We start from the raw sequence: 72,089 nt of genomic DNA on the forward strand, positions 1-72,089 counted from the left end.
TTGTTCACTTAACAAACCGATAACTACATTACCAACAAGTCTACCTTCTTTGTCGGGAGTCTCATCAATGGAAACCCAAATTGAACTATCTTTAATTTCATCTCTTATCTTCTGTATTGTCTCATCGTAGATGGATGGAGCATACGTCTTCCTAAGTGTTGACTCATCCGGGATTGTATGTTGAGTATATTTTTCAAGGAATTCCCTGAAGACCTTATTCTTTAGTTTGTAGAGAGGAATATCAGCAGAGATGAGAGAACGGCACAGGTCGATGTTAAACTCAGATCTTACATTCGATGTTGTTGGTTGTGTTAAAAACAATTGTCTCTGCTTGGAATTTAGTTGTTTGTTGGCCTGATGTTTACTAGTTGTAATGTGTTGTTGCACCAGGAACTTTTGTGTAGATGATACTGCACACTGACACAAATTACAAAATAATATTTTATTGTCAGTTGATAAACCATCTTCTTTAAATTCTGAAATGTAACTTGTTAGTTTTGATTTTAAATTGACTGAATGACGTACTTTTGGCATATTTACCGTCTTTATAGTATGATTTACAAAACTGAACCTATGTGTACTCTGACTGGCATTTAACTGTTGAGCTGCACAACTGAAGTCTGTTAAAAATTTTAAATTAAATTAATACAGTTCTGTAACTTACTTTCCCATTGTTGATAGGACTGCTAATTTTCAAATAACTCTGATGTTAAAGGGATTACTGAACATGTGTTTAAATCTCTATTGTTGAAATGTATTTTTAAAAGTTAATGGAATTTTGTTTTGTTTTATTGTTAAACCTAATATAATATGGACTGTTTTATATGAAATATGGAAAATATATGGAAATTAACGAAAATATGTACTAAACTCTAAAATATGGAAAAATATGGAAAATAAAAGTAGGATTTTTCAACCCTACACATTGTGAAACATAAAGATAATGCAAAATATAAATTATATTAGCTTTATAAGTAAATATGTATTTACATATAAATCCTTTCCCTGGTGATATGTAACAGAGTTTTTCCCAATGGTTCTATGTTCCCTGCCAAGCTTAGACGGCATTTCTCAATTTAAAAATTCACAAATAAAAACTGCAGACTACTTCGAAATAAAAAGTGACGAACTCCATGCAGTTCAGACAAAATTTCACCTCTTGTAAAAACAAACAACAAGAAAGCACTGAAAACGTCGTACCTGGTTAGTCATGACCAGGCTCTTGGTGGTAAACCTCACCCTTGCTGAAACTCTTATGAAACCACTATTAGTGAAGGTAGTGAAGTGCATGATGGACGAGAAAACTGCAAAACTTGATTTCCAGTGTGTCCTTATCAAATAACACCGTGCATAATCGAATCCAGAATATATGAAAAGACGTAAAAAATATCATGATCTCCCGTATCACTTAAACGAAATTTTCATTACAACTTGACAAATCCACGGTCTTTGCCGGATTAGCTATGTTAATGCTGTTTGTGCGGTATGAATTTTCAGGTTTTTTCATTAAATTTTTTGTTCTGCAGCCATTGCCATCCTCTACAAGCGATACTGAATTTTTTTCCTTCATCATTGAAAACTCGATACTGTGGGACAATTGCATTGACGTGTGCACAGATGGCGCAAAAGCCATGGTAGGCCCTGTTGCTGGCACTATTGCAAGGATCAAGAAAGTTTTAAAAACTGCACAAGTAGTCACTGTGTACTACACCAACACGCCCTTGCAACGAAAAAATGCCAGCATTATTAAAGCAGGTACTAGACAACGCCGCCAAAATTATCAACTTTGTTAAGGCACGACCTTCGCAGTGTAGGCTACTTAAAATCCTGTGTGAAGATATGGGTAGTATACACAAGTCATTGTTAGTAATATTACACACAGAAGTGCGATGGTTGTCGCGCGGTAAAGCGTTGTCCCGATTACGGAACGGAAGTTTCTTCACTTTTGAATTACCAGAACAGTTTGCTAGCAGATTATTTGAATGATCAGGAATGGTTGTACAAATTATGTTACTTCGCAGACATTTTTCAAAAATGAATTCAGCATATACATACAAGGTAAACAGAAGACTATATTCGATGCTGATTACGAAATTGTCGCACTGAAGAAAAAGATAGCGTTCTACATAGCATCGACAATAAGGATCTTACGTTTCTCATTGACTTTAAACTTTATAGAAGAAAATAACATAACAATGAATGTCTCATTCATAGCAATAATGAAAGAACACCTTGACAATTTGCTTCAAAATATCAATTCATACTTTCCAGGGGATACTCGGGAATCGATTCTAAAGAAATATGAGTGGATTGTAGATCCATTTCCAGTGATGTCAAAACCAGCAGCCCTCATTGCTTCAGATATGAGGTCCTTATAGACATGGTTTCGAACAGCCACCGTCAGGCATAATTTAAAAGCAAACCATTTCCCAAATTTTGGGCTAAGTTAGGGGAGGATCTTTTGATATTAAGTTCAAAAGCTAAATTTCTCTCACTGCCTTTCGAGGTACCCGGCTACAAAAACAAAATATCGAACTTTTTGGACACAGAAGATGATATATGTCTTCAACTGCCTTCTATGACACCGGACATTGACAAACTCTGTCGCAAGAAACAGGCACATTCTTCACATTAACTTCAGGTGTACATGTAACATTGTAACATTTTTTAAATATCATGTGTGTATATATATATATATATATATATATATATTCATACTTCGTTTATGTATCGTGTGAAATATGCTTCATTGAACGTAGACAGATAAAACTAAAAAGTAAACATTTCTTGGGGCTCCACGAGAAACTTTTGCTTCAAAAAGGGCTCCGTGGCTGGAAAAGTTTGGGAACTGCTGCTTTAGACTATTAAACTTTTCTCTGTAACAGAATTTTGTTAATTGATTTCATTTTAAAAATACGTCCGTTTGTTTGCAAGAAAGAAAATCAGAAAATTGTTATTAAATTTTAATTGTTTATTTTTCGAATATAGGGACTAATATCAAAATTCTGTTACAGACAGTTTGTAGAACATGCTTTTGCAAATACATTGCAAAAAACTGTTTGAATCTATCTTTAAAAACGGTTTAGATATATCGGTTTTAGTACAATCCTACATTGGATATATTTTTTTCAAATTTGGACCCCAATTTTTTTTTTTTTCAGAATATTTTAATTTAGTTGAGTTGCCACAATTATGAGCTCTCTACATACAAAAAATTAATATTTTACACCAAATAGGAAAAAAGTTTTAAAAAATACCATCCTCTTCCCTTAATTGTGAGAGAGAACCTTTCTTAAACACATGACCTTCATTTTTATGGAGAAACTTATATAAACTTTCATATATCATCAAAAAGAAAATCTTGCTGTTGGTAGTCCCACACACGTAACAGTGCAGTAGAATTGCATTGCTTTCTGTACTAAGAATGGACTGGAATATGAAAGAAATCTGCTCCCAAATAACAAATTCCACTTGACCTTGTCTGAATTGGAAGTCACATATCGAGCACTTCTCACCACCAACAGATTTGTTATTGAGTTTAGTGTACTTTTCAGTCTTACATTTTATACAGTCATTAAAAGGAATTGGTCATGTCGAGACTGTGCACAGTCTAGTTTGTTGCAGGGGACTTAAATACTGCCTGGGAGCAGAGCTCAGGACCTTCAAATTACTGGCTTGAGGGGATATTATCAACACCTTTTAAAATAAATAAAAAAAGGTTAAAAATTTTGCATAACTTTATTTTGAAAATGTCTTACATGGAATGCATTTTCTCACTTGAATTACAATATGTCAATAATTACATTCACTGTTACCTCACTCATCAGCCTTAAGGAAGGAAGACTTGTAATACTGAAGTTCAGTGACACTCTCCTTTATATCACTGAGAGCTCGATGACTTAAGACTTTAGTTGGAACCTTTGCATATACTGAAGGACACCATCGTCTGAAAATTAATTATACATCATTATAAATTGCATGGCTTCCAGCTCACTGAGCTTAGCAAAGCTTGAATAGTTTCAAACTGGTCTCTCAAGCTAACAAAATTTCGCTTTTTTTCCTTGGATTGTGATTATTTACATAGAACAGACAGCTCATCCCTATGTTAAAATCGGCAGCACTTTGAAGAGAACAACAACCTGGATCGCCACCTGTCCGCCATAAACTAACACGAGATGGCAGTACAGTCACTAATGCAATTCAAATGCGAGTTATGACGTGACTCCTTATGTAACTAGATGGCAGCATAGTAAACCTGACAAAAGTTGTTACCATCAAAGCCTATACGGCCGAGCTATCTGGGTATACAGGGTGTTAAGAAAAAAAGTATCCAATATTTTAGGAGGTGATAGTATGCATCAAAACAAGAAAAAAAGTCTAATAAACATGGGTCCTACAACACATACTTTCTGAGATCTGAACACTTGTTCATAGGAGCTGCTCAATGTGACGTCCATTCATGGCAATGCATTTTTCTGTCCTATAATACAGCAGACTACTAGATAATCATATATGTCGCAAGGAATACTGAAAACAAAAGTTTCGTTGTTCATATGAGCAGAGTTCATCAGAGATGGTGTGGTGAATTTTCGTAATCAGCATGTGTGGGCTGATGAAAATTCCCATGCAGTTGAAGAAATATGGCATCAGCACCGATTCTCAATCAACGTATGGGCAGGCGTTCTTGACGATAGATTAAGGGCCATACGTGCTACCACAGAGATTAACTGGGGCTCGTTATCAGGACTTTCTTATTAACGTATTGCCTACCTTGCTGGAGTATGTGCCATGTCAGCAAAGACTACAGATGTGGTTCATGCACGATGGCACACCAGCACATTTTCTCCGCAATGTGCGTGAACACCTGACGCTGACATTTCAGGACTGCTGGATTGATTGGGGAGGCCCCACACCTTGGCCTGCTCGTTCCCCAATCCTAAATCCCCTAGACTTTTGGTTATCAAGAACAACCAGGTCAATTTGAAAAAGTGCGTGATTCCTTACACTGAAGGGCAGAGGAATGCACTGCCATGAATGGCTGTCACATCGAACACCTCCTATGAACAAGTGTTCAGATGTCAGAGAGTGTGTGTTGTAGGACTCATGTTTATTAGACATTATTTTCTTCTTTTGATGCATACTAGCACCTCCTAAAATATGTTGTTATCTAATGCCGGGCTTTGGCAACGAAGCCATTAGCGTTCTTGCTCTCCAATATTTCTCTGTGGTGGATCCATCAGGTAGAACTTCACAGGTTATGAGATGATCTTCAGTCATTTCTTCTTCTTTGTTGCATAGAGGGCAATTTGGATTTGTGTAAATTCCTATTTTATTCAAGTGTTTGGCCAAATAATCGTGTTCTGTAAGCAGTCTGAATTTTGCTACTGCAGATTTACGTGGGATTTCTGGAATAATTTCTGTTTTTTTTTTATTAAAATGCTCCATTTTTTTATCTTTGGCTTTGGTACATAGTGCTTGGTTTTGCTTGATTTTATATTTATTTTTAATTAGTCTTTTGATGGATGTAAAAGGTAGGCTTGTATTTGTATTCTGAATTAAATTGGATCCCTTTTTGGCAAGAAAGTCAGCAGTTTCATTTCCAGCAATTCCGCAATGTGCAAGTATCCATTGCAATTGAACTCTTTTCTGTAGTTTTTGAAGTTGGATCATTTTGTGACATTCTTTAATTTGGATTGACATCATTTTATATGAATTTATTGCATATAATGCTGCTTTAGAATCAGAGAGAATGACAGCATTTTGAAATTTATCTATTCTGTATAGTAGGTGTTGGAGTGAGATATGAATAGCCATTATTTCCGCATCAAAATTTGTTGCATGATATCCTGCTGGCTGATAAAATGAGAATAACGCACACGTAATTCCTGATCCTTAGTTGTTATCGATAGTAGACCCATCTGTGTAGATATGTAACCATTCTTCTGGTGGGTATCTATTGTTCACAGCTTCTAATGCCAGCGCTTTTAGTACAGGTTTGGAAGTTCCAGATTTTGTAACTGGTTCTTCTAAATCTAGTTGAATGTTAATTGGTTCGAAGGTTAGAGGGTTTATCAACAGTAATCTCACTAGACGTTTTGATTTATCTAGAGAAAATCAAAACTCGAGTGGGATTTAATTGACTATTACACGATTAGAAGGAAGTATATAAAGATTAGAAGTAACGAAGTACTCCAATACAATAAAATATTAATTGTCTTACGAAAATACAACTGTCTTCAAATGTATTATTGTACCATCTCAACATTACAAATATTACGCTAGATGCATGCCAGATGGCAGTAGTGAGCAATGCCTTCTCGTCGAGAAATTCTCGATCTATTGTACACGATGGCAATGTTACTAGTCAAGAAGGCTTTGTTGATTCAGTTTCATTTTTATTAAAATGCAACAATCCACTTCAATTATCCGAATCCCAGTAATCAAGTCACTTGACAGATGATTTTCAATAAATCTTAATATTAAACAATCTCTGATACGTGACTATCCATAATATCATATAGCAGAAGCTATAACATAACCTAACTAATATACACAAGTGTTAGAAAAGTTTTAATTAACGACGATGACATAAAAAATAAACATGAATAATTTTAAAAGGAATAATTATTGAATGTACAATTTCCAAATTTGAATGTGGTTGGTGGTTCAATTGATGTTATATTGGACGTGTGCGTAATAGAAGTGGAACTCGTTGATTTAAGCCTACATGGTGTATTCAACTTATTCAGAATTTCCGAATGAATAATTGGGAAAATTTTAGAACACGGATTGCACCTACCAAATTATGTCTTAAAATACTAAAAAGAGCAGATTTGTCTGCGTTTGTTGAATGCGCATCATTATATTTACGAAAAGGCACTTTTCAGTGCCAATAATTTATTTTGTGTGCACAAGGCTGGAATTTTGAAGTAAGATAGAAAGGGTGCAATCCATGTTCTGGAGTTTGTCCGAATAATTTTAAAAGGAATAATTATTGAATGTACAATTTTCAAATTTGAATGTGGTTGGTGGTTCAATTGATGTTATATTGGACGTGTGCGTAATAGAAGTGGAACTCGTTGATTTAGGCCTACATGGTGTATTCAACTTATTCAGGATTTCCGAATGGTGCTCTTCATTTATTTGTAAATCGGATTTCAGAAGATGCATAGGTATGATCAGTGATTTTTATTAATTCTTGTTCTTGAATGCCAATGCGAGTCATATTTGCAACTGCTGTGCATCGACTGGAGTGGTTTGTAATTTTATATAACTTATATATATATATTTTTTTTTGACGTCCAGACCAGCGCAGTTTGGCAAACAAAGAAACAAATGCTAGGGACGCGATAAAATAAAACAAATGCTAGGGACGCGATAAAATTGTGCGATAAGCAGCCATGATTGGTTGAAATACGTCCTTTCGTACTGTTTTATTGGTCAAAAGTAGTATGACGTAGTAAGAGTGTAATAGTCTAAAGAAAACATTTTGAGCAGAGAAAACCCTCCTAAAATATTGGATACTTTTTTTAACACCAAGAAGCTATATAAGAGGGGATATACTGTATAAGGTACTCAGATGGCATCACATTCATTTCATTTTTAGGTTTAGTTAGCGTAATGATACCATGTGATGATATTCATTGCTATAGGAACAATTACATCTCTATGTGAAACTACTTGGAGCCAGTCCTGTGATATTCCTGTTTCTCAGGTAGTTACCGTAACTCTTACAATAAAATTCAATTTACAAACTACCAATAAATATTACTCTTAATGTCAGTTTATCCTTGTAATCCCTATTAAATCCAAAGCATTTTCGATAATCCCAACTAGTCATTATTATATAACAGAAAACGAAACTTCTAACATTCCATTTATAACCTCCATCAATCCAAAGTTTATAACTTGAATCACTGTAAAGAACATGCTGTTATAAAATTTCTTGTTGTATTAATCTGAAACGATGTGCCGGCCCGGATGGCTCAAGCGGTAGGGGCACGGCATGTCTCTATCGCTCGGTCCGAAGGGTTGTGGGTTTGAGTCCCGCCTCGGGCATGGGTGTTGTGTTTGTATTAGTGTAAGTAAAACAAAGGAAACAAATGAAAAACGAAAACAGAAAACAAAAGATAACTTTGGTAAACGGCCTCTGGCCGGTCAAAAAAAAAAAGTTTGTTTACCTTATTGTTTTACATAAATACGACTGTTGGTGAAATCCAATCTTTATGAATACTTGTAACTTGGTTGTATAATTTATTTGTATTATCCCCTACAGTTTAGATTTCCGACATCTTAACGTATATTCTGCAGCTGTATATAGCTTTGAACATACTGTACAAGGACTTACCTGCACAACTCTTTTACAGTTGATACATCAACGATGCGATAATGTAAATAATTGTCAACTTGTGGTAGGTAACGGCGCATGAACGTTCGATCCATATAAACAGAATTCCCAGCTAGAGGGCATTTTCCTGTGGATCAAACAAAGGGATATTTTTAAAAAATGTTTAAATGTCAGTTCTTGTGCTTTGCAACGTTTTCCTTAGTACCAAGATATTCCTACCTGGAGGAATGTACGTTTTCAGGAAGTCTAGAAGTTGTTTCTCAGCATCCTCAATAGTAATCTTGCTGTTTTTAGATGCAGTCGTGAGACCAGACTGAAAGAAAAGAAGTCATAAAACAACCACTATTTTAGATAGAAGTTCATAAATTATATGCACTCACGTTCTTCTAAATTATTTTTGCAGTCACTGAAGTTCTCTATTTTGCTCTAATTCATATCCGAAGAACATACTAGAAACAATGTAACTATTTGGGCTGCAAGGAGTAGTGAAGTACACTCCATAACCTCCCCTACTCAAATCCCATCCACACCTTCCTGTGGTGCAACCTGTTTTTAACAAACTAGGCTCTGGGGACTGAGTCACCATGGTACAACAGTTCCATCAAAGTGATGTAGTGAAGTTATGATAGATGATCTTAGTGATAGTATTTATAATTTGTTAGCAAGATTAGAATGCTGAAAGGAACGTAAGTGTGTAACGAACAGATGGTGGACATGTAAGATTATTAAGAAGAAATTGACTGTTTGGAGTCAAGTTAATAGCGAGAGTAGATGAGTAGGCTGTCGAGATTGCATGCTAATCTGTATATATAATTTGAACTGGTAATGGAAATTACGGGAAAACGGCTGGACGGATTTTAATAAATGAGCCCTCATTTTGAAGCTTGGAACTCAAAGTTTTTCGGAAAAGTAGTAGTTTTCATTGAAATGTCAATTTTTAAACATAATTTTTCTATTTTCCAAAATCCATCTGTCGTCAGTTTTGAGAACTAGCTAATAGCATTCACGGCCGACTTGATATTCCCTTCGCTTTTTTGTAAAGGAGAAGTGAAGCGAGCATCAAGTCAGCCGTGTTGCATTTCAGAATAAAACAAAACACATACTACAGTAAACAATATTACAATATCGAAGCCCATGATCTGCAAGAATGCTGACATATTTAGAGCTCAAATTAAATTGGTTATTAAAAACTCAACTTACTAAAAATAATTTACAGGTTCGATTCTGTGGTGTGTAATTTTCTGGGTACAGCTGTGTATTGGATATTAAAAACTACAAAACTCGAGATGGTTTGATGACATTATTACCATTAGAAATTAAATATTATTGTAGTTAATGCCATGATGTGATTATTTTTAATTAATTATACATATTAATGCTATATTGATGATATGAAAGTGAAACGTTTTGGGGTTATATAAGTAGATGTAGAGAATGACTTAAATTAGATTTTGATTTCTATATTTTACTGAGTGGTGGCTGTGTAGTATATATAGTATATGTTACTAAAAGCTACAAAACTTACATCAGATAATAATATTATTAAAAATCAAATATTTTTATAATTATTAATCAAGTGAGGTTGGGTATTTTTCGTATATTTAATGGCGGTGTGGTGTAGATATTTATATACGTGGTTCTCTTCAGTATTGGCTCGAGAGAGAGTATCTTTCATTATTATAGAAGCAAATAACTTTCAGAATGTCTGGTATTCTTCATTGAAAATAAATCTGAAAAATGTTTATTTGAACGTCTAATGAACTTAGTTTGCAGCATTTGCTGCACAAGCCACTAGTTATAGTTATATTAATAGAAAGTTATGGTGAAACCCGTATACATAAGTTGTGGTACACCATAACTAATATAAATGTTGATGACAAATAAATATCTATCTATCTAAAAAAAAAAAAAAAAAACAACAGTTCCATAAAAAATGGAGGAAATGCCATTTCATGCATAAGCGTCCCCTAAATGGTGAAAAGGGGATATGGTCGATGGAGTTGTCTGACAATCCTCCCAGCTAGGTCATATGGACCCACTAACCAAAGTCAGGTGTTTGGAGATTGTGATATAACCACCATAACATAAAAATCTGATGCCTACATTATACTGTTTCCTACATCACTGTCCTATATTGGAGAGCAAGAGAATTAATGTCTCCATTGTCAGGAATTCAGCATTAGTTAACAACAACAACAAGCACATAATAAAGAATTTTATCCTCAATGACAACACTACCGTAAAGTGGGGTGACTTTGAACAGTAATGTAGCACCTTTCTAAATTAAATGCTGTACCCAATTGCGAAAAAACTGAACTAATTTATTGACAACTTAAACAGTTTTTTCGCAATTGGGTACAGCATTTAATTTAGAAAGGCGCTACATTACTGTTCAAAGTCACCCCACTTTACGGTACGTTATAATGCATTATTTATGCATAAATTTGCTGATCAGGGAAACACAATATAATTTTAAAAACCTTGTCCATTAACCAGATTGTAGTTGATGTGAGTCAGGGATGGACATAATGTTATCACATGGGCACATTATGACCATCCCTGACGTTTTTTTTTTATTTTATTGGGTTATTTTACGACGCTGTATCAACATCTAGGTTATTTAGCGTCTGAATGAAATGAAGGTGATAATGCCGGTGAAATGAGTCCGGGGTCCAGCACCGAAAGTTACCCATCATTTGATCGTATTGGGTTGAGGGAAAACCCCGGAAAAAACCTCAACCAGGTAACATGCCCCAACCGGGATTCGAACCCAGGCCACCTGGTTTCGCGGCCAGACGTGCTGACCGTTACTCCACAGGTGTGGACCCCTGATGTGAGTCAATACATTTAAGATACTAATGTTACTTTTTGCTACTTATAGTAAACTTAAATTATTTTATGGTATTTTGAATTGTAAGCATTGTTTAACAGATGTGCATCTACGTACATAAAGTACGATTTAATGGACTAGCACCTTTTATCTGACACTTAATGGGCTTAACAACTGTTTCATTTAACATCACTCACCACCTTCATTTTTTCGCCATTCATTAAATTTTTTAAAATTATAGTTTATTTAACACAATGCTTACAACTGCAGAAGTTATATCAGAATCACCGGTGTGCCGGAATTTTGTCCCACAGGAGTTCTTTTACATACCAGTAAATCTACTGACATGGGCCTGTCGCATTTAAACACACTTAAATGCCATCAACCTGGGCCGGGATCGAACCCACAACCTCGAGCATAGTAGGCCAATGCTATACACGACCAGTCGGTTTCTATTTCCCGCCTATGACTGATTCAGAGGAGGATCTCCTCCCTCGCTGTTCATTTACTCGCTTTAAAACTCTGCTTCTTTCTCTGGCCGCTAGTGCGCTGTTGTCTATGTGTGTTAACTGCAGTAGAGGAGGAATTGAGTGCCTTTCCTCCACACAGACAATCTCGCATCTTTCTCACAGTTTTCTACAGCACATGAGCGTGCGTCGTTTAAAACTCGATCAACTGAGTTTTTCTTATAGCTGTGAACTTAAAAATGATCGAATCTTCTTCGAATTTCAAGGCACATATTTTATTTGGTATTTACTTTCAAAAGAAGAAAATGTGAGGAGGACGTTCCTCCCTTCCCTCCCCCGAGGAACCGCCACTGCTAGGTATACTCTTTCTACACAAAGTTATTAGACCCTATGTAATGTAATAAAGATTAAAAAGAAAATTGTTCCAGCATATTTTGAGTAATCACTTCTCTTTTCTTTTGGAATAACGCTTTCATCAAATAACCTTATATAGGTATTATTCTTTACTTGCGAGGATTTTGCCTTTGGATTATCTGACATTCAACTTGCAGTTGAGGAAAATCACGATAAAAAATCCATCAAGTAATCTGTGCATGCAGGAGTTCAACCAACTACAATTATGAAACAAATATTTTACCTGTCCATGATGTTCTTTACTCCATCCATTCATAGACTGTAGTATTTCGTCACTTTGATGGATAATCAGATCTGGACCTTCAGCTACTATATTCAACTCGCTGTCTGTTATGAGGCAAGCGACTTCCAATATGTGATGATCTGTCACTTCCAAACCAGTCATCTAAAACAGAACTATTACACAGTATCTGGGTATGCTGGGATCCATATGGAATGGAACAAATAGACTGTTTTGAAAGAGTACGAAAAAAGAGCTGAGAAAGATGCCATGGATGCGGAAATGTCCATGAACCTAGCAACTAGGCGGAAAAAAATCGAGACTGCATTATTTAAGGTATAAGTGAGAGCACAGAGGAACGCAGGGGATCGAACTGAAAAACCTACACATTACTCAAGGGCAGATCACAATCACAGAATTAAAAGTAACAAACAGATGATCGATGTAGGAAAGTTTTCGTTTTTAAATAGGATCATTAATAATTTCGGAATATGTATGATAAGAACTTTCTTGTGTTAAATTTTAACGTACCTTGTTAACATGTTTCGACCTATTTTGGGTCATCTTCAGAACTGGTCGTTGTTGGTCTTGGCGCCTCTTGTTTCCTGTGTGGGTGCGTTCGTAGTGTAGAGTCAAAGAGTGTATGTGTTTTGAAATTGAGTTCTGTGTTGAGAATATCGTTGGGGTGTGTTTTCGTGTGTCTGTATATTTCATATTGTTCTAGTGTGTTGAGTTTCTGGCTTTTTGGTTGGATGTGCAGTATTTCCATGTCTGTGTTGATGTCTCTGTAGGTGTGGTTGGCATTTGTGATGTGTTCTGCATATGTGGAAGTGTTTTGTAATTTTGTTACGGCTGTGATGTGTTCTTTGTAACGTGTTTGAAATGATCTGCCTGTCTGTCCTATGTAGAAGTTGTTGCAGGTATTACATATGAGTTTGTATACGCGTGTGTGGTTGTATTTGTTTGTTTGTGTTGTTTGTGTGTTGAGATGTTTTTGTAGAGTGTTATTTGTTCTGTATGCGATGTTGTAATTTAATTTCTACACACATGGAAATACTGCACATCCAACCAAAAAGTCAGAAACTCAACACATTAGAACAATATGAAATATACGAAAACACACCCCAACGATATTCTCAACACACAACTCAATTTGAAAACACATACACTCTTTGACTCTACACTACGAACGCACCCTCACAGGAAACAAGAGGCGCCAAGACCAACAACGACCAGTTCCGAAGATGACCCAAAATAGGTCGAAACATGTTAACAAGGTACGTTAAAATTTAACACAAGAAAGTTCTTATCATACATATTCCGAAGTGATACAGTGTTAAAAGTTGTGTAATCAAGATGTATATACATTATTAATTATTATAGACTCAATATGTGTTGGAAGAAAAACAACTGTTTGTATGCATCTGAAATCTGATTAGAGTAATAGGCCTATATAACTAGTCAGCGATGTATGCAACGGAGGGGAAAGGAATGGTCACCCTACACCATTATCTCCTGGCTTAGTTGCCTCATGCGTGATGCCTTATTGACGTCACTTGTGAGGTTCAAACCTGCCTTCGGACAGTTTACTGAACCACAAAAATAGATTGGAACCAGCGACTTGCAGTGGCTTTTCAGGGCTCTTCTCTAACAATTAAAAGATTATTAAAAATAACTTGGATAGATTGTTTGTTCTACTCGTAATTATAAATTAGTTATTAACTTATTGTATTACTGTACTCAAAAAGCTGTTTTTAAAATTCTACTTTGGTTGATATTCACTGGTTTTGAGTAAAATTATATAATAGTTGTTTGTATTTTTGGAATGGAGTCAAGAACAGGTATGGTATGGGGGGTGGGGGGGTCGCAAACTGAAGTCTCACCCAAAAGTGAATCACGCCTTCAAAAAGTTTAGAAACAACTGCCTTATACTATGGCTCTGATGCACCTTAAAAGTTCATCACACTTGTTAGCATTTGAAACTCCGGACTTCACTACACTGATGTGAGAAACAAAGTAGTATCTCATTAACAATGTCCTCTAGGGGTGCTGACATACTAATTTTGTAGCAAGCTGCTACATACCTGGTGTAAGTTTGCTGAATAAATGTCAAATATTAATAATAAATAGATAAGCAGAGAACACATCAGGTAAATACCACAGTCCACTGCTAGCAAAATTCTTCTCTTTCTTCTGTATTGCATAGTAGGCTTATCAATTCAACGTATAATGAGAATTTATATTTTTACATTTCTTTATTGTGAAATAATGAAACAATTGTCTTTTGAGACAATTAATATTAGGTACCCTCCACAAAATTGGCTTCATTTATACACCGATGGATCCTTGATCTCCAGAGAACAAGGTGCAGGTGCAGGTGTTACGTGCTGTCTCTTCTCACTTTATAGATCTCTTGGATATGGAACAACAAGTTTTGATGGAGAAATCATTGCAATAAGTGAAAGTCTCAGGAATCTTCTATGCCACATCAGTAAATTTAAAAATGCAGTTATATTGTCAGACTCCAAAGCAGCTATTCTATCAATAGTCTCTAGACACACACCTTCATCTCAAATAGCAGAAATAAATAAAATGCTCTCACAATTAATATCACTCAATAAAATAATTGTATTCCAATGGATACCATCCCATTGTGGAATCCTGGGAAACGAGAATGCGGATGCTTTAGCAAAGAAGGGCAGCACTGCTACTTACAGACCTGTTACTAAATCTACGTATTACTCTGTGAAGAGATTTATTAAAGCTACATACTTAGACTTCAACAAACAAAATTTGATAACACAATCCCAAGGGAAAAAATGGAACTCTCTGCATCATAATCCACAGTTAATTCCCGATTTACCACGAAAATCGTCTGTAGCTGCATTTAGATTGGCAACAGGCCATGATTGTTTGGCCAAACACCTGCATAGAATTGGAATATATCAGTCCCCTAACTGCCCATTGTGCAACTCAAACCAAGAAATGGATTCGGAACACCTCAAAATCTGTGCTTCAGTGGCTGACCATGATAATATCTTTGATAAATATTGGAGTGCAAGAGGTCAAATGACTTTATTGTCAAATGCCTGGCATTAGAAAACAACAACAACAACATTTCTTTATTGGATATTTGACGCTGCTGTACCAAGTGCGAGATTATCCAGCATCAGTTAAATTGATGATGATGACATTGTGTTTGGGGAGGAGTCTGAGGATTGACCATGAAATTACCTGGCATTCGCCTTGCAGTTGGGGAAAAAAACACGTTCAGGTAATCAGCAAAGGCAGGATTCGAATCTGCGCTCAACAGCAGCCTCGAATCGGTACAAACATGCGATACATGGTGTCAATTTGTCTTTCATCTAGTTTGTAGGTAATTTTTTGTTTCCGAATTGTACTGTGATTCATTCTGATACTATACGAGTTATTTGTGTATTAGGAATCAAATCCCGAGGTGAAATGGTACAAACTCTCCCTCACTTGTTACCAACATAACATGCGAGGGGTCCAGAACTAATTACTAGAGAAATCTTTCCCTAATATTGCATTCTGGATCTCTCGCATGTTACACTGGTAACAAGTGGGGTGGGCTATAACAGTACATTAAAATATACAGTTGAGTATTAGACGATTTTTATGTTGAAAGTATTTGTGGCTGCTAACTTTTTTTTAGTTGATTATTTAACTACGCTGTATCAACTACTAGGTTATGTAGCATTGATGAGATGGTATTTGGCGAAATGGGGCAGAGGATTCGCCATAGATTACCTGGCATTCATCTTACAGTACGGGAAAACCTAGGAAAAAACCCAACCAGATAAGAATCAGCCCAAGCGAGGATTGAACCCGTACCCAAGCGCAACAGACTGAGCCTCAGCGGTGGCTGCTAACTAAAACCACATGTTATCACTATATATAGCTCATAGAAATCAGTGAAACAAAAAATGAATTTTGCCTTACATTTAATTATTGGACATTGCAGTACTCATAATTGTACATATTAAAAACTATTTTAAATTAATATTTATCTCCCAACTATCTAACCTCCATATCAACCCAAACAAGATGATTCTTGGCATCTGATGCAAAAGTTCTCTTATTTGAAGCCATCAAAGTTGGTAAAGTCCTCGTACATCCTGAAACAATATAGAAATTTGCTTGTATGTAACTTTAAAAAAAAGAACAGTTTCAGTGAGCCATCGTAAATACAGTTATTTAATTTTTATTACTTTATTCTATGGTAAAACATAAATTTTTATTCCATTTGATTTTCTATTATATTTTGGATCCTGAGAAAATATCAGTTTTTTTCTCAGACATTTTCACACGAAATCATCGGGCTCGCTTCCGAACAGGGGCAGTGGCATTTCCTCTAAGGTTATAGCCCATTTTATGTGTGTGTTTGTGTGTATTAATACAAAATTAGGGGCTAGAAAATATTGAGAATAGGATGCATGTTTATATGGCTTTTTTTTTTTATCAATACACATGTTTATATGGCCTACCAAAACGTGTATACTAATGCAAAGCATTTCAAAAGCCTGAACAAACCTAACCTAACCTGTCACTGATCCTCGATCTTACGAAAACTCACTTATTTATTATGTATTATTAAAGTAGGTATCAAACGTGTTTCGTGCGTAGCGAGATCAAAGATTAAATAAAAATACCAAAACACAAAAATTACAATCGAAGAATTTCACACACCGTTTAAAAGTATGTCAATTTTTGCATTAACTGACTTATAATTTTTATAAGGCATTATGATGTTTAACCGTCCAAATTGCTTCAACATTCCAATTTTTTATCTTTGACTGCAGCCTTTATAAAGTTCTCTGGAGTGTCAGGATATACGATATATAGAACTAGGGACTTCACCTTCCAATGTGAAGGTAACTAGTAACTACACTACTGTAAAAAAAAAAAAAAACTCAAGCAATTAATTATACAGTATGCACTTTCCTATTGGATGCGTTTGTGCACGTGTAAAATACGTCAACATGCGCCAAAATTTCAAACAGCAAAATATTGACATTTAACATGAAAAGTAATTCTAAACTCGAGAACTGGCTAATTGTTATAATTCGTTATGACCAGAATAATATTAAATTCGGGAACCTTTCGGCAACAATAACCACAAACTACAAATTCATCAAATATGTAAAAATATATGAAAATTACCGCATAAGTCGCCGCACTCAAATCACTGAAATCATCCAGCAGTGAAACAATTAATTTGTTTACTTTCTAGTCAATGTCGCCAGAATTTTGAGGTAAAAACGCAGCAACAAACGTAGCGAAATATTGGATAAACTAGCTTTATTTTGTTATCTTGTACATTGGTCTTCACATAATTCGAGCACATAGTTCACAGTTTGCCCACTAGATAGCTGGCAAAGAAAAAATGAAGCTGCCATCGTAAACATGCATATCAAATGAAAGTTTGAATTAATATTTTACTGACACGCCCAGCTATACAAACTACTTATGCGTTTTTTTCAGCTCTAGAAGTTATTCTGGTGATTTATTTCATAATATTTGAGTTGTGTAGCTCTACAATTTTACTGGTCGTCAGTTATCGGAGCAGTATTGTGGGAATTTCCTTTTAGTAAAAGTGGGGAATTCGATGTAGCGGACGTCGTTGGTAGCTTGTAAAATTGGAACTTCGTAATTGCACTGCGCAAAAGGTCGCATGTTGAGGAAGTTAGATTGTTAGGTTATGTGAATTGTAGTGGTTGTTTTGATATAATTACATAATGTTATTAGCGACTGCCCACAAGTTAATATATCCACAACTTTGCTAGAACTTTCACTGATTTTGTTTGATATTTATTTATAAACATAATTGTATTATTTTAAAAATCGCATTGCAGGTAGTTATAATTTTGATTAAAATCATGAGTTTGTCTTACATTTATAACATTACCTTATTTTGAATGTTAAGTAATGTGATTTTAAATAATGCGATTATTATTTCAGAATGGATGAACAAGCGTGTCCTCGGTGCAAAACTACGAAGTACAGAAATCCGTCTTTGAAGCTTATGGTCAACATTTGTGGTCATGCTTTGTGTGAAAGTTGTGTTGATTTACTTTTTCTCAAAGGTGTGTATTTAAGAGTATACGCTGTTAGTATTTCTTTATAGTTGCGTTACTAAAGAAAAATAAGATGGATTTACGTGCTTGGCTTCTAGATGAGTCGTACATTTACGTACAGTAAATAAAAGACAAGTTGAGCGGAGACTGCAATTTCGCAGCGGAATAAGGCTGGAGAGCTGCTGTGAAAATGATGGTCGGCAGAGGGGCGGGATCGCATGCCTTGCATGTAATCTTTTTGGTACCTACGTACATAAAGAAAAAGCGAGTTTTTTAAGGTTGACTATCAATGATAGGTTAGGTTTGATTAATTCAAGGTTTTGGTATGCCTTGCATGTAAGCATTTTGACCGGTAGGTGGTTATGGATAGTATCCGCCTTCCTTTGGTAGCGCAATTGTAAAGAAATTTTAACCGTACATGTTTAATGGTTAACACTTCCACATTGCTAAACATACCTTTCGTTATTTTTGCCGCTTTCCCCCCACACTTAAGAAAAAGGATAAAGCAATGGTAAGTGATTCAAGATCTTTGAAGTATCGGCGTAAAGAATATGACATTTTCTCGGGACTGAGAAAGTGGGAGGATTTACTGTTTTAAGTTTCACGCGAATGGAAGAATATTGGTCCTAACGTTCACTTGTGCAGTTCTTAACGGGAAAAATTTGGCTTCCTTGTCTATTCCTCCCTACTCTTCCACAGCCTTAGTGACAAGTAGTCCCATTATCGTTGACAAGATTAGGTAGGGTGTGATAAGGAGAACTATTTTCTCTACAAATAACTCCATTATCGTAGACAAGGTTAGGTAGGATTTGATAAGGAGAAATACAGGTTGAACCAGCCAGAGCTAGACTCCTAACCACACTCGTGGCGGCTGATTCATATGTAATGATGCTACCATATGCAGAGGATTCGTTCTGCGCTTCCGTGGTTAGTGTTCCGTAATGATGTATTTAGGCCTAATGAATTCACAAATCATGTTCGAAATGACGTCCTTGTGATATCTTGCAGGCTCCACATCTCCTGAAGACATGTCCAGCAACTCACCACAGTTCATTCTCCGAAATGGCTCGAATTTATGTCATGTAGCAGTTCGTGAAATCGGTCTGGATTTTTCACTGTCCTAGTGACGATTGTTTTGAGAGTTCGCGTAACCACTGAGATGGAACCACAGTCTAGTATATACAGTCACGAAGCTCAATACTTAATACTCGTAAATATGCATCCATAGATAGTTGCGGCTCGTGCCTTTCTTGGATGGGTGTTCACAAAAAAATATGAGTAATGAACACACATATATTCTCGTATAGCTGAGTCACAGATAGAGATAAACTAGTTCCTATATGCAAGCACCAAATCTACGCATATAAAACCAAAATTAAAACCATTAAACAAGAGTAGAGTAAAACTAATTCATAGGACTCACCTTAACTGCTGTTGTAGATGGTGTTGAAGATCTGGATTTATTTGTAGAGAAACACCATTCGCATAGTTTTGAGCGATGCAAACTTATCAATAACTATTACTGAAGTTTCTAATGTTGTTAACAAGTTTTTTTTTTTTTTTTTCCACTGCCAACATAGTCAATGTACTTAATCGGTCTTCTATCATGGTGTTACAGAGGAATGTTTTAATTCTCTTTTCATTTAATACACTCACAATTTCACACACGTCCGTCTCCAAACTTCAAGTATTTCTGTTTCAACTTTCAATATGCACCATTGGAGCTTGTATTTTCCTTACTTTGCTGAACAAAAGACAACAGAATCAGCCCCCGTGTGTAACGGTATTTTGAAAAGAAAGAGTAAAGAGAGAAAACGAGGAAAGAGGGAGAAAGGAACATGATGCCAGACCCAAGAGAGATGGAGCATCTCTTTCTCTGTCACTAGCACGTTAAGATTTGTGCGAGCCAGAGCTATTGTAACCATTGTACCAAACCAGAAAATATTCTCGCCTGAGGCTATTTCACCCTGCTAGAGAAAAATTGTGCGAGCTGCTGTTAACGTGCATTCTTCCACCATGTCAACCTGTCCAATGGAGATTTAAAGACACACGTCACACGAACGGGACATTCTCTCGAGACAAAAAAATGTAGGAACGTCATTGCACATTGGAAAGTAATAGATGTACCTGTAATAATATTAATACAATAATATGTTTGATTATTGTTGGTTTATAAGGTGTTCACGTGCTCCTGTGCTCATATAGAGGAACCGCCGCTGGTTGCTAACCACTAGAATTGCTAGTATCGTCTCATTACAGGCAATGCAAAATAGTACCTGCACAGTCTATTGTTCGTAGTACCCTCATAAACTCAAGCTTCGTGACTGTATATACTAGACTGTGGTGGAACCATACTTCGTCACTAAAAAATTAAGGTGGGATCAAGTAGTCCATCATACACTGACTGTTGGAACCACATGCAAAACCTAAGTCTGCTCTGATAATTGGGTTCTGTTAAACTTTGAACTACACGAATTTTGTAAGGTTTTGAAGACTGTGACACTCCTACCTACTGAGCTACATGATGGGATGATGTTGTAGGACTTTTCTCTAATTGATGACCAATTTCATGTAACATCTTCTCAGTGAGAACACGCTTCACACATGTTCGTTTCTTATCCAATACTGATCCAGTTGTACGAAATTTCTTCACTAAATTGTAAATCATTGCTTTAGTAGGCTCTGGCGAATCAGGGAATGACTGACGGTAGTTTGTTACAACTGTTCTCCAAGATTCGTATTTCACAAAGTTGTCCTAAATCAGACGTGGGCATCAGTAGTACATGTCGAACGGAGTCGAACGCACGGACGCGATCTCCCTCCCTCCACACCCTTAGCTGGGATACCTGTCCGACTGGTTGAAGCACTGGCGGTCAGCGGTGGATTTCACTAAAAAAAAAAAATATCGCTCTCTAAGGAAGCTCCTGAAGTAAAAAAGTCCAAAAATATTATTTCCACAAAGAATGGAAAAATGAATTCTTTTGTTGCGAAGAAGGGGAAAGCGTTAGGTGCTTATTATGCTACAAAATTTTACTAGCACATTGAGTGACATTATGAAAAGATTCGTTTTAATGGAACAATTTTTTTTATTTTATTTTTTATAATAATAGTACTCCACACCTGTGGAGCAACGGTTAGCGCGTCTGGCCGCGAAACCCCAAGTGCAAGTGCACAACTATGGCTGGTTTAGATGTATATAAGCTTAACAACTTTGCAAAGTAAAATATTCACATCTTCGGAGTTTTGTTATGAAAATTGCTTCTCTGTTTGGCTCATCCTTTATTTGTGAACAGTTTTTTTCTCAGTTGGCCATTGTAAAATCCAAATCAAGATCACACATTTCAGACGAAAATTTATTCTCTCAGCTCACAATTGCAATGTCTGACATAACTCCAAATTTTGATACACTTGCTGATTTACGTGACGAAGAATAAACGAATCCTTTCTTTTAAGGGCATGAGTCAATTGACGTAAATTGACAAAAACAACAAAGAACTACAGTAAGAAGTTTAAAAAATAGTCTAATTGTTGTTTTTCTGTTTCTTAGTAATGTGCTTGATATTTTGTTATGAATCTATTTTTCCTTAGTTTCTTAATTTTATTTTCAAGGGATGCAAATTAGTGACTGATGCCCTTTCAAAACAAATAGATTCAGATTATGGCATTACTTTTTAACTGTTGTGGAATTGTACGTTTTATATCATTTTATAAGGTTTTTACAGTAATTGTTTAAATTAGAAATACAGTTATGTTTCAGCTTTTTGTAAAATAGTTTGTATTTGTTTGGAAAATTTGTTTTCTTTCATTGTTATTATTCATAAAAATAACATTTGTAGAAAACTGTGTATCTTTTTGTCCTGCGTAATTACTTAACGTTCCGTGTTTGAATACTTCATGCGATCCACCGCTGAGTATTACGTTAACAGGTGATGCGTGTTGCAGCAATCAGAGTAGTATGGCGCATCTCTTTAAATGCCCACGTCTGTCCTAAATAAACACTCGTTGTTCAAGGCTATATTTCATAATGGACACACTACCGTAGCCTACTCTAAATGTATGATATACTGTGTGAACGTTTCTATGTAACTAAACACGAAACGTACGCGAGGAAGAGGTTTGATCACTGTGATGGCACAGCAGTTACTACGCATACGACTTTCCGCTGATGCCGGTCTAGTCCTGGCTGACTCACCCTGTATTTTCTCTACAAATAACCCCATTTTCAGTGACAAAGTTAGGTAGGGTTTGATAAGGGGATAGATTAATGATGATACCCCACTCCTCAATGACAAGGTTAGGTACGGTTTAATGAGATGGAATGAGATGAGAGAATGAAAATAGCCCCACTGTCAGTGACAAGCTTAGGAAGAGCTTGAGGATATATGTTAGCGATAAGTAACCCCTACAAATCCAAAAAAAAAAAATAATAATAATCGGAACAAGGAAGATGTATTTAGTAGTAAAATCTTTCTTTTTATAAAGACAACATCAAATTAATTATTATATTCAAGACTTTAAATTTCAATAAGATTACACATAAAATAAATTTACTAAAAAGTAGAATAGTATTAAACGAAAATGTGAGCATGGAAAAGAATGTTGTAACTGTAATTGATATTGATTTACGTAATTAATATGTTAAGTGTGTTTACATGTATGCTGCAAGATGTATAAATAAGCAAATAGCTTGCTGACAAGCATGTAGCAGGAATTTAGACCACTGATCGCCAAAAGCTGTGTCGCGACACATGCCCCTGCCTCCACTCAAGCGTAACCATGACATCATATCCCCACCCTCTGTTTACAGCCATCACTTCGATATAAGTAAAGACATTTATCAGCAGCGGACATACGCATGTAATGTTACAAGTGTGTAGGATAATATGTTTCGATGTCTTTTCGAAAACAGATAATAAGTAAAAACTTAATTTTAAGGAGCATGGAAGGAAAAGTATTTATTTTGTGCAGATGGCAAAAATATGAGATACTTAATTTGTTGTAAAATTTTAAATGACGTATAAAAGAACAATGTACGTTGTCATTATTCTTGTTGTTATGAAGACTGCCACGCCCTTACCTGTAACTTGAATAATAAACGAATAATAAAAAGTAACAGCTTCTATGTCTTAATGGGGTAAAATACTTCGACGTTTTTTTCGACGCATGTAGTGTAATTTGAATATTTCATTAATAAATAAAGAATAAAAAATATCGGCTTCTATGTCTTAATCGGAGTAAAATACTTCAACGTTTTTTTAAGTATGTAGTGTAATTTACAACTTCGTGACTAGCCTGATACGTTTTTCTAATTTCAAATATCTGCTGATGTGAAGTACACGCTCTTTTTATGTTAAATAAGGAAATAAATTTATGTTATTTTATTAATAATACAAAAATAATTATTAGGAGGATAAAAATTAACATGGAAAAAGTGTGTATAGTTAATAAGTAGAAGAATATTATATTGCTTTCGTTTTTTGGTCACAGTCCGTCTCTGCACTGTTATTCACTCCATTACCTGAGGAGATACCCACTCCACTCCTCTCTCTGCGATAGTGGTGTGCGGGTCACAATTTCGTGGTGTTTGGCAACCACTGATTTAGACCGACCTACTGCACTCACTGAGAAATACTGATTCAGCTATTGCAGTGTGCTGGCTATATGTCAACAACTGCTAACCTGGATGCAGTGTGATGACAGGGAAGAATTAGTTAACATGCATGAGTGAACTTGTAACTAAACATAAATATGAAAGTTATAGAATAAATTTAGATGATTAAAGTAAAAAAAGAAAAATTGATTTAAAAATGTTTATGGTAGAAAATTGTCAAAAGGAGCAGATAAATACTGTAAGTTTTAAAGTTTTAATAGTTATCACGATCGGTTTAAACATGCACTAAAACCAGACGTAAGTGCAAGTTTGAACCAATAAATTACTGAGATTTGCGTTAGATTAATTAGTTTAGGAAATTGTATATTTATTATGTATGACTACTTTTTGTATATAGATCATTTTTAAATTATTAAGTTTGTACTTCTGTGAACTAATTTCAATAAATCATATCATAAATCAAGTAACCCCTACTGTCAGTAATAAGTAGGGCTAGGATTCGTATGCAAATGCATCTTTTTTCTGGCCAGTTGAAAGCTATGCAAAAACATTTGGGTTCGGTACAATACACAGGCGTGACGATATAACACTAAAAAATATACATAGATACTATATGATAAGGTTACCAGATGTCCCCGTTTCCCAGGGACAGTCCCCGAATTTTACTTTTTGTCCCCAAACAAAATTCGTCCCCGAAATATTCCCGAATCTAATAATTTGGTCACAGATTTTAAGTATTAATTTACAGTTCTATGAAAATTCAGTTGAATATCTCAGTGTCTGGGACATTTATTCACTACATAAGCTATACGTGGGATGTATATTGCTAAGATGTCTTCCAGAAAGAGAAAAAATTGAAGAGACAGTCCATTATTTCTCTTCCAATGTAGATAGACTTAAGTGAGAACAGAAGAATAATGGTCCTAACGATAGAAAATAATAATTTTACTTTATAGCATAGCACCATGTTTAAGCTTTAATTTGGTATTTCAGTGAAGTCTTTTGCCCAATTGGAAGTTACTTTTTTTCCTCCGGAAGAATAATAAATGTTGGAAAATGTAAAATAGAAGGAAATAGACACTGAAGATGGCGTAAGTTATAGAAAGTTTAGTGCACTTATGTTATAAATGTCAAAATAATTATGAAATTATTGAGATAATGGGTACAAGTTATATATTTTTTAAAACTAGAAGAATTGAGTTTCCAGATGAGGCAAAAGCATTATTTACCAAAATTTTGAAGAAATCTGACATTTCTAGAGGCAATGTACAGTATACCTTAAATTGAGCTCTGTTCTCCATGTCAGAATTCCATCCAATGTTGTTTTGTCTTTGCCGTAGGATCTCTATATTGGACAAATTATATTAGCAGAAAAGAGTCTGTTCCAGTTTGTCTTGAAGTTTCAGTTTAGAGCTATTTGTCTAGATTCTCCATCTTTGTTTATATATGGATAATGCTGTTTAATTGTGTATTATGTTTTGTTTTGTGTAGGATCTGGATCTTGTCCGGAATGCAACGTGCCATTGCGACGAAGCAATTTTCGAGTGCAGCTGTTTGAAGATTCTATGGTTGAGAAAGAAGTTGATATACGTAAAAGAATATTGAGGGATTTTAATAAGAAAGAAGAAGACTTCGCTACCTTGCGTGAATACAATGACTATTTGGAAGACATAGAGAGTATCATATTCAACTTAACAAACAATATCGATGTTATTGCAACCAATAAGAAGATTGATCAGTACAAGAGGGATAACAGAGAGCTTATCTTAAAAAATAAGTCGAAGATAGGAAGAGAAGAAATGGAGTTAGAGGAACTGCTTGAAGAAGAGAAGCAACAGGAAGAGATAAAGAAAAAAGAATTAGTGAAGCTTGAACTGGAAGAAAAGAAGAAAAAGATAAGAGAGAAAGAAGCTCTTATCGATGAATTGATGTTCTCTAATGCAGATGCGAAGAATATAATGGAAACATTTGCAAGTAACGTCCAAGCAGCGAAGGAAGAGGCAAAGGCAGTTCCTGTGATTCGAGCAACCCAGTTTTCAACAGGCATCAAGTTCAGTCACCAGAGACAACAGACCTTCATGCCAGTGCCTAAGATTGAAGAAGGACCTTTGTACGAATACGAAGCACTGAAACAGCCAACAGACGGACCTGTGCCTCCAACCTGGCAGGACCTGCAGGAGAAGGGCTACGTGAACTATGTTGAACCTGAGCGGAGTGAGCAAAGGGCCGGTGGCTACAGGGCCAATATTTCTTGTATGCGATCTCTGCAAGAAGCTTTGGCAGGGTTGTACCATGTCTCAGACCGGACAGAACTTGTCAGTTGATAGTGCTTTGTTTTACAGGAACTGTTTATTAATCATTTACATTACACCTGCAAAATGTACTTTAATACAGTATTTATACATTTCATTAGTGGTTCACAACTTTAGTATTAGAAGTCTGTAACATTTTCACATCTATGAAATTTGATTACCAGTGAATATGCTTTTATTTCTACCTCAATCTCTTAGTTGACCATAAACTTAAGGTGCATCTACATCAGTGGCGGCTCCTGCATATTTCTTAAGAGGAGGAAAGAAGTTAACAGCGCAAAATGACACCTTCTTGAATGAAACATGCTACACATTAGCCTACATGCATACATGTAAGACCAGGTAGTGTTGGGGTTGGCCTTCCCTTCTGTATAGCAATAATCTGTTCTTGTAAACCGAGTTTCCTAAATTGTCCAAAATATATTATGTTTTCACTTCCATTCATTGTTGAATAATTGCGCAAATTAACAATTACAAGGAAATTCACAACCTCGCAGCATTTTTCGAGCACACTACAGCATCACACGTGTTGGAAGAGACTAGCTACTAACTCGTAACCGGAACCGTTTTACGGAAATGGGAATGCGAAATAATCTGAGGAAAGCGAGAACACTGCACCCACCCACGTGGTCTGTGTTGCCACATGTACATTTTATAAGTTCAGTATCACATACTTTTGAAACTGACAACTTGGCTGTTGTCCTGTCTAGTAAACAATGAATAGAGTGAATTTCAGGGGCCAACTACATAGAACTACTTCCTCTTTGTTTTACATAAACCCGACTTTAACTTTCAAATATCCACGAAAGTTTCAAACCACGAATAGTAGCCTATATAATATTTTTGATTTATAATTTAAAAAAAGTTTACATGGTGTCTTTCATAGCATTGCGTTAAAACTGTTTTTGTTGTGTCTCCTCCTAGATGTGTTATAGTACGATTGAATGCAACATCGTTAGGTGGCAGCGGTAGCGAGCTTGCTGCACGACCAGTCGGTTTCTATTTCCCACCCATGACTGATTCAGAGGAGGATCACCTCACTATCCGTTCATTTACTCGCTTTAAAACTCTGCTTCTTTCTCTGGCCGCTAGTGCGCTGTTGTCTATGTGTGTTAACTGCAGTAGAGGAGGGATGGAGTGCCTTTCCTCCACACAAATAATCTCGCATCTTTCTCACAGTTTTCTACAGCACATGAGCGCGCGTCGTTTAAAACTTGATCAACCGAGTTTTTCTTATAGCTGTGAACTTAAAAATTATCGAATCTTCCTCGAATTTCAAGGCACGTATTTTATTTGGTATTTACTTTCAAAAGAAGAAAATGTGAGGAGGACATTCCTCCCTTCCCTCCCCCGAGGAACCGCCACTGATTCTACATGGTTCAACTTTCCTTTCAATTTTACGTATTCAAGTAATGCATGCAAAGGTGAACGAAATGCATTCAATTGTACATGCTTTTTTCCACTGAAATGAGAGCACATGCAGCAATTGAAAGCTACCCATCGCCTGTGATATCTTGTGTGTTATTTCGTTTAACAGTAGCATGCAGCAAGCAACCGATTGTTTTAGGAGGCCGTGAATAAGCTGAAAATTGTTTTGTTTGCTGGTGGTGGACTTTTTAAACTTAAAATGGCGGCAAGTACGATTAGTTTTAATGAAGATTATCGCAAAAACGAGTCCATATGGAGTGTTCAACCACAATTTTGAGAATCAAGTAGGCTTGAGTATTGGATTGATATTTAATATTAATTTATTAATTAATATTTACAGGATGTTAGTGGTTTGAGTGCACAAATTTTAACAGGAGGTTTTTTGTATGAAATAGAACCAATATTTCTAATGAAATATTTTTCTACAACGAATAGTTCAACCAATAAAAAGTAAATTTGTGGAAAGTTTCGTCGCCAATGTTTTCATATCTCTTTAAAATTTTTAGATTTTCTATGAATGTCACGATAGATTTTAAAAAGATGAACAATTTATGTCTTCGTCTTTTTTTACGTAGAGTGAACTGTTTATTCACAAATTAATGCCATGTACAATACTAAATGATTTAGTTACACAGAAAGTACAGGTAATAAAATTTGAGCATTAATTTGTGAATAAACGGTTCACTTTATGTAAAGAAAGACAAAGAATGAGTTGTTCATTTTTTTAATATCTATTGCGACATTCATAGTAAACCTTAAAATTTTTTAAGAAATGAAAACATCGGCAGTGAAACTTTCCATACAATTTATTTTTTATTGGTTGAACTATGCGTTGTAGAAAAATACTTCATTATAAGTATTGGTTCTATTTCATACAAAGAAGCTCCTGTTAAAATTTGTGCAGTCAAACCCCTAACACTCTGTATATACATGTAGTGAAGATGACATTCAACATGGTGCACCATGTAGACAAAATCTGCATGCACCTTAATTGAACGTTCATTTTCAACTTGATTCTTTCAATATTATCCCCTCATTGCATTCGTACGTGCATGGAAAATTGAGCCGTGTAGATGCAGTGTTAGAAATGTCCGTTATTGTCATGCTCCTAATCTCCTATCTATTCAGTCACGAAGTCTGTGAGTCTTACAGTGGCTGCAATAGTATATAAGAGTGACAGACACTGAGGGAGGATAGTGCTGGGTGCACAGATTATGAGTTTCCTGAGTACGTACAGTCAGTCAGCCCAGCTGTGATGTCGGCTAAGGCCACGGCAGGGAGTGCGAGAACGCATCATCAGTATGAGCTAAATGGCTGTTGAAACCGCACGTGTACAGCAGTGTGCTGAGAAAGGTATGAGGCCAAAATATTATATTGCACAACGAGTATTTATTTACGATTCTTATTTGAGTACAGAATCGGCTCGTACTGTCAGGATATTATTCTTAGAAAATTTTCCTGATGATCGTGTTCCAAGTTGTGCTGGAATTAATAAATTAACAAATTTCGGGAAACAGGAAGTGTGCGAGGTAAGGAGCAAAGAAGATGACACATAGTGCTCACTGAAGAAGTTCTTGATATCGAGCATTGCCTAGAAAATTTCTGGAGATAATTTTATTAATCAGTGCCAGAAATGTTTGGAATATGAAGGAAATCAGTTCCAATATGTCTTTGTGTGACACGTCTGAGTACATGTGTCTGGAAATATTCCTTTTTTGTAATATTATCAGCTAGTGCCATCAGTATTGAAGTTGTAGTTTGGTAAAGCACGGACTCATGTTGCTATATGGCCATGAGTAGAGGCTGTGCGGCCCATGTAGCTGTGTGCATAGCATGGAAAACTCATAATTGTCCACCCGGTACACAGACCTGTGCTGCTAATTTTTGTGTTTTGGAAGTAAAAAAAGTCTTCAAGTTGTTATTGTGATGTTGATACAGTGAGAAAATTAATATGAAACATCATGGTATTGTATACGTTTTGAAAAAAATGTCACATTGGTGTATATATTTCAGTTTGTGAGAATTGAAGAGATTTCAGCAAAAGGAGCCAGCTTCAGTTTTGTATGATTTCAGTTTTACTAAATGTTGGGATGAAGGGAGATGGTACTGTTTAAAATTTGTCTATTGAAGTTCGAAATTTTTTGTTGACTAGTAAAAATATATTTTCAATAGGGAAGAACGAATTTTTAAATTTTGGAGCTGCCTCTTGTATGCACCAAATGATCTGTAAATTTTTCTTGGGTAAGAGAGAAAAGAAACCACCAAATTGAAGTGTACAACACGTTAGAGTAGCAAAGATTAGTATAAAACTTTGTGTGAAACACTGGACACAACAGCATATCATCTCGCAAAAAAAAAAAAAAATAAAAATGTAACTTTTCCTGAATTGTGCCACATCTTAAGGCTTCAGTGCTGATGTAAGATCTATAGAATAAAGGAATACAATAAATTAAGTGAAAAATGGCCTGTCTGCTTGCTGTCAACATCTACAATGCTCCAATCCTGGGGTTGAGGCAAGGAAGAGTCAGCTCTGTCTGTTGAACAACAGGATATCTAAATACTAACACCTGGAAAATGATATATGACTTAAAAACGACAAAAATGGAGTTGTCTCCTTCTTGCTGCAAACCCTTCACTTTTACCAATGACAGACAACAAACTGTTTTAATATCATTTGAGGACGATGTTGGGCTCATTGCTTGTAGGAAGCATTAAAGTAAGTGTTCACTACATTGTATCGCACTGCTTGGGTGAATCGCACGCAACAGATATTTTAAGTGAAGTGTGTTCACTGTAAAGGCTCTACCTCATCAGATTCCGTATCAGCTGTTTAAAACATATGACGTACGATATTGCCATTGCTGAAAATAGACGAGTTTTGAGGTTAGGTCTATTAATCATGAGTGTTAGCGAATAAGAATCTGTAATCGTTTCGTGCTCCTTAATTGAAGAGGAAGAAACGAAAGAAATATTGGTTACGTAATATTTTTGCAAGAAACGACTTGATTACTGTAATGGGAACGCCTCAAATTATATAATTCTTCGCAATTTTCTACACGTGAAATAAGTTTTCCGTCTGCCATTTTGGCGCGACATTGAACATGGCACTACATAATAGTAACAGTTGAGCAGTTAAAAATTGATTTATTAAAGAAGGCCATGATCGCACGCATCGGAAAAGTTGATCACTCGAGAAACGTGGACGGATTTACCGAGAGCTGATGCGTGCAATACAATGTAGTGAACACGGTTACATAACAATTACAGCAAAGATTGTCTTTTTCCGATCTGTGCGATTCGTCTGATGCATGCGATACGATGTAGTGAATGCTTCTCTTTATATTGTTAAATTGTATAGAACATTGCAGACGAGTCCAAAACAGCAAACTAAGGTAGTTAGGCATTGGAAACTTGCTGTAGAAAGTTTAAAGTGAGAGCAATATATGGAGTGCCCCAAATTGATTATACACTCTTTGAAATACTATTTCACAGCAAAGAAATGAGATAGAAATACGATTTTTGCGGTTTATGATTCAGAAGGCAGTGGAAAGCATGGAAACATGTTCATCTGTTTATAAACAAACATGGCGGTGCAATTATCGTTCGATGAATCGTTGGGGGGTTGAATTTGGAACACAACCACCAACAAGGTTAACTATCAAAAGAATCCTAGATAAATTTAAAGTCGACGGAACTGTGCAAGATATGTTGAAAGGGTGGTGCAGAAGAAAGAGAAGTTCCACCCATAACGAGATTGTTGATGCTATCATGCAGACTTTTGCACAGTTCCCAAAGAATTCAATAAGGCAATGTTCTCGTAAAATTGGTATCAGCAAATCCAGTGTTCATCGGATTTTGTGAACTCAAAAATGAAAGCCTTACATTCCGAGACTTGTCCACGCACTGAATGAGGACGACCCAGATAGGCGACTGGAATTTTGTGAGTGATTCTTGAACATATGTGATGAAAGGGAAGATTTTCAAGACTTAATTGTTTGGTCATATGAAGCTAATAGCACAATTAACCAGCACAATTGTGTGTACTGGGCTAAAGAAAACCCACACATTTTTAATCTTCCAGGAGTAAAAGTATGGTGTGGTCTGTCTTCCAGAGGAATAATTGGGCCGTACTTCTTCAAAGGGACTGTCATGGGTGAGATACCTGCAAATGTTGGAGACCACGATTCCACGTCTTAATGACCTCTTTGAAAATGAAAATGGGTTTTACTTTCAACAAGATGGAGCTCCAGCTCACTTTCATGTCAATGTGAGGAATTTCCTCGATCGCACACTCAATCAGAGATGGATAGGACGAAGAGGAAGTGCTGCGGAGTTTCTGCCTCGATTTCTGGTTTTAACCCCTCCAGACTTCTGCCTATGGGGAGCCCTAAAGGACACAGTGTACGCCACAAAACCACGAACACTGGAGGAACTGAGAGTTCAGATTGAACATGCCTGTAATGATATTTCATTAGCAACAATCCAGTTGGTGTGTCGCTCTGTTGTACGTCGTTGTTGGGAGTGTACTTTGGTGGAAGGGGGCCATTTTGAACATGTACGGGCTTAAGGAATACAAAACCGCAAAAATCGTATTTCTGACTCATCTCGTTGCTGAGAAATAGTGTTTCAAAATGTGTATACATCAATTTGGGACACACTGTATATAAAAATTGAGAATCTATATAAAAAGTGCAGTTCATTTTTACAAAAAATTGTAACACATTTATACTGTCTATTATACATTGTATTTAATTAAGAGCATATTTATTTAGTGTACTGTGATGTAATGTTTTCATATGATTAAAAATACAGTAATTATTTAATAAAAGGATAAACTATCTTTTAGCTATAAAAGTGTATTGTTTCCAGAATGTGTTGGTAGCATTGGTATGTATTTAATTTCGAACATTTTTGCAATAAGTGAGTTAAAAGAGAAATGGGGAGGAGTGACGATAAGAGGCACATATCACTTACGTAGTAAAAGCAAAGGGTTTTTTCTTCGTATTGCTGATGAATCAGTATACTTTTAGCATAATTTCAATGATGCCGAGTTTTAATCTCTATGTCTAAATTTTATACTTGTGCTAATATTCCGTTTTCCAATGCTAAAAATCTTCAATTCAAACACTTTATTAAAAATACACAAATCAAAATCTCCCAAGTCGAACAGCTCTTAACAAATAGTATTTACTTAAATGCTACTAACTCATCTGGGATCAACAAATATTCCAGTGTCAGATTCCCTGAAATGTGTAGCGAAGATATCTGGACATATTAACAACATTTTCAGAACAAATTTAATAAAAAGTGCAACATAAATTAAAAACCGTTCTTGAGAAAAATCCTGGTTATTCTGCAATCTGTGGCACTGGAAATGTTTTGTAAGGTCGCAAAAAAGATAAGATACATTGAATCACAATGTGTAATATTTAAAATTCACAAAAATTACTTCGTGTGACATTGAGGGAAAATTTTCTCGATATAAAAATTGTTTCGCAGAAAGGAGAAAAAGATTCACTTTCGACACATTAAAAAAAACACCTCATATTAGACATAAATATTTTTGATAAAGATGAAGACACCGCGCCTGAAAGTGGAACTAAACGCCGGCCCACAGAGAAACAAAACAGGAAAATTCGCTCAGTGTCCATTCTTTATAATCCCTATTCGCTAGTCTTCGTTCAAATTAATACGTGAACGTAGTCAACATATTCTACTTACTTACTTACTGGATTTTAAGGAGCCCAGAGGTTCATTGCCGCCCTCACATAAGCCCGCCATTGGTCCCTATCCTGAGCAAGATTAATCCATTCTCTATCATCATATCCCACCTCCCTCAAATCCATTTTAATATTATCGTCCCATCTACGTCTCGGCCTCCCCTAAAGGTCTTTTTCCCTCCGGTCTCCCTACTAACACTCTATATGCATTTCTGGATTCGCCCATACGTGCTACATGCCCTGCCCATCTCAAACGTCTGGATTTAATGTTCCTAATTATGTCAGGTGAAGAATACAATGCGTGCAGTTCTGTGTTGTGTAACTTTCTCCATTCTCCTCTAACTTCATCCCTCTTAGCCCCAAATATTTTCCTAAGCACCTTATTCTCAAACACCCTTAACCTATGTTCCTCTCTCAAAGTGAGAGTGCAAGTTTCACAACCATAAAGAAGAACCGGTAATATAACTGTTTTATAAATTCTAACTTTCAGATTTTTGGACAGCAGACTGGATGATAAATGCTTCTCAACCGAATAATAACAGGCATTTCCCATATTTATTCTGTGTTTAATTTCCTTCCGAGTATCATTTATATTTGTTACTGTTGCTCCAAGATATTTGAACTTCTCCAACTCTTCAAAAGATAAATTTCCAATTTTTATATTTCCATTTCGTACAATATTTCCGTCACGAGTCATAATCATATACTTTGTCTTGTCGGGATTTATTTCCAAACCTATCTCTTTACCTGCTTCCAGTAAAATTCCCGTGTTTTCCCTAATCGTTTGTACATTTTCTCCTAATATATTCACGTCATCCGCATAGACAAGCAGCTGATATAACCCGTTTAATTCCAAACCCTCTCTGTTATCCTGGACTTTCCTAATGGCATACTTTAGAGCAAAGTTAAAAAGTAAAGGTGATAGTGCATCTGCTTGCTTTAGCCCGCAGTGAATTGGAAACGCTTCTGACAGAAACTGACCTATACGGACTCTGGTGTACGTTTCACTGAGACACATTTTAATTACTCGAACTAGTTTCTTGGGAATACCAAATTCAATAAGAATATCATATAAAACTTCTCACTTAACCGAGTCATATGCCTTTTTGAAATCTATGAATAACTGATGCACTGTACCCTTATACTCCCATTTTTTCTCTATTATCTGTCGAATACAAAGTCAACGTATTGTATTCCTGAACAAGATTTTGGGTTAATACAAACAAGAACAAGATACAAGAGGAAGGGAAAATATTCAGTGGACAACACTTCGTTTCATCGAGAAACAGTCGACAGTACCATTGAAACAAATGACTTCATATCAATCTGCAATGGAACCTATTGAACAATCGAGAATTTTTTAATAACTTGAACACTAAACTGCCAACCTTGTCGAAAATATGGAAGCACAACTTTCCATTCAGCTGCTTGGTCGCTGTCGACGTCACGTTACATTGACTTAATAATAATAATAATAATAATAATAATAATAATAATAATAATAATAATAATAATAATAATAATGATTTATTTAACCTGGCAGAGTTAAGGCCATACGGCCTTCTCTAACACTCACCCAGGAGTAAAACTGCGTTACAAAAAACACTACAAATTTACAAAGTAAACTACAATTTTACACACAAAACTGAATAAGATAATAATAATAAAATGTAAACAACAAGTAAGTAGAAATCAGACATAATATGTAACATACAGAAAGAAAGGAAAAAGCATAATAAAATGTGAACAGCAGGTCAAAATAAATTAGACATACAAAGTGTAAAAAAATAAGACAATTATTGATAATAATAATAATAATAATAATGATAATAATAATAATAATAATAAGAAGAAGAAGAATAATAATAATAAATAAGAATAATAATAATACTAATAGTAGTAATAAAATAGTGCAGTACAAAGCATAGAATGAATACAATATTTTTAAGTACACACAGTAAGGAAAATTATGGTTATATATAGCTCATCTTATCACATTAGAGATATACCATTATCGGAAAATATGAAAACAAAATATAAAATAAGTTAAATATCACTAGAACATAAAAAAATGTGAATACGTGGAAATGTGCAATACAACACTTGTCATAATAGTAAGTTAGTTTGGCAACTCGTCATAAGATAATTTGCTAAGTTTATGAATGGAAAAAGGTTTGATTACGAATCTGTCCTCAGCGATAAAAATGTGAACGGTCGTATAATTTTACACTTTCCCAGGATGCCGTCTACATTGCTGGTTCCCATAGTCGCGATCTTAGAATTACCCATGAACCATCGAACTTGATACGCTCTGTGTAGAGGGGGAACCAGAGATGTTGATCCTAATTGGCAAAGTATCTGGTTTCAACCAGAGGTAATGATTGCCAGATAATTGTCTGATATCAAATATTCATGTTGTAATGTAATTATCAGTCATTAGCCGGGCAGCCTGTGTAACAGGAGAGCAGGCCACGTAATAGATCGATCATTCCAATTACGCTTCAATTGCAGCTAATTAAGGAGAAAACGTTTTCAGTTCTTCGCTCTGAGACCAAAAACCAAATATGACTTATTAGTATTAGCTAGATGATGAACAGGTATTCTTAAACATTCTTTGGTACGAGTGTCATATCTGTGAAAAGGACAATTTTGTTCAAACTCTAAAACATTTAGATGGATGAATTCTAACATTTTTAATATATTATATAACCCAAAGGTCCTTTTCCCTCCGGCCTCCCAACTAACACTCTATATGCATTTATGGATTCGCCTATACGTGCTACATGCCTGCCCATCTCAAACGTCTGGCTTTAATGTTCTTAATTATGTCAGGTGAAGAATACAATGCGTGCAGTTCTACGTTGTGCAACTTTCTCCATTCTCCTGTAACTCCAGCCCTCTTAGCCTCAAATATTTTCCTAAGCACCTTATTCTCAAACACCCTTAACCTCTGTTCCTCTCTCAATGTGAGAGTCCAAGTTTCACAACCATACAGAACAACAAATTCTCTTTGAACTCTTTTAATACACTCAAATTTAGCATACAAAAGAACACATCGTGCCCGCTGTTGATTTTTAGTAGCCATTTTAGTCATCTACGATTTTCATTTGTCCTTTCAGATTATGCATTGTTGATTGTCATATATGGAAACTCCCATCTTTTTTAAGCATAATATTACCAGCAAGACATTTCTCATACTATCATAATAGCTTTATAATAATAAATTAATATTACCCATACTCAAACGGATCAGACTGTAGATTGACGGCAGTCTTCTGATGTTTATGCAAAAAGTAGAACGTGGTGGTAGGAAAAGTTGCATCGAATTATACCAATAATATTAGGATCAATACTGCATTATGGTATTTTAATTTTACAGTATTCTTGAATCTTTATTGGTCACCAAGAAAAATGTTTATCTCTCCATTTCGAGCGAAATTTATAAGAGGAAGCATTCATTTCAACCAACACTAGAACCAAATACAGTACCTTCCTTTAATAATACCGGGCAGCTAGCAGTTCTGTGCGCGAACGACGCTGGTGCTGCTACCTAGGTGGCCTGTTTGCAGATACTCGCGAAACAAGCTGTAATCAACTGCAATGTATATTGTTGCTGGGCTAGTTAATAGTTTTATTAATTAGTGTTGTGTTAAAATGTCAGGGTGTATATGTGCTGTTTATAATAGCTACAATTACAGCATTACAAATTGCTCCAAATCGTACTTTCGATTTCCGACAGTTCATAAAACGTGAGTCAACAAAATTCTTTATTAGGCCTAATGCCTTTGTCTCTGTGTCGATAGAACAATAAAAATTAGCTTTTTTATTTAGACCTAATAAATGAATAGAAGTTAAAATAACTTTGAAATTTTAAGGTTTTAGCAAATTAAGTTTTATTGTTGTCCACATGCCTTTACTAATTATTACAAGCATCAGATAACTACCATTTTTATAAATAAGTGATTAAATGGCGATCTTACTCGTGTTAATTATGTAAGCATGTGCGGCTTACAGCTGTTTCGGTGCTTCTTCACATCATCTTCAGAGCCAACTAGATCTCGGCGTCATCTCGAACTTCGCTGCCTGTTGTGTGGGTGCGTTCGATTGTTGAAAAGTGTTGAAATGTGGTGTCAAATAGTGTGTGTGTTCTGAAATTGATCTGTGTGTTGAGAATTTGATCAGGGTGTGTTTTGGTGTGTCTGCATTCAACATGGACCATTTTTATTTTTGCAGTTGTCAGCAATGGGTATATAAAGCGTTATTGTAAATTCATTCTTAATGTCAGAATTAATTTTGTCTCACTAAAGCAAAGAAAAAATACTCAACAATTAATTACGGAAAATAATATGAAGCATGCAATATTTCTCATAATATGCAACTTTGATATAAAATAATGTTACATTAAATACGGTACTATTTAACATTTCTTAAGTGTCTCGTATATTATTCCACATTAGTACCTCACGTTTTAAACAATAGTCCGATTTCCGCTATGTTAATATTTGTATTTGTGACGTAATTCCACGCCTCTCCGCTAGATGTCAAGTCCGCGATATTTCGCACTCACGTCAATGCTGCTAGTATACAGCTGTCCGGTATTATTATAGTAAGGTATTTGCTAGAACGTAGCTTAATGATCTACGTATGTTTCACTTCTCTCTGAAGAACTTGGTGGATCTGGTTGAAGGAGAATTTATGATTCTGACATTTCGTTCCGAAAGGCGACAGTTTCTGTCCCTGACTGAAGATGAGTTCAGGTGTGCAGCCTCGAGCGGGATGTGAACCGAGACGCATGCGCGCGGCATGGAGCGACCCCCGTGTCTTTGACTTATCGTTTATAAATTTGGAGTCTTATCGAGCCCCGGGGTCATCAAACGTATACGACCCGGCCGGCCGGCAGATACGACAGGTTTCTATCGTCCCCCAATCTCTTCAGAGCAGTTCACTAAAAAGTTATTGCTGCAGGTCTTAGTGGTAGGGCTGATTCATCCCCCTCTCGGTCTGATTTAATGTCAGAGGGTCGATACCCGTAGGAAATTACGTAGGAGAGCATAACTGCACCCCCATACAAACACAAGGCGGATGGTGACTTGAGGAAGATGACCAGCTTGGGGTCCGATGTCATACACAATCTCGCTGCTATTGTGTTCTTATCAGACTGCGATCAAACTATGTTTTATGCAGTTGTCCTGAGCATACTTCCACTCTCCATTGTTTAAAGGCGGTTGTAAAGAACAGAAGGGGTGCTAGCTCCCAAAGCAGGGGTGCAAAAACTTAAGGCTATGAATCTCTGAAATTTCTAACTTCTACATTTTACTTACTTACTTACTTACAAATGGCTTTTAAGGAACCCGAAGGTTCATTGCCGCCCTCACATAAGTCCGCCAGCGGTCTCTATCCTGTGCAAGATTAATCCATTCTCTACCATCATATCCCACCTCCCTCAAATCCATTTTAATATTATCGTCCCATCTACGTCTCGGCCTCCCTAAAGGTCTTTTTCCCTCCGGTCTCCCAACTAACACTCTATATGCATTTCTGGATTCGCCCATACATGCTACATGCCCTGCCCATCTCAAACGTCTGGATTTAATGTTCCTAATTATGTCAGGTAAAGAATACAATGCGTGCAGTTCTGTGTTGTGTAACTTTCTCCATTCTCCTGTAACTTCATCCCTTTTAGCCCCAAATATTTTCCTAACTACCTTATTCTACAACACCCTTAAACTCTGTTCCTCTCTCTAAGTGAGAGTCCAAGTTTCACAACCATACAGAACAACCGGTAATATAACTGTTTTATAAATTCTAACTTTCAGATTTTTTTACAGGACAGCAGACTGGATGACAAAAGCTTCTCAACCGAATAATAACAGGCATTTCTCATATTTATTCTGTGTTTAATTTCGTCCCGAGCATAATTTATATTAGTTACTGTTGCTCCAAGATATTTGAACTTCTCCACCTCTTCAAAAGATAAATTTCCAATTTTTATATTTCCATTTCGTACAATATTCTGGTCACGAGACATAATCATATACTTTGTCTTTTCGGGATTTACTTCCAAACCGATCGCTTTACTTGCTTCAAGTAAAATTTCCGTGTTTTCCCTAATCGTAACTTCTACATTTTACACCAATTAATCTTAAACTTTTACCAGATATTTCTTACAACGTGGACATGCAACATAAAAATTTTCACTTTGATATTCCAATCAGTTGACTTATAATTAATTTTTTAATACTGAATTAGCCTGTAATTGTCCCAATTTTCAAAGTTCACTTAATTTTTATTTAAATTTATATTTAATTTATTCCTGATAGAAGTATGTAAAATACAACACATGCTTTTCATATTTTTCCAATTACAGTGGACTCTCCTAAGTTCTACTGAACTGAATTGAAAGTTCAGTCCAATAAGGGTAGTGGATGTGGCAGGTGAAATTAATACAAATTCTTATTGGTTATCCATCAACGAATACAGTACTGTACTTGCATTTCCTGCCCGCCCCGAGACTTGTGTATGCGCTTCTAGTACCACAGTGGGTTTCGACAGTTCCGTCTCACAAACGACACAATTCTCAAATAGAAAAAGAAGAGTTCATTAATTTAAAATCAGTGATTAAAAATGTATGTCCTAATCAATAAAATATTATGTTTTCCTTTAACAAAAGTATCACTACAAGACACAGAATCAATTTCAATTCAAATAGCAAACCCATTTCTTAGTGCCCGTATAGGGGCGTGTCTAATTCTCTTACGTAAGCAGTCGAACTATAGGATGTCGAACTTGTTTTCTGTCGAACTTAAGGGCGAATATTTCAAAATCCACAAAATTTATCCGATTTGTTTGAAATTGATCATGGATACTAAGTATGTTATTAGTAATGGACATACCAAGTTTCAACTTTCTAAGTACAATAGTTCTGTAAATATTAATAATTTTATAAAACTTTATATCGTTTGATATGAAATGCTCCATGGACCATATTGTAAGAAATTTTCAATATTTCTTTTTATTTATATGTTCAGAGAAGGTATATAAATAATGATAAGTATTAGTTTATTATGGGAATAATATAGTAATACAGTTATCTTGGTTTTAATTTCATACTTTTAAGGGCACAAAATCAAAAACTAACATCGGAATATCAAAATAAAGATAATAAAAATGGAAAAAACAAAATTTGCATTTTTTCTTCAGTTTTGTTCGAAAATTTCACCTCTGCCTCCTCTTAAGAGCTTCCACTGTACTTTTTGAGAAAAAATATTTAGCCTTTTAGTTATTCATTTTTTAATTTTTAAAAACTTATCACATCTTCAACACACGGTGATTTGAATACTTTCAATAGCAGAACGAAACACATGTCAGTTTACTTCACATGCTTTTGTGGACTTCTGTGCAAAATTTCACTGAGATTGGAGAAAAACTGCATTCATTAGAGCACTTTGAATGTAACAAAATATTGAAAATTGGAAAATCGAGAAAACGAGTATCAAAGTACAGCATGTATTTGATATAATATCCTTTCTTCCTATACAGGTCTACCACACACATTTTTCTCCTACATAACAGCGCGAAATATGAACTGAATGAAAAGTAAAATTAGCTAGAATGAAGAACGAAGTCTGTCAAAATGACGGATGAGTGTCAGTTTAAAGGGCCGCAGCTCCACGCAGTCGCTGGTCCCTTTAAATTGTCATAGGGCCAAAATAGAAGACGGAACATTATTTTACTTTTTACAGTTAAAAACAAAATTTCCATTTTTTATGGTTTTTCGTTATTTTCACCATCCATAACCTTAACAGTGTCCACCCCATTTATTGCTATAATGACCGCTCAATTCAAGGCCCACGTGTTTAAACACGGTCGACAGAGATAAAGCCCTTAGCTTGCATTCCTCCAGGAAGAAAGTGAATCGCTGTTGAGTAACGGTTAGCATGCCTGACCGTAGAACGAGCGGGCCCGGGTTCAAATCCTGTTTGGGACAAGTTACCTGGTTGAGGTTTTTCCGAGGTTTTCCCTCAACCTACTAAGAACAAATGCTGGGTAACTTTCGGCGCTGGATCCTGGACTCATTTCTCTGGAATTATCACCTTCATCTCATTCAGACGCTAGATAACCATAGAAGTTGATAAAGCATCGTAAAATAACCGACTAAAAAAAAGAAAGTGAAGCTATGCGTTCAGTGTCGTAGATTTACAGTAGGTAAAACAACCGTGTTCCTAATAGAAGACTGGAAGAGGAATTTGTCGACGCGATTATACCACTTTGTCCAGTAATTCATATTTTTTAGAACATGTTCAATTCGTCACGAATTTTCTTATTACACAGGTGAGATGGTAAGTTACAAATCTAAATATCGAACCACATGTTTGAAGCAACCGCTGCTAGATGTCAGTGTTATCCAGGTGTCAAGGTAATCGATGTGCGTACAAGCGAAACAAAGAAGCAACTGTTGCAAGATGGCGACACTTCTGCATGATTGTGCCATTGTCGAGCAGTTCTCCGTTGTGCTGTTTTTCTGAGCAAAAGTAAACTCATCTGTTATTAAATAATTATGCAAACAGCAGTGTGTAACACGTTTATTTTTCCCCGGATTATTCTTCGTTAAATGTTGACGTCTCGTGCCGCTATGCATTCGGTTGCGTTACAAGTTCAACATCGGAATTACGATACGAACTTCCTACCTGCCATTACAATAAAAAATGAAAAAAAAAATTCTTGAAAACAATTGTTGTTTAGTCAACTGTCCGAAGACAAGTCTGAACCTCACAAGTGATACCAAAAAGCACCATTTATGAGGCAACTAGGCCAAGAGATAATGGGGTAGGGCGGCCAGTTCCTTTCCCCCTATTGCATACATCCCCAACTATAGTCCCGTCGCTCTAATTACCGGCAGCCAATCGCGTTGCAGGTGGCTACATTTAAACGTGTGAGTCTTGTGATTCGCTGAAGAAGACGTTATTCATTTCTTAAGGCTCGATAAATACTTAATATAATCGCCCGCCATTTTGGCTCTTTCGTTGGCATTCGCAGGATCACACGAAGACGTTATTTGCCGCTCAATTATTTGCTGAATTACAGTGCGTTTGATTTATTATCATAGAAGCTACGACATGATAATGTTTAACGGTGCGGCAAATAGATTCCTCGTATGGTAGCTCGGCAACGAAAGAACAAAAATGGCGAACGATACTACCTACCTAGACTTTATAGAGCCTTCACTTCCTAAGACGTAAACAAAGAGGAGGAGTCACGCCGGGAATAACAGCGTCGCGATTATAGCTACATATTATCCTAGTCAGACTTCAGATGCATACTAACAATTGTTCTTCCTCTGACACATATTGTCAACTGAGATGTACTGCCTGATAATAGATATACATATCAGCCAGAACCTCAGTCAGAGGATTAAAAAGAATTATGGGTCTAATTTTATGGGCCACATACGAGATAAACTATTAGATTCACAAAGTAGTTATTCACCTAATGATAGTAAGATATACTGTATCATATTTCAGATTTGCTCCAGTAACGTCTTGTGACGTAGAACCTGATCTATCGCCAGACGCATCTCGATGTATTTTAATCGGCCAACCCCCTTAGAGGATCGTATTAGTTCTGGAACCCGTTTTTTGTTCATCCCTGTTGAAGGTTCATAATTAAGGGTTTCGGTTTCACCACAGAAAAGATAAGATCAAGTAATTTCGAATTCATATGCCTGGGAAAATTAAGTAAAGCAAGTGAAATATATTTATTGTACGGGGATTCAGCAGGTTTAAGTTTGCGAGGAAACTAAGACGATGGGATCAAATCCCATCTCAAGCATAGATATTTGCCCGCTGACATCTTGTGCTGTCTTCTTAGTTTATTATCTTTATACAAGGCGCAATTAATACATTTCCGAACTGTACTTACTTACTGGCTTTTAAGGAACCCGAAGGTTCATTGCCGCTCTCACATAAGCCCGCCATTGGTCCCTATCCTAAGCAAGATTAATCCAGTCTCTATCATCATATCCCACCTCTCGCAAATTCATTTTTACATTATCCTCCCATCTACGTCTCGGCCTTCCCAAAGGTCTTTTTCCCTCCGGCCTCCCAACTAAACATTCTATATGCATTTTTGGATTCGCCCATACGTGCTACATGCCCTGCCCATCTCAAACGTCTGGATTTAATGTTCCTAATTATGTCAGGTGAAGAATACAATGCGTGCAGTTCTGTGTTGTGTAACTTTCTCCATTCTCCTGTAACTTCATCCCTCTTAGCCTCAAATATTTTCCTAAGAACCTTATTCTCAAACACCCTTAATCTCTGTTCCTCTCTCAGAGTGAGAGTCCAAGTTTCACAACCATACAGAACAACCGGTAATATAACTGTTTTATAAATTCTAACTTTCAGATTTTTGGACAGCAGAATGGATGACAAAAGCTTCTCAACCGAATAATAACAGGCATTTCCCATATTTATTCTGCGTTTAATTTCCTCCCGAGTGTCATTTATATTTGTTACCGTTGCTCCAAAATATTTGAATTTTTCCACCTCTTTAAAAGATAAATCTCCAATTTTTATGTTTGCATTTCGTACAAATTCTGGTCACGAGACATAATCATATACTTTGTCTTTTCGGGATTTACTTCCAAACCTATCTCTTTACTTGCTTCAAGTAAAATTTCCGTGTTTTCCCTAGTCGTTTGTGGAGTTTCTCCTAACATATTCACGTCATCCGCATAGACAAGAAGCTGATGTAACCCGTTCAATTCCAAACCCTGTCTCTTATCATGAACTTTCCTAATGGCATATTCTAGACTTATTGTATGGATTCGTAACAAGCTGTTTTTTTTACGGTGATGGGCTACTAGCCCTTCACCCAACTCCCAAACTGGAGGACCACCCCTTATCGGCTGTCCACGACTGCTTATTCAATATATTCGCAGCTACCCTCCATATCTGGAGGCCGTCTCCTCTATCCGCAACCTGAGGACGCGCTATGCCGTGGTGATAGGGACCCACAATACATGGGTTTCACTGAGAAACATTTTAATTAATCGAACTAGTTTCTTGGGAATACCAAATTCAATAAGAATATCATATAAAACTTCTCTCTTAACCGTGTCATATGCCTTTTTGAAATCTATGAATAACTGATGTACTGTACCCTTATATTCCCATTTTTTCTCCAGTATCTGTCGAATACAAAAGAATCCGATCAGTAGTCGATCTATTACGCCTAAAGCCACACTGATAATCCCCAATAATTTCATCTACGTATGGAGTCAATTTTCTCAAAAGAATATTGGAAAACATTTTGTACGACGTCAACAAAAGAGATACTCCTCGAAAGTTACTACAGTTAGTCTTGTCCCCCTTCTTAAAGATAGATACAATTATGGACTCCTTCCATTGTTCTGGCACAATTTCCTTTTCCCAAATAGCAAGTACAAGCTTAGAAATTTCACTAGATAATGCGCTTCCACCCTCTTGTATTAATTCTGCTGGAATTTGTTTGATACGTGAGACTTGTACTTTTTCAGATTTTTTTTATCGTAATTTCGACTTCATGAAGTGGGGTTCAGATATAAAAAGCTCAGTAGTTTGTATTAGAATTTCGCCTGTCTCCCGTATCTACTTGAAAAGAAAGTTGCCAACCCAGTTCCAGATCAGATTCTGAACCATAGAGAAGAATCTGTTGTCAACTGGGACTAATTATTTCGAAATGTGGCTTCATGTGAAGAGAAAATATATTGCATGTCCTCATTAATTACTTCTCTTATCATAGATCCATACTCTGCATTTTTAAACCGAAACAAAATTGAAACATAACAAAATGAAAAACAAAACATTCAAGCCAACACAACTGTAGTTTCATTCCCGAAACTGGGTGACGTATTGTACATGCCGTTGTATCCATGATACAGTACAGGACTTTTTTTACGAAACTTCGAAAACCTCCTTGAAAATCTACCGTTACAGAAGCTCCATCGTAGTTCGATAGAACACCCAAAGTAATATCTGACAGTACTTCTATCAGCGTATAGGTAATTAAGTATGGACACTTCGCGTCGGTACCTTTGATGTAGCCGGACTGATTTCAATGACCTCCAAGCCTGCTAGAGCGTGAGATTCTGCTTTCTCCCTAGAGTTGGCGCTGACATCACACCAGCTAGCAGTCGACACAGCGGAAATATAACACATATAATTAATATATCTAGGTACATTATGTACTCAAATAAAATAAATTGGATCCATAAAATAATAAATCCGTCATTAACTGTAATGTCTAGACTCTAGAGTTCCTTTATAATGAGAGTTGAGACGTTGACCCCAACAACAATTAAAATATGTAATGATTTGATAGCACTGAAAATGGAAAAACAAAACTCCTATGAGAAGTAAAACCATATACTTATATTATATTGTATACAAATATTAAACGAATTTGATACTTAATTTTGTAATGTATTATATTATTTTATAATATAATTTATTATATCTGAAATATAAAAATAAATATTATTACAACTAGTTTGTCACTGAGAAATAAAAAAAAGCTGTTAACTTGAATTTATTTGAAGCAAAGCGTCACTGGATTATGCAATAAGGTAGGCGATGTTTGGATCCTGTGTCTCAACTTTATACTCAATTATTATCTTAAGGTATGCTCGATTACACCAACCTCTAGCGCTTGAAAGTGGAACTAAACGCCGGCGCACAGAGAAACAAAACACAGGAAAATTCGCTCAGTATCCATTCTTTATAATCAGTATCCCCTGCTTCTATCTTTGGAAATAGTCGACCTGGTTGGCGAGTTGGTATAGCGCTGGCCTTCTATGCCCAAGATTGCGGGTTCGATCCCGGGCCAGGTCGATGGCATTTAAGTGTGCTTAAATGCGACAGGCTCATGTCAGTAGATTTACTGGCATGTAAAAGAACTCCTGCGGGACAAAATTCCGGCACATCCGGCGACGCTGATATAACCTCTGCAGTTGCGAGCGTCGTTAAATAAACATAACATTTTAACACCTTTGGAAACATGAAAGAATCCCACTAGTCTCTTTTGAATGCACAATAGCAAAGTACAGCCCCCATCTGTAGTAAACTGCACATGTTAGGCGTATCCATCTATCTTGCCTGGAATCCTCTATCAGAGAATGGTTCAAATGTACGGCATGGAACTCACTATTTTACTTCCCTTCCGGAGGAAAAATTGCAAAGGATTTTATCGGACTTTAAAACCTACCGTTCTTTGTGTGGTTTGAACCTGTGCACCTCAGACCCAATGACCAGCTAGAAATCACCCTGGAGACTCAAGCCAGATCCTATGAGCAATCATTTCTCTGCCGGGAATCGCTGGATATTTAGTGGAGACGCCACCACCCCATGGGTTGTGATGAGATGACGTCATCACTTTACCTCGTGCTTGAATCGGCGTCCTCAAAGAATTCAGTTGCTCCGATTAGTGTAATGGCTTCTACTGATGACCCAGGTGCGAGTTAATGGCTCCATTGGAATGAGTAATGGTTCATAAATCTGGAACATGATACTCTGAATGTACTAGTATATTGCTAATAAAGTTTACCTTGACGTCAAATTAACAATTAATTGTCTTAATCAATAGCATATTTTGCGCTGAAGTTTAACGGTCTTATTGTCAGAATATGAATAATCTTCAAAGAAAGCCGGAACTGGATTATACAGGGTGTGCTTCTTAAAGTAAGCTGGATATGGCGTGAAATTTAAACCGTGCCGTAGGTAAAGTATTTTTATTCCGTATAGTCAGAATGTAATGCCTCCTATTTTTTTTTCTCTTTTGATTTACAAGAAAATTAAATTTACATAGCATAGCAGCCGCAACATTCACGATTAATTTTTCACTTTTCAATACAATCTCCATCTTTTTCCACAGTTTTTTCCCACTCTGAAACAACAGCATGTATTCCAGTGCGGTAATAGTACATTATGCAACGAGCCTATAATGGTAGTAATTAAGACGCGAGTATGTTTGTTTATGAAACGAGCGCAAGCGAGTTTCATAATTTTCATACGAGCGTCTTAATTACCATTATAGGCAAGTTTCATACGACTTTTTATGCTCGACCATATTTCTAACTTGAAATTATTAATAAGTATTCATGTTATGATTATCTAAGTGAGGAGCGGAACTGACCTTCTAAATTGTGAGATGTGCGCAGACGCGAAAGTATTGATTTTTTCCGAGGAACGAATGTCATTGACTTTGATATAATCTAGATAATAACATGAACATTAATCTTGATATAACCTGGAAATTGATTTAGAATTGAAAAACGAGATGACAAATTGAATTTATTTGAATATTATTTACAATTAACGCTAATTATTATAGTAACAGAACATAACCTTCTGCGACAGTATTGGATTTCCAGCCTCCGTGACGTTTCGCTAGTTGTCTTTCGATTGCATATCCGAGAATAATCGATACTTGCGGTTTTATAATGGTACAATGGTGATTTCTCATTGGCTGAAAAACTGAACTACAGAGTGGTTTATATAGAACTGACACATTTCTTTCATTAATTGTTTCAAAACAAATTGTGCTAGCGACAACTTATTATACATAAAATGTAGAGGAATTGTGGGAGATTATTTACCTCTATAGCAAATGTTGAAAATGTCCTCCATCCTGCATAAGGCACAACTCAACACGTCGTTCCATGTTACTGGCCACTTGTTGGAGGACTCTGTTGTCAATAGCTTGAATCTCCTGTGTAATGTTGTGCTTCAGATCGTCCAATGTCTGGGGACGTGTGGCGTGAACCCTGTCTTTTAAGTAACCCCATAGAAAGAAGTCCGGCGTTGTCAAATCCTGAGATCTCGGTGGCCACAGGTTCCTGGAAATTATTCGGTCGTCAAAGAAACTTGGTTTTAGGCCTGCACTTTTCGCAGCTCTCTGACACATTGAGTAGGTGTACCCTGTCTCCTGCGACAAACGTCTTAATGATTTTTTTGGGTGACTGCTCCAGTCGTGCTCTTACGTCAACAACAACCGTGGGAAACCTAGATGAACGATGCTTGCCCTTTTCACTCACCCGAGATCCAGTTGTTTCCAGTCCCAGTATTGTGTTTCTTTTGGGAGGATTGCGAACTCCAAATTCTCTCTGGTATGCCCTTTGAGTAGCTGTAATTGAATTCGTAATCCAGTATTGCTTCACAAGGAAGAGTCGTTGATTTAATGTGTACTGCATTTTCACGTTGACACAAAATGTCGAAAACAGCTGCCAACAATAGGAATAAAACATAAACATCTGCGCATCTAGTGACAAGGAATCGTGACTCCAGAACATTCTGCTTAATTTGGTGCTAAAATTGGGTCAGTGCTGCCAACAATAGGAATAAAACATAAAAATCTGCGCATCTAGTGACAAGGAATCGAAACTCCAGAACATTCTGCTTAATTTGGTGCTAAAATTGGGTCATTGAATGAATTTCCAACGGAATAATTAAAGAAAGAAATGTGTCAGTTCTATATAAATCACTATGTATAATGTATAGATATACTTTAATGAGGTGCATTAAAGGGCTACTACCAGGTGTACATTTCGGCATGGTCGAGCATAAAAATCTATTCAGTTTATGTTAACATGGGTTGAAGTCTCTTGGCGTGTTTATCCACGTCACCATAGCAACCATTGCTTGAGAATGGAAGTCTCGAAGCCCCTTGTTACAGAGGAAGCTAATAGGTCGCTCTGAGAGGCGGTGTCTTCGTGATGGATGCTGACCGTACACACATGACTGGAAGGCTGTGCTTCTCCGATCTCTGGAAACAACCGTTGCCATGGTCAGTTGCGGAATTCGGGCACCTGTGAACGTTTTAAAGGTTACGCCAGCTGCCGATCCATCATCACTACGCCCCTGGAAGTAAACAAGTCCATTCATCTCTGACACCGAAAATAATGACGAGCTCAAAGCGGCGAGAACTTAGCAGTTTTCCATATTCATCCTTCACACCTTCCCTTGCGTAAATATCATCACCATCATCGCTAACATCGAGTTTCGGATTTTTAGAATACATACAACTTAAATTATGTTTTCTTGAGACATGTTTTTGGGTTTTGAAATACCACTTCGTATTTTTTTTTTTTTTTTGTAAAGAAAGAAGAACTTTTAGTTTAGGTACTAATATGTTTTCAAATCTGTCGTTAAAAATTTGTAAGATAATAAAACAGTATAATGTTTATTTCAACATTCAAATCCAATACATCAGATTCCACATAACCTGAAAATATTTTTGAAATTCTGAAATATTCATATCAATTTTTCTGTGGGTCTACATTTTGAAATACATTAAAATTATCGAAAAATTAGATACAACATAGCAATAACCGCCAAATTACTCTTCAAGGAACGACCACTCCTATAAATTGAGGGAAAGAAGACAGAGGACGGACACTGAAAAGTTTTCTTTTCTCAATCGTACTATCAGGGTCTGGAATGCTTTACCTGCAGACTTACTAAAGGCTTTACCAACAACCAAAAACGTATTTAAAAATAGGCTTAAGGACTTTACTAATAGACGATAATTATACACAGTATGTAAAGGATGTAAATGATATTTTGTTATTGAAGTGTTGTATCAGTGAAGAATTATGTTGTGTCAGTGAAGTGTGTTGTGTCAGTGAAACGTGTTCCTGTCAGGGAAGCTTTATAGTTTATAGTGGCAGTGCAAAGTATTTTAACAGTGAAATGCTTTTGAAGTGTTAGTGAAATCAGGATAGAATCAGTGAAATGTGTCATAGTTCCAGTGCAGTGAGTGAGTTGGCAGCGAAATGAGTGTAATGTGGAAAGGTACTTGTGCAGACATATCATACTCGTGGGTTTTAGTTCGAACTTAGATTTAAGATACAAATTAGATTTATTTTAAATGTTATTTTAAGTGATCGTGCTTCATTTAATTTAGGATTTAGTATCAATTATTTGTATTAATTATTGGTATTATTATTAAGTGTATTTTTAATTAACAAGTTTATTATTGTCATTATTGAGTGTAATTAGTTACCACTGCCACCGGGTGTATACCCATTGCAGTGTGAATAAATACATACATACATAAATTATTTTATATTTTTCGATGAGTACTGCGCAAGAAAAATATTTAGGTTTTTCAGAGACACTTTTAATTAAAATGCCCTGAAGAATTAAAACAGCACTCCACGTTGCAAAGGTACAGAGTGAGTCCGCCAAGGAAAACAGGAGAGTATTGGCATGTCTTTACCTTGGTATTGACATGTTACCATGGTTACATTTATTATTTCTTAACGTAAAATACGTCTTTCCTCGCACCAAGTAGAAGCACTCGTTCTGGGATCCGGGGTGAAACAAAATATGACAGAATTTCAGTTTACTGTAACAACACTACGAGTCACAGCCGAATGCTAATGTTATTAGTAGTTAATTAGTGACTTAATCAATTAATTAGTGAGTGAGTAAGTTAGTCAATCAATTAGTGAGTCAGTCACTCAATTAGCCAGTGAGTGAGTCACTCAATTAATTAGTGAGTGAATGAGTGAGTCACTCAATTAGTTCAGTGAGCGACTAACTAAATTAGTCAGTGAGTCAGTCAATGAATTAGTGAGTGAGTCAATCAATTAGTGAGTGAATCATTCAATTAGTCAATGAGTCAGTCAGTCAATTAATTAGTGAGTCAGTCAATCAATCAATTAGTGAGTCAGTCAATCAATTAGTGAATCAATTAGTCAATTAGTGAGTAAGTCAGTCAATCAATTAGTGAATGAGCCACTCAATTAGTCAGTGAGTGAGTCACTCAATTAATTCATGATTGAATGAGTGAGTCACTCAATTAGTTCAGTGAGCGACTCACTAAATTAGTCAGCAGTCAGTCAATTAATTAGTGAACGAGTCAATCAATTAGTGAGTGAGTCATTCAATTAGTCAATGAGTCAGTCAATCAATCAATTAGTGAGTCAATCAATCAATTAGTGAATCAATTAGTCAATTAGTTAGTGAGTGAGTCAGTCAGTGAGTGAGTCAATCAGTTAGTGTGTGAGTCAGTCAATCAGTTAGTAAGTCAGTGAATCAATTAGTCATTGAGTCAGTCAAGCAATCAGTGAATCAATTAATGAGTCAGTCAATCAATTAGTGAGTGAGTCACTCAATTAATGCGTGAATGAGTGTGTCACTCAATTAGTTCAGTGAGCGACTCACTAAATTAGTCAGTGAGTTAGTCAATTAATTAGTGAACGATTCAATCAATTAATGAGTGAGTCATTCAATTAGTCAATGAGTCAGTCAGTTAATTAGTGAGTCAGTCAATCAATCAATTAGTGAGCCAATCAATCAATTAGTGAATCAATTAGTCAATTAGTCAGTGAGGGAGTCAATGAATTAGTGAGCGAGTCAATCAATTAGTGAGTGAGTGATTCGATTAGTCAATGAGTCAATCAGTCAATTAATTAGTGAGTTAGTAAATCAATCAATTAGTGAGTAAATCAATCAATTAGTGAATCAATCAATCAATTAGTGAATCAATTAGTCAATTAGTTAGTGAGCGAGTCAATCAGTCAGTGAGTGAGTCAATCAGTTAGTGAGTGAGTCAGTCAATCAGTTAGTAAGTCAGTGAATCAATTAGTCAGTGAGTCAGTCAATCAATCAGTGAATCAATTAATGATTCAGTCAATCAATTAGTGAGTGAGTCACTCAATTAGTTCAGTGAGCGACTCACTAAATTAGTCAGTGAGTCAGTCAGTCAATTAATTAGTGAGTCAGCCAATCAATCAATTAGTGAGTCAATCAATCAATTAGTGAATAAATTAGTCAATTAGTGAGTGAGTCAATCAGTCAGTGAATGAGTCAGTGAATCAGTTAGTAAGCCAATGAATCAATTAGTCAGTGAGTCAGTCAAGCAATCAGTGAATCAATTAATGAGTCAGTCAGTCAATCAATTAGTCAGTGAGTGAGTCACTCAATTAATTAATGCGTGAAGAGTGAGTCACTCAATTAATTCAGTGAGCGACTCACTAAATTAGTCAGTTAGTCAGTCAATTAATTAGTGAGCGAATCAATCAATTAGTGAGTGAGTCATTCAATTAGGCAATGAGTCAATCAGTCAGTGAGTGAGTCAATCAGTTAGTGAGTGAGTCAGTCAATCAGTTAGTAAGTCAGTGAATCAATTAGTCAGTGAGTCAATCAATTAGTGAGTGAGTCAATCAATTAGTGAGTGAGTCAGTCAATATGTAAGTCAATCAATCAATCAATCAATCAATCAATCGGTTAGTCAATCAGTCAATAAATAGGTAAATATAACTGTAGATATGTAAATAAATAAACTCTTTATCTTCTTTTGTAATGCTCATATTAATTCATGGCTCAGAAGACTGGACAGCAACAAGACAATGAAACAATTTGGAAAACTTTCTAATTGTTATCTAGTCTGTCTGGTGTGGAGATTCATATGCATAGTTTGAGAGGAGCTTTCGGTTGACCTCAATGAGTTCCCTTTTGACAGAACACATTACGACACTGGATACCGATTATTATAGGCAAAATATAGCCCAAGATGACGACGTAAGGAGCGGTGGAAAGAATCTTCTAAATGCTAGTCTTTGAGAAACCAGAACGCATCGAGAACCTGAACCGTGCAGGATGTTACGATGATAATTTCTCTCTACTTTTTGTGGCACGAAGCAGAAGGGTGAAGTCGAGATTGTTGCCGTGATTGAGAAGCGCTGTTGTGGAGGACATGATGTTTGCTCCTGCCAAACAACAGGGCAGCTTCTTCATTACCGTTAAGTTTCCGAGAGGAATTTATTATTTTGTTTTCAGATTTTGTGAGTTTAAAGTGGGCTCAAATCCAAGTAACAAAGTGTGCAGTATAATGGAAAGCAAAGAGTACCAAGAACAATACATTAATAAAAGGAGTTTAAATTAAAGGAACTCCTATCGGTATTGCTAAAGGACAAAGGAAGATATTGCACTGAAAAATTATCAATCAAGTAATAAGACAAAAATGTTGTCACCTTTCATTTTGGATATGAAATTCTACGGAGAAGTTGAATATGAAAAATACACTGAAGTAACTTTAGAGAACCATCAGATTTTTCACCCGAAAAGGGGGAAAACAAAAACATGATAACAGTGTATTGTCTATTTTACGACTTTTATCAAGTGCTATGGTTATCTAGCGTCTGAATGAGATGAAGGTGATAATGCCGGCGAAATGACTCCAGGGTCTAGCGCCGAAAACCCAGCATTTGCACTTAACCAAGTACTTTGTCCTAACCAGGATTTGAACCCGAATCCGATAGTTTCACGGTCAAGCATACTAACCGTTACTCCAAAGTGGTAGACAACAGTGTATTTAATAAGCATTAATTGAAATGAAAAGAAAATTTCAGTAAATTGTATAGGCATACATAAATAACTGCAATATAAGAATTAGAGGTAAGAATGGGAAACGTCCAAAGATTTTGGAAAAGAAATTACGTTAACAAAATAATAAGAAATCATTATTAATCTTCCAGATAGAAGTAGAATATATCAATTTATTGTTGAACAATAACTGCTTCCCCGAATTTACGGGCTGCCATTACAGGACAGAGCATAGCAAACAATTGGTTGTAACTATTAACTATACAATTTTACAAACAAATAAATATGAACAAGTTACAAGAAATAGGCTGCACTACAGACAGAGCATAGCTAGCAATATTAGTTGTTTTAACATATATTAATAATACAATTATAAACAAATATATGAAAAATTAATAAGAAATAACAGGAACCCAGGACATGTACAAGGGTTTCTTTCTCTCTGTGGCATCGCCGACAGAGGTTGTTGTCCTGGGTCCATTTAATTCCTGGTATCGCAACAGGAAGCGCCATTTTTAGTGGCCGCCACTAGCGACGAAGCCAGCACTCAGACCGTCTGTAGCGCCACTATTATGTGGCTGTGGCTGCATGTGAAGGTCCTTATTTATATCCATTATTCACAAACTGCAGCGCTTCTAAAAGTGGCCTCGTCTGAGAGCCCTGTAAGCTGACGAAGAACATTTGGTTACTTTACCATAATTAATAAAAAGCGATTTAACAAAATAAATATAATTTAGGACGGATTATACAAAATAAATACTATTATTATATTGTTATTATTATATTAAATATTTACTTTTTCCTTTCAAATATATTTTTTAAACTTGTTAATACAAATTTTTTTTGACAAGAAAATTAAATACCGGTAGTTTAAGACCAAACCATGTATTGTGGATCCCTATCACCACGGCATGGCGTGTCCTCAGGTTGCGGATAGAGGAGACGGCCTCCAGATATGGAGGGTAGCTGCGAATATATTGAGGCCGTGTCTCAAAGCTACATTTTCAGCTGAAGTGAACTAGATTGTTGACTAAATAACCGGATGTGACGTCAGAAGTTATGATCCAAAGCTACTTAGTACATAGCAATCAAGTCCGTAGTAGCTAGTAAACGAAAATGCTTGCTTGATTGATGACTTGTTCACTAAACAAACATGGATACCTCATCAGCAATTGGGGTTATGAAATCTGAAAATGCTTTGGAAGTGAAATAATGTAAATATAATGTAGAATATCACGTTAATTTTGAACACTAGCATTGTTAGTACCTTCTGTACAATGTTTTAAACATTATTGTAATATATTAAGTCATTTTTTCCACATAATTCGTAATGAAACTGCATTAGGACACCGCCTTCTTAATTTAGTGCTGCACAGTGATGTCATGGTTTTGAAAAAAATAATCTATGAAGAAGGCCATGATTCAAGCATACATGTCCAAAGCTCCCTAGTGTGTAGTTTACAAGTCATCTAGTTGCTAGTCACTAGTGTGTAGTTTGGACTTGAGCTTTGAGACACGGCCTGAATAAGCAGTCGTGGACAGCCGATAAGGGGTGGTCCTCCAGCTTGGGGGTTGGGCGAAGGGCTAACAATCCATCACCGTAAAAAACAGCTTGTTACGAAACCTAACAATAAGCCTCGGAATGGGACTGATCCTCCGGCACGACCACAGCAAAGGAAAAAGGTTATAAGATTTGGTACATGGAACGCAACTAGTCTTTATAGAACAGGAGGGGTAACACTAGTAGCAAAAGAACTAGCTAGATAAAGAATAGACTTCGTGGGAGTACAAGAGGTTAGGTTAGATGGGAATGGCATATCACAAATAGGCGATTACTTGTTGTACGTTTGAGATGGGCAGGGCATGTAGCACGTATGGGCGAATCCAGAAATGCATATAGAGTGTTAGTTGGGAGGCCAGAGGGAAAAATACCTTTGGGGAGGCCGAGACGTAGATGGGAAGATAATATTAAAATGGATTTGAGGGAGGTGGGATATGATGGTAGAGACTGGATTAATCTTGCTCAGGATAGGGCGGCAATGAACCTCCGGGTTCCTTAAAAGCCAGTAAGTAAGTAAGTAAGTAAGTAAGTAAGTAAGTAAGTAAGTAAGTAAGTAAGTAAGTAAGTAAGTAAGTAAGTCAGTCAGCAAGTCAGTAAGTAAGTAAGTAAGTATGTAAGTAAGTAAGTATGTAAGTAAGTAAGTCAGTCAGTAAGTCAGTAAATAAGTAAGTAAGTATGTAAGTAAGTAAGTCAGTCAGTAAGTAAGTAAGTATGTAAGTAAGTAAGTCAGTCAGTAAGTCAGTAAATAAGTAAGTAAGTATGTAAGTAAGTAAGTCAGTCAGTAAGTAAGTAAGTATGTAAGTAAGTAAGTCAGTCAGTAAGTAAGTAAGTATGTAAGTAAGTAAGTCAGTCAGTAAGTCAGTAAATAAGTAAGTAAGTATGTAAGTAAGTAAGTCAGTCAGTAAGTAAGTAAGTATGTAAGTAAGTAAGTCAGTCAGTAAGTAAGTAAGTAAGTATGTAAGTAAGTAAGTCAGTCAGTAAGTAAGTAAGTATGTAAGTAAGTAAGTCAGTCAGTAAGTCAGTAAATAAGTAAGTAAGTATGTAAGTAAGTAAGTCAGTCAGTAAGTAAGTAAGTATGTAAGTAAGTAAGTCAGTCAGTAAGTAAGTAAGTATGTAAGTAAGTAAGTCAGTCAGTAAGTAAGTAAGTATGTAAGTAAGTAAGTCAGTCAGTAAGTCAGTAAATAAGTAAGTAAGTATGTAAGTAAGTAAGTCAGTCAGTAAGTAAGTAAGTATGTAAGTAAGTAAGTCAGTCAGTAAGTAAGTAAGTATGTAAGTAAGTAAGTCAGTCAGTAAGTCAGTAAATAAGTAAGTAAGTATGTAAGTAAGTAAGTCAGTCAGTAAGTAAGTAAGTATGTAAGTAAGTAAGTCAGTCAGTAAGTAAGTAAGTATGTAAGTAAGTAAGTCAGTCAGTAAGTAAGTAAGTATGTAAGTAAGTAAGTCAGTCAGTAAGTCAGTAAATAAGTAAGTAAGTATGTAAGTAAGTAAGTCAGTCAGTAAGTAAGTAAGTATGTAAGTAAGTAAGTCAGTCAGTAAGTAAGTAAGTATGTAAGTAAGTAAGTCAGTCAGTAAGTAAGTAAGTATGTAAGTAAGTAAGTCAGTCAGTAAGTCAGTAAATAAGTAAGTAAGTATGTAAGTAAGTAAGTCAGTCAGTAAGTAAGTAAGTATGTAAGTAAGTAAGTCAGTCAGTAAGTAAGTAAGTATGTAAGTAAGTAAGTCAGTCAGTAAGTCAGTAAATAAGTAAGTAAGTATGTAAGTAAGTAAGTCAGTCAGTAAGTAAGTAAGTATGTAAGTAAGTAAGTCAGTCAGTAAGTAAGTAAGTATGTAAGTAAGTAAGTCAGTCAGTAAGTCAGTAAGTAAGTAAGTTTAAGAGTGTTTGTAATTATTAATTACTGATTTCTTCTTTAAATGGTGTCCATTTGGGAAGCAGTAGCCTGATTGAAACTTTTAATTCCAGCAGAAATGTAAAATAATGGGGCGCTGCTAACTACCCTCATCTGAAGTGGCCCATAGTTATGGTAATATTGGTATTATATTAACATTACTGAACTAGCCCTGACCACGAGTTCTGCTCATTCGGAGGGGGGGGGGCTCTAAGAAGAATATAAGAGGACGGAAAAAATTGAAGATGAGTGGAATAAGAAGGATAAGGAAAAAATTAGAAGGAAATATAATTATATTTATCAATAGAAAGATTGGAGAATGATGCGTTTGCAGTGGAAACCTGCCCTTGGGCAGAACACTACAAATGAATGATTATATTTATCGAATTAATAACGACAAATCATGAGGCAATCGAGCGCCGATTGGATGTAAATTTCGTAAATCTTTGACCTGGACACAAAGAAGATGTCTCACTGCTTCCAGGCCTTACATTAGTGGACCCTCCACTGCGTTGCCATGGAGAGCGTGGCCTCCTTTGTAAATTGAAATGAGTAGAAGCATGGCCACATGCAGTTTGTAGAAGGCTTGTGAGAGAAGAGAACGTAATTTCCCTATAATAAAGTCTTGATTCTTTCTTGATCACAGGGTGTAGAGGAGTTGATAATGGTACCCTTTCACTGACATTAAACAGGAATTGTCTGTTGCCCAGCATCAGACAAGGGAGATTCTGTGGCTGAACAACTTTTAGTTGTTTTTGGTTTTCTGAGTCAACTTTTTTATTTGATCATTATTCCAGCATCGTATCAATACAAACATTATTATTATTATTATTATTATTATTATTATTATTATTATTATTATTATTATTGCTGCTGTTCTCTGTTTTTATTCTTGATAAAATATATATTGTGGAATTTCCATCCGTACATCCATTCGTAATTATACATACATACATACATACATACATATGTAGTGTTCTGTACTAGGGCAGGTCTTTCGCTGCAAACCCAGCTTCCTACAATCTTTCCTATTTTCTGCCTTCCTCTTAGTCTCCGCATATGATCCATATATGTTAATGTCGTCTATGATCTGATATCTTCTTCTGACCCGAACTCTTCCCTCGTTCACCATTACTTCCAGTCATCCTTCAGTAGGCAGTTTCTTCTCAGCTAGTGACTCAAACAATTCCTTTTCATCTTCCTGATCAGTTTCAGCATCATTCTTTCTTCACCCACTCTTTCCAACACAGCTTCATTTCTTATTCTATCTGTTCATTTCACACGCTCCATTCTTCTCCATATCCACATTTCAAATGCTTCTATTCGCTTCTCTTCACTTCGTCCTAATGTCCATGTTTCTAAATCATACAATTCCACACTCCACACTAAGCACTTCATAATCTCTTCCTTAGTTATTTTTCCAGAGCTCTGCAGAAGATGCTCCTTTTTCTATTAAAAGCTTCCTTTGCCATTGCTATCCTCCTTTTGACTTCCTGGAAGCAGCTCATGTTACAGCTTATAGTACACCCCAAGTATTTGAAGCTGTCCACTTGCTCTACTGCCTCATTTAGTATTCGCAAGTTTCCCTTCTTTACTTTTCTTCCTATGACCATGGTCTTCGTCTTGTTTGCATTTATCTTCATCCCATACTGCTCACAGCTGTCATTTAGCTCCAGTAGCATATCCCTTAGTATCATCTCCTCTTCTGCTAACAACGCCATATCATCAGCAAATCTTATGCACTTTATTCTTCTTCCTCCCATGTTCTGAAAACAGTTCTTCACTAAATCCTACAAGTAGATGTTGAACAGGATAGGTGATAAATGGTGTCCTTGTCGTACTCCTCTCCCTATTTCACTTCCTTCTGACATTTCTTCTCCTATTCTGACTTTGACTCGTTGTTTTATATAAAGGTTACAGAACAGTCTCCTCTCTTATCATTCCACACCAGTTTTCTTCAGGATTCTCGTAAGCTTATTTCAATCCACTCTGTCAAAAGCCTTTTCCATTTTCTCAAATATTACATACACTTTTTTTTCTCTACGTATCTTTCGGCGATTGTTCGCAGCAATTGTTCAGCTGAAAACGAAGGTAGTGCCAACCTAGAAATTTTGTGAAATCTTATTAGGCTATCACCAGCAATGAAAGAAGTCCAAGCTGCTTATATTCAAAAGCATTGTCGAGGTTTGCGTTGGCAGAGCCTGCTGTCCCTGATGTAACAGTCAGAGGCTGTTCCGTATGAGTAAGTAGCACGATAGCGCCACTAGAAATGGTTATGCGATTCTGATGACAAATGCCGGCTACTGACCACCACAATGAGCGGCTGTGTTGCTCATACATAACTGGTGCTCTGCTAATGGTGACGTTTCCGAGTATCGCCGCTGAGATGTCCAGTTAATTCATTATACGTTATAGACTCCATTGTCGCTACTGTCTAAACGTGCTTCCCAACAGATAATGTTTCAGTTTGAACAGTCATTTGTTATGCTGCTGTTGGCTAAATGAAATCGTTTACTTTATTGATCTGTGTGAACTATTAGTTTTTGCATAGAATAATAGCATAATATAGAAGTTTTAAATGTAAATATATCTTCCTTGTGTTGTTAATAATATAATAACGAATTATTAAAAAAAATACTCCAATAACAATGACTCTGTAAATTGTAAATTATAATTATTATTTGTTGAAACACAATGTGAAAATAAAGCCATAATTTGAAAATATTCTACATTTTATTTACGGTTGGGAAGGGATTAAAAATAAAGGTAAAACAAAATATCATCTCTGGTCCTTTGTTGTAGTTATAAACAAAATAAAAATCAAAAGAGTTTCTTTCAATTAGCGATCTACCTATCTCTTTGCTAGTGTATTCTTTCGAAATTCATAAAGGAAAATTAGAAAATTAGATTCACATTTAATACGAATAAATAACCATCATTTACAACAAATTAATATTTATCTAGCAGTGTTTGAAGTGAGTTTTGGAAAGAGTTCCAACAAACAAAAGAGAGCGAATTTAAATAACTCATTTACGTGTTATATCTTTTGCATCTGTGCTCTGGATCTCCGATCATGCGCAGTATCTTGTATCTGAGACAAATATTCCACATGCCCAACATTCTTTGGGTAATTGTACAGGTCGTTGACAGCTGTTTGTGGTAACATTGGTATCCAATTAACATTAAGATTTCTGGACTATTTGGAAATGTATTTTTTGTACTGAATTTGTCACTATATAATATTTTCTTTCCGAAATATTTACTTAGTTCTCTCACTCCTCCAAGTCATTAATTTTTTCCACTTACTTACTTACTGGCTTTTAAGGAACCCGTAGGTTCATTGCCGTCCTCACATAAGCCCGCCATTGGTCCCTATCCTGAGCAAGATTAATCCATTCTCTATCATCATATCTCACCTCCCTCAAATCCATTTTAATATTATCTTCCCATATACGTCTCGGCCTCCCTAAAGGTCTTTTTCCCTCCGGCCTCCCAACTAACACTCTATATGCATTTCTGGATTCGCCCAAACGTGCTACATGCCCTGCCCATCTCAAACGTCTGGATTTAATGTTCCTAATTATGTCAGGTAAAGAATACAATGCGTGCAGTTCTGCGTTGTGTAACTTTCTCCACTCTCATTTAACTTCATCCCTCTTAGCCCCAAATATCTTCCTAAGCACCTTATTCTCAAACACCCTTAACCTATGTTCCTCTCTCAAAGTGAGAGTCCAAGTCTCACAACCATAAAGAACACCCGGTAATATAACTGTTTTATAAATTCTAACTATCAGATTTTTTGACAGCAGACTGGATGATAAAAGCTTCTCAACGGAATAATAACAGGCATTTCCCATATTTATTCTGTGTTTAATTTCCTCCCGAGTATCATTTATATACAGAATACAGATGCAGTATAATTTCACAGGAAGTCACTGTTTTACATAAAGAATAGGCTAATATTCTGAGAGACATATATTGATTGCCGTTTAATATTTGGTACTGAGGCTTTCCTTTGTTCTCATGTCTAGTGAATTGTGTACTGTCAGGCAATCCCATCAGGAAGGCCTTGTCAGAATAGTTTTAGCGTCTCAGAACTGGTAATTTTCTCACTGAAGGATATCAATTACTCCTTAACACATTGCTGTATATGAGTTGCAAGAAGAAACGAGATCGCAGTACTAGTTTCACGCTCCGATTGCCGTTAATTTGGGGAAGCAACTTTGATGGGCGCAGTCCCTATGAAGCTTGAAATGATGTCTGGGCAGAGAAATAGAGCTCGTCCTTCCCCTCATAACAAATAGAGCCCCGGATCCATAAAGTTTTCTTCCCTACTAACGCCAGAAGAAGAAGAAGAAGTGAGTTCTTCGCAGCCCCACTTATACGCGTTCAAGTAGTTTTATGGCTGTCTTCATTGTTTCTTTGGTATCTGTTACAGTCCAGCCTACAACTTGTTGAAAACAGGACAGTGTAGGAATTACATCAGTTTCTGAAATGAATATGCACTTTAATGTAAAGGGGTGGCGAAACCTTGGCCCCATCTCGCCAAATACCATCTCGCTGTAACCATTTCTATCGACGCTATATCGTCTAATAGTTGGTACAGTGTTGTTAAATAACTTAAACAATCGATTAAAACTGTGTTGAAATCAGACCTTTTCCACGAGGGGATTTACACTTATACCGGAAGGAAGGTGGAACCGACAGCAAAATAAACAACAATTCAGATCTTACGTAATAACAGAGGCTGTCTTTGTAAAAGGGAATATAGAAAAATGAGGTCATTTAAAAAAAATAGAGATTTCATTCATTTATACACAATGTCCGGGCTAGAGGTATCAAGAAATAAAAGAAAAACCTGACTTAACCATGAGAATAATTAACTGAAAATTTGTTTTAATGTTATATAAAACTCTCCAAGTTTTACATTCAGTTCAGTATACCTCAATGTGAGCACCTCCTGTTGCTCTACAAATGTCCAAACGATATTCCAATTCCCTCCAAGTGTTTTGCAACATTTCAGGCATTATGTGGTCAATTGCTAACCTGATGCGTTGTCTCGATTGTAACGAATTTTGGACTGGATATTGTTGATACACAAAGTCCTTGATGAAACCCCAGGCGAAGAAATCCAATGGAGTCAGATAAAGAGACTTTGGTGGCCATGCTTTGGGTCCGCCTTTTCCAATCCAACGACAAGGAAAATTTATATGGTGACATCATGATGACAATGTGGTGGAGCACTAGATTGTCATTTTATTTTGTAATCTATGTAACGGTAATGAATGGAAATCCGAAATTATTTTATTCCCATAATTAAATCAATATAAATAAATTACTTTATTCCTATAATTAAATCAATAGAAATCAGAGTTTAAAGTACGATTGACTTCCTCCATCGCTTGGTGGCCAGCATACTGGTTTGCAGATCTGGAGGTCCCAAGTTAGATTCTCGGACTCGGCTCCCGACGATTGTTACCTGAAAAAGAAACGTTCCCTGGGTGTCTAAGTCTGTAAATTTATTTGAATGTGAGTGTGACGGGTTATTAATTAAGTGATCTTCAAATATAAAATAAAATATATCAGGACTGTTGCTGGGCAGAAACCTAAACACAAGGTAAAAGTACGAATGATAATTCAATGAGCTTTTTAGAAATCCCCCTCGTCTAAGGATGTTAATTTTAATAAAACTGGAAGAAGTCAGTCTAATCCTACAGCGTCACTGAATACGAAAAGGATTTTTGGGCATATCTCTCAGGTCTAAAGAATGTAAGCATGTCAAATCAACAACTGTCCGGTAACTCCTCCTTGATGAATTATTTCGGCAACACTGTCGATGTATCAGCAGCAATCGTATTAAGACAATTAACAATGTTATTCTTAATAAGATATTGTCACTGGTGTTGAAATATTCTCCTTATTTTGGTCAATGAAACCTAAAAAAAAAATGCACTAGGAAAATTGTAGACCTTACCTAACTTGAGAGAGAAGTCTATGAGCAATGAGTCTCTAGTAAATTTTCAAAGTTTTCCTGCGTTGAAGTCGGTACAGCAATATTTATAAAGTATGAATCAAACAGTAACAGTGTTAAAAATTTAACCAATCACAAATTGATAGGTTGCGCGCAAAGTAACATATAACTTTCATGATCTGACAAGTCTTTCTACATTGTCTCAGAAAACATGTTGCCAATTTATCGCTGGCAGACGACATTTTACACGAGAAATCCCAATGAATTATTCCGTTCTCCCTCTATATGTCAACGCTGTAGTCTGCACTTTTCTCGCTCAGGAAACTACATTCTTTATCGTTGATTTACTAGCCACTAGTTTAGGCGGGAAGTGTAAGCAGTACTCCAGCGTGTCCAGGGATAGTGCCCAGACTACATCCCTGTCGTACTAGACCCTGAAAATTCTTTTGAGACATATTTGTCAACTCTCACTTTTGCTATAGTTTGTTTATTTCAGTAACAATCGTTTTATCTCAATGTTCTGTCAAACTCCCCATCATTTTCTTAGGCCCAATTGTATAAAACTCCCTGACTAAAGATCAACTTTGATCGAAGATCGAAAAGTAAACCGAGTTCAGACACTTCTTCTATTGTATAAAACTTTTCTGCGATCAAATTACCTTGGTTCAAATGCAATCTAAGTTCACGTGAAAAGGATTTGGCAACATCGCATAAACAGGTGAAATACGTGATGTGCGGACCATGTTATACAGGTTTGTTCAGTGTTGCCAATCTAGCGATTTTAACTCTTTTTCAACAACAATTTCTTTTAACTTTTATATTGCTTAAATAGGGATTTAGTGACCTTTTTAGCACCCCATAGTGACAAAATTTAATCTTTCTTTGTTGATAATGAGAAATCTAGCGACTTTACAACTACTTTTTGGCGACTTTCCTTACACTCTGTTGGAGACACTGGGTTTTTTGTGCAATGTAAATAATGGCGGACAATAAGAAGAAGGTTGACTGTTCTCCAAGTTGTTATCATGTTATGGTGTTTTATACTGCTAAACATAATAAAGCTTTATAAAACGGCAATTTTCGTTTAGTAATACAGTTAATTGAACATTTATGAATGTACCTATCATATCCATTAATAATTAATGGTTGTTATAAACATAATATAATTATAGGTTATGTTATTTGATACTGCTGAACACGATAGAGCCTTATAAAATATAAGAATGTGTATTAAGGCAAGAAATTGAAAGAAATATATATAAATGTACCTAACATATCTATTAATATTAATAATAATGGATATTTTATTTGCACAATCTGTCACTCGTATATTTCAAACAGAAAAGAAATAATTGAACTTGGATCATCTAACTTAATCGGAGAAATTTCTTCAGTCAAAGTTGACTTTAGTTTGAGACAAATTAATCTCAGATTAGACTTTACACAACATAAAATTCCAAGTTCAGCTGAAACAAGGATCAATTTAACCTCTGATCTAAGATTAAATGGTTTATACAATCGGGCCTTAACCTTCTTAGTCCTTAAAGAATAGTAGGCCTATCCTATACTATATTTCATACATGATTATGATATAAGATGTATGTGCAGAGACTAGAAGTATATTATAATATACTGCATTTGTGTCCTAACCGTAACCTGGAGATTTTTTTCAGAATTTCCTGATGTCAGCGATTTTTTTTTTGAAGTGTAGAATTATATTGAACTTTAAAAATAAAACAACAAATGTCTCAGGACTCAGGAGGGTAAAGGTACAGTGTCGTAAGCTTTTTCTAAATCAAATAATAAATAGATGTAGAGGTTCTCCTAATGCATATTTGCTCTACAACAATATTTTTAAAGTACAAATCCATGATCTACTGTTGATCTTCCTACTCTAAATGTCGCTTGCTCCTCATTTACTTTATCTATGTTTTTCCTTTCCAGAAATATTTTCAATAGTTCTTAAGTATATTATACTATTACCACAGTCTAGTAGCCTATATACAGTCGCGAAGCTCAATACGTAGTAAATATGCAAACATTAGATAGTTGCTCACCACTAGGATCGCTAATATCGCCTCATTACAGGCAATGCAAAATAGTACCGGCACAGTCTATTGTTTCTAGCACCCTCAAACTCAAGCTTCGTGACTGTATATAATAGACTGTGATATTACTGTAATTCCCCCGTAACTTTTACAGTAATTTCTTCTAGAATTCCATATGACCTTAATCCTATCAGATTAAATGATTTAATAAATAAATAATGCTGTACATAAATGTTGAGACTACAGTATTTCTGTTCATTCTGAGGTAAAAGAAGAAGAAGAACTGAGTGAAAGAAATTTCAAGATCGTCACTTAACAGTCCTTAGTTGTGAATTACCAGCAAATCATAGCAAAACTGTTTATTAATTTGTTCAGAGCCAGTGAGTTTCTCTGAACTCGGTCCAGTCCACCTGTATCAATACACAGTCTAACTATAGCAAGGGCGTCAGAGGATCGCCACTACTTAAGTGGGATAAACGAACTCGTATATTCAAGATCTACGCTACATTTTTAGACGTCCGACGGTTAGGGCGTCGGAATTCCACGCTGGAGTCCCAGGTTGAAATCCCAGACAATTCAAGTGAAATTTGTTGTAGACACAAAAGTCCTGGGACATAGTTTCTCAGGCACCTCCCGTCTAACCGTCGCTATATTGCCATCGCCTACTGAAGAAACGATCAGAGAAAAACACATTTTTCAAATTGAAAAAAAAAAAACACTTTTGGGGGACGAATTGTTAAATTAAGGAACCGTGACACAATATCATAATTTGAGTTTGTCGAAACTGTTTCATTTAGATTTTTACGTATAAGATGAAAATATTAGCTCAATGAAACGAATGACAAAAACCACTGTAAGATCATGAGAACAATATTTTTTGTGAACTATCGAGTCAACTTCCACGTGGTGTCTTCTGGGTATCATACTATCTTTATGATTCCACTCACTGTTTTTCCCACGCCTTTAGAACGAACCTAACCCTGTTCTGCCGTTATCTGTTTCTAATTTACATAATGATGTAACTCCAAATACACGAATTTAATAACAAATAATTTTTCAGATTCTGCGATTTTCCCCGCACTTACATGTTGAAAGGACAAGGCAAAAGAGTTGTAATGTGCGGTACTTCATTGGTATAAAGTTTGTCTGCCAGCAGAATAGAAGCTAAGGCTCATTCACAATGGAAATTAAACATAACGTAAGCGTTAACTTAAGAATGTAAACGTTACGGTAAAATCAAGAAATCATACCATCATTTACGATGGGAACATAAAAATAACAGCAAATATACTTGGTAACCATGGAAACATAACAACGACGCCATTTCCTCATATTCTGCCGTATACTTCAGCGCTCCACGATTGTGTTCTGTTTGCAAATCACGTAAGCATAAGCATGAAAGTTTGGAGTTTGCAAACTTTCATGTTAACGTCTAACGGCAATGTTTATGTGAATCGTTGTGAATGATCCCATTTGGTAATCTGGCCGCAGACTTCTGTGTTTATGTTACGGTTATGTTTAATTTTCACTGTGAATGGGCCTTTACTCTGTTCTGCGAAACAAAAGTTACCGTGTTCAGATCCCGCGTATTCCTATTTTTTTTAGTTGTATTTTCATGTGATATTAATTTTATTTCACTGTTGCTGTCGTGATATTTTGCTCACATTGTGTCTTATTAGTTCAGATGAGCAGATACATTTCTTCGTAGCTTGTAGCTGGAATAAACAACGTAATTTTTAGTTTTCAGAATTGGGGACAAACAATTCTCTTGATAGCTGCTGCACGAATTTAGGATGTGGCAGTGTTGAATTGCTGTTGTTTCTGGTAACATCTTGGCAAGAGATTGATTGTTCATACATGAGAAAAGCAATTAAAATTGGGTCCCAACTATTAAGACTTTCTATTACTTAAAGTAATATCTGTTCCAGTAAAAACGGAAATCGCTTGTACATTCCCTTTCAAGCTTCCATTAGAGGTCAGTAATTTAATTTAAGACAATGCCATCCTTTCTCACACAACTATAATTGAAATACATAAAGACTATGTAAATACGCAATATAATGTACAAATAATAAAGTAATACATTTCGGTCCAATATAAAAAATAGTAAATTATAGGAGCTAGAAAAGTGCAATGCATTATGAAATAATGCAATAATTAATTTAACAATAGCAGGCCTAAAATATTATAGCTAATGCAAAAGGAATCTAACAATTACAAAAGACAGAATGAAACTATTCCAGTTTAATTCCGTTTGAATGTATAAGGAAATAAGATGAAGGAAATTTCCCTTCTTATTGTTGTTAGTTAGTCAACTGCCCGAAGACAGGTCTGGATCCCACAAGTGATACCAACAAGGCATCACTCATGAGACAATTATGCTAGGATATAATGGGGTAGAGTGGCCAGTTCCTTTCCCCATCCATTGCATACGTCGGCCTGGTTGGCAAGTTGTTATAGCGCTGGCCTTCTATGCCCGAGGTTGCGGTTCGATCCCGGGCCAGGTCGATGGCATTTAAGTGAGCTTAAATGCGACAGGCTCAGATTTACTGGCATGTAAAGGAACTCCTGCAGGACAAATTTCCGGCACACCGGCGACGCTGATATAACCTCTGCTGTTGCGAGCGTCGTTAAATAAAACATAATTTAATTTTTATAAAATTATAACAAAACTCTTTTCCATTACGGACACTGTTAGTTTCCATATAGCAGTAATTTTGTTTGTTTCAGTTAGATTTTGATTTAAGAATCATTTTGGTTCTTGTATCACACAACAATCTCCTTAATCTTTCTTTCATTTTGTAGTGGTGAATATCTTCCCCTGGTCCTATGATTAAATTTTGTTTTTACTTGATCTAGTTACTGAAATTTCGGCTATGTGCAGTTTACCATTATTTACAATTCTTACTTACTTACTGACTTTTAAGGAACCCGGAGGTTCATTGCCGCCCACACATAAGCCCGCCATTGGTCCCTATCCTGAGCAAGATTAATCCAGTCTCTACCATCATATCCCACCTCCCTCAAATCCATTTTAATATTATCCTCCCATCTATGTCTCGGCGTCCCTAAAGGTCTTTTTCCCTCCGGTCTCCCAACTAACACTCTATATGCATTTCTGGATTCGCCCATACGTGCTACATGCCCTGTCCATCTCAAACGTCTGGATTTAGTGTTCCTAATTATGTCAGGTGAAGAATACAATGCGTGCAGTTCTGTGTTGTGTAACTTTCTCCATTCTCCTGTAACTTCATCCCTCTTAGCCCCAATATTTTCCTAAGCACCTTATTCTCAAACGCCCTTAACCTATGTTCCTCTCTCAAAGTGAGAGTCAAAGTTTCACAACCATAAAGAACAACCGGTAATATAACTGTTTTATAAATTCTAAGTTTCAGATTTTTTGACAGCGGACTGGATGATAGAAGCTTCTCAACCGAATAATAACAGGCATTTCCCATATTTATTCTGTGTTTAATTTCCTCCCGAGTGTCATTTATATTTGTTACTGTTGCTCCCAGGTATTTGAATTTTTCCACCTCTTCAAAGGATAAATTTCCAATTTTTATATTTCCATTTCGTACAATATTCTCGTCACGAGACATAATTATATTTCGGGATTTACTTCCAAACCTGTTTCTTTACTTACTGATTTCTAAGTACATTGATAATATCTGAGATATGCGCCTCGAAATACTGCATAGGCCTATGGTTCTATGAAAGTCCACAAAAAGTTTCACCATTGTACGATCCATTATATGGGAAATATATGAAAATGACATGTTTATTGATTTTAAAAGATAAAATTAATTTATTTGTAAAAACGTTTATTCTTCTTTTAGCGTATGAAATAAAATTATATTAGTTGTTTTTGTTCGACCATAACAAACACTGTGTAAAATCGATTAAAATTCGATTAACCGGTCGATTAATCGATGAAAGGCATCGGGTTAACCGATACAAATTTTTAGTCGATCGACAGTGTGTAACTTATTGTATATTCGACGATGTCTGTCTCAGTTACAACTCTGCTCACCACTCAATAAACTGAATTGGACTGAATAGGAGTCGCCACGGGAACCCCCAGAGTCGGCAGCACAAGGAAGGAGCGAAGTCGGCCGGTCCGGGCTTTGTTTCCCTGATCTGCGGACGTGACGCGAGGCCGCCGGCTGGATAATGCGGGGTTTGGAGTCAATATTGACTTTTTCCAGAAGACTTTTCAAGTGTATGTTAACTGAGGGACGGCTAATAGGAATACCTGCCTGCTCAGACTTACAACAAACAGACCTCCTGCATTACACCCGTGCCACGCATCGCCGAGCCGGGTTCACAGCAGCGGGACGCAAGCGGTGCGTCCTGCCCTGCGATCTCAATGCTGCTCTTTTCAATTTTGCCATCTTTGAAAAAAGCAGACTTGCATCATCCACAGCCATTATCATATTATATAATTTCATTGTAGCTGCATTTTAATTTTAGTTCCTATTTTATTTATTTTCTATATTCCTGTTATATTAATAATATATTATATTATATAATTTCATTGTAGCTGCATTTTAATTTTAGTTCCTATTTTATTTATTTTCTGTATTCCTCTTATATTAATAATATATTATATTATATAATTTCATTGTAGCTGCATTTTAATTTTAGTTCCTATTTTATTTATTTTCTATATTCCTCTTATATTATTAATATATTATATTATATAATTTCATTGTAGCTGCATTTTAATTTTAGTTCCTATTTTATTTTATTTTCTATATTCTTCTTATATTAATAATATATTATATTATATAATTTCATTGTAGCTGTAATTTTAATTTTAGTTCCTATTTTATTTTATTTTCTATATTCTTCTTATATTAATAATATATTATATTATATAATTTCATTGTAGCTGTAATTTTAATTTCAGTTCCTATTTTATTTTCTATATTCCTCTTATATTATTAATATATTATATTATATAATTTCATTGTAGCTGCATTTTAATTTTAGTTCCTATTTTATTTTATTTTCTATATTCTTCTTATATTAATAATATATTATATTATATAATTTCATTGTAGCTGTAATTTTAATTTTAGTTCCTATTTTATTTTATTTTCTATATTCTTCTTATATTAATAATATATTATATTATATAATTTCATTGTAGCTGTAATTTTAATTTTAGTCCCTATTTTATTTTATTTTCTACATTCTTCTTATATTAATAATATATTATATAATTTCATTGTATGTAGCTGTAATTTTAATTTTAGTTCCTATTTTATTTTATTTTATTTTCTACATTCTTCTTCTATTAAAAATATATTATATTGTATAATTTCATTGTAGCTGTAATTTTAATTTTAGTTCCTATTTTATTTTATTTTCTATATCCCTCTTATATTAATAATATATTATATTATATAATTTCATTGTAACTGTAATTTTAATTTTAGTTCCTATTTTATTTTATTTTCTACATTCTTCTTATATTAATAATATATTATATTATATAATTTCATTGTAGCTGTAATTTTAATTTTAGTTCCTATTTTATTTTCTATATATATTTTTATTGGGTTATTTTACGACGCTGTATCAACACCTAGGTTATTTAGCGTCTGAAGGATATGAAGGTGAAAATGCCGGTGAAATGAGTCCGGGGTCCAGACCGAAAGTTACCCAGCATTTGCTCGTATTGGGTTGAGGGAAAACCCCGGAAAAACCTCAACCAGGTAACTTGTTCCGACCGGGATTCGAACCCGGGCCACCTGGTTTCGCAGCCAGACTCGCTGACCGTTACTCCACAGGTGTGGACTATTTTTTTTATTCTTCTTATATTAATAATATATTATATTATATAATTTCATTGTAGCTGTAATTCATTAATGCATGTAAACAAGAATATTACTAATTATACAAGTATAGTAGATCTGCATCGCTATGAAACCAGAACCAATGATCAATTAATGTACAACATGTCAGGTTGCAAAAAACACAATCAAGCTATGTAATTACTGCAATAAAAGTATATAATAAGATACCTACAAATATAAAGGCACTTAATGAAACACAATTTAAATTTCAGATTAAAAGATGGCTACAAAATAAACCCTTTTATAATATGTATGAATTTTTTGAAAATGATGTAGTATTTTAGTTAAATTTTATTTATTTTTTTACTCTTTTAATATTTTAAATATTTACACATTGTTTTTTTATATTATCACATTGACGAGGCCTCTTGTATTCTTGTACCTTCAGACAAATAAAGAATATGAATATGAATTTTAATTTTAGTTCCTATTTTATTTTATTTTCTATATTCCTCTTATATTAATAATGTATCTGAACTGCGTATTGCTATAGAAGACATTCTAAATTTATTTTTAAATAATTATTATAACAGATATTTCCACGAGAGGTTTTGGTTTTACCGACAAATTTTCGAACAACTTTAGCTGCGAATTGATATATCTAGGGAAAAGCGAAATTTCGAGTGGTATTTATTAGGACTGTTTTACGAATAAAATAAAAAATAATTAAAATAAGATAGACTACTAACAAGTTAGAAGATATTTAATTTACTAACGTAGTATTAGCACAGTCTAGTATATACAGTCACGAAGCTCAATACGTAGGGAATATGCATCCATAGATAGTTGCTAACCACTAGGATCGCTACTATCGCCTCATCACAGACAATGCGAAATAGTACTTGCACAGTCTATTGTTCCTAATACCCTCAACAACTCAAGCTTCGTGACTGTATAGACTGGACTGTGGTATTATCTTTCATTAGCCAGCAAGGCCTTGGTTTCCTGCAAT

At 35.7% G+C, this 72,089-nt stretch overlaps 2 protein-coding genes across 3 annotated transcripts; one reads left to right on the top strand and one right to left on the bottom strand.

The window, feature by feature from the left end:
- Positions 1-3,719: 3,719 nt before the first annotated feature.
- LOC138713908 (oligoribonuclease, mitochondrial) lies at positions 3,720-17,634 on the bottom strand. Of its 2 annotated transcripts, none has more exons than XM_069846428.1 (6): positions 17,463-17,634; positions 16,326-16,417; positions 12,282-12,443; positions 8,567-8,660; positions 8,348-8,474; positions 3,720-3,946 (listed from the first exon to the last, which is right to left on the bottom strand). In XM_069846428.1, the coding sequence occupies exons 2-6, from the start codon at positions 16,389-16,391 to the stop codon at positions 3,817-3,819; spliced, it is 579 nt and encodes a 192-aa protein (XP_069702529.1). In that variant the 5' UTR covers positions 16,392-16,417; positions 17,463-17,634; the 3' UTR covers positions 3,720-3,816. The 2 variants fall into 2 exon arrangements, with proteins under 2 accessions (XP_069702529.1, XP_069702528.1); XM_069846427.1 differs by lacking the exon at positions 17,463-17,634 and adding an exon at positions 16,989-17,153.
- A 289-nt stretch (positions 17,635-17,923) lies between these two features.
- On the top strand, positions 17,924-30,190 carry Mat1 (CDK-activating kinase assembly factor). The gene is made up of 3 exons (XM_069846430.1): positions 17,924-18,154; positions 18,261-18,385; positions 25,479-30,190. The coding sequence occupies exons 2-3, from the start codon at positions 18,262-18,264 to the stop codon at positions 26,309-26,311; spliced, it is 957 nt and encodes a 318-aa protein (XP_069702531.1). The 5' UTR covers positions 17,924-18,154; position 18,261; the 3' UTR covers positions 26,312-30,190.
- Positions 30,191-72,089: the final 41,899 nt, after the last annotated feature.

The sequence above is a fragment of the Periplaneta americana genome, chromosome 14 (assembly GCF_040183065.1).
Source record: "Periplaneta americana isolate PAMFEO1 chromosome 14, P.americana_PAMFEO1_priV1, whole genome shotgun sequence".
Classification (NCBI taxonomy): Eukaryota; Metazoa; Arthropoda; class Insecta; order Blattodea; family Blattidae; genus Periplaneta; species Periplaneta americana.

Coding starts and splice junctions, on each gene's coding strand:
- Mat1 (XM_069846430.1), top strand. CDS start 18,262: ATGGATGAACAAGCGTGTCCTCGGTGCAAAACTACGAAGTACAGAAAT. Junction 18,386..25,478: donor TGATTTACTTTTTCTCAAAG/GTGTGTATTTAA, acceptor TGTTTTGTGTAG/GATCTGGATCTTGTCCGGAA.
- LOC138713908 (XM_069846427.1), bottom strand. CDS start 17,076: ATGTTGAAGCAATTTGGACGGTTAAACATCATAATGCCTTATAAAAAT. Junction 16,418..16,988: donor AATTGACATACTTTTAAACG/GTGTGTGAAATT, acceptor ATATTGTTTCAG/GATGTACGAGGACTTTACCA. Junction 3,947..8,347: donor ACTGTAAAAGAGTTGTGCAG/GTAAGTCCTTGT, acceptor ATTAATTTTCAG/ACGATGGTGTCCTTCAGTAT.